This window comes from Citrus clementina, unplaced genomic scaffold (genome assembly GCF_000493195.1).
Source record: "Citrus clementina cultivar Clemenules unplaced genomic scaffold, Citrus_clementina_v1.0 scaffold_1, whole genome shotgun sequence".
Lineage (NCBI taxonomy): Eukaryota > Viridiplantae > Streptophyta > Magnoliopsida > Sapindales > Rutaceae > Citrus > Citrus x clementina.
The window spans coordinates 19,582,601-19,649,643 of NW_006263303.1; the positions used below are offsets into that span (position 1 = coordinate 19,582,601).

The 67,043-nt window shown below is 37.6% G+C and overlaps 9 protein-coding genes across 17 annotated transcripts; 3 read left to right on the forward strand and 6 right to left on the reverse strand.

Moving 5' to 3' along the window:
* The first annotated feature begins 1,632 nt into the window (after positions 1-1,632).
* On the forward strand, positions 1,633-5,360 carry LOC18054405 (G-type lectin S-receptor-like serine/threonine-protein kinase At4g27290). Of its 2 annotated transcripts, none has more exons than XM_006452005.2 (7): positions 1,633-3,054; positions 3,351-3,455; positions 3,561-3,778; positions 3,855-4,065; positions 4,202-4,439; positions 4,536-4,683; positions 4,875-5,360. In XM_006452005.2, the coding sequence occupies exons 1-7, from the start codon at positions 1,782-1,784 to the stop codon at positions 5,187-5,189; spliced, it is 2,508 nt and encodes an 835-aa protein (XP_006452068.1). In that variant the 5' UTR covers positions 1,633-1,781; the 3' UTR covers positions 5,190-5,360. The 2 variants fall into 2 exon arrangements, with proteins under 2 accessions (XP_006452068.1, XP_024033352.1); XM_024177584.1 differs by having other exon boundaries at positions 3,354-3,455.
* An 881-nt stretch (positions 5,361-6,241) lies between these two features.
* LOC18054406 (G-type lectin S-receptor-like serine/threonine-protein kinase At4g27290) lies at positions 6,242-9,705 on the forward strand. The gene is made up of 7 exons (XM_024177820.1): positions 6,242-7,508; positions 7,771-7,893; positions 8,266-8,390; positions 8,488-8,698; positions 8,852-9,089; positions 9,161-9,311; positions 9,400-9,705. The coding sequence occupies exons 1-7, from the start codon at positions 6,242-6,244 to the stop codon at positions 9,703-9,705; spliced, it is 2,421 nt and encodes an 806-aa protein (XP_024033588.1).
* A 3,109-nt stretch (positions 9,706-12,814) lies between these two features.
* On the reverse strand, positions 12,815-16,040 carry LOC18054407 (G-type lectin S-receptor-like serine/threonine-protein kinase SD1-1). The gene is made up of 7 exons (XM_006452008.2): positions 14,761-16,040; positions 14,481-14,594; positions 14,198-14,331; positions 13,911-14,121; positions 13,551-13,788; positions 13,321-13,471; positions 12,815-13,253 (listed from the first exon to the last, which is right to left on the reverse strand). Exons 1-7 carry the CDS (start codon positions 16,010-16,012, stop codon positions 12,948-12,950), a joined length of 2,406 nt encoding a protein of 801 aa, XP_006452071.2. The 5' UTR covers positions 16,013-16,040; the 3' UTR covers positions 12,815-12,947.
* A 4,621-nt stretch (positions 16,041-20,661) lies between these two features.
* Positions 20,662-23,108, forward strand: LOC112095713. The gene is made up of 4 exons (XM_024177822.1): positions 20,662-20,994; positions 21,105-21,337; positions 21,542-22,648; positions 22,739-23,108. The coding sequence occupies exons 1-4, from the start codon at positions 20,662-20,664 to the stop codon at positions 23,106-23,108; spliced, it is 2,043 nt and encodes a 680-aa protein (XP_024033590.1).
* Positions 23,109-25,089: 1,981 nt separating this feature from the next.
* Positions 25,090-27,203, reverse strand: LOC112095714. Its single transcript, XM_024177823.1, has 2 exons — positions 26,363-27,203; positions 25,090-26,252 (listed from the first exon to the last, which is right to left on the reverse strand). Exons 1-2 carry the CDS (start codon positions 27,201-27,203, stop codon positions 25,090-25,092), a joined length of 2,004 nt encoding a protein of 667 aa, XP_024033591.1.
* A 2,078-nt stretch (positions 27,204-29,281) lies between these two features.
* LOC18054408 (G-type lectin S-receptor-like serine/threonine-protein kinase At4g27290) lies at positions 29,282-33,976 on the reverse strand. Of its 2 annotated transcripts, none has more exons than XM_006452009.2 (7): positions 31,674-33,976; positions 31,336-31,467; positions 30,855-30,973; positions 30,567-30,777; positions 30,217-30,454; positions 29,994-30,144; positions 29,282-29,876 (listed from the first exon to the last, which is right to left on the reverse strand). In XM_006452009.2, the coding sequence occupies exons 1-7, from the start codon at positions 33,040-33,042 to the stop codon at positions 29,571-29,573; spliced, it is 2,526 nt and encodes an 841-aa protein (XP_006452072.2). In that variant the 5' UTR covers positions 33,043-33,976; the 3' UTR covers positions 29,282-29,570. The 2 variants fall into 2 exon arrangements, with proteins under 2 accessions (XP_006452072.2, XP_024033348.1); XM_024177580.1 differs by having other exon boundaries at positions 30,855-31,039.
* Positions 33,977-34,066: 90 nt separating this feature from the next.
* LOC18054409 (G-type lectin S-receptor-like serine/threonine-protein kinase At4g27290) lies at positions 34,067-38,745 on the reverse strand. Of its 4 annotated transcripts, none has more exons than XM_024177578.1 (9): positions 38,462-38,745; positions 38,139-38,281; positions 36,317-37,949; positions 35,949-36,080; positions 35,628-35,788; positions 35,340-35,550; positions 35,003-35,255; positions 34,771-34,921; positions 34,067-34,692 (listed from the first exon to the last, which is right to left on the reverse strand). In XM_024177578.1, the coding sequence occupies exons 3-9, from the start codon at positions 37,758-37,760 to the stop codon at positions 34,387-34,389; spliced, it is 2,658 nt and encodes an 885-aa protein (XP_024033346.1). In that variant the 5' UTR covers positions 37,761-37,949; positions 38,139-38,281; positions 38,462-38,745; the 3' UTR covers positions 34,067-34,386. The 4 variants fall into 4 exon arrangements, with proteins under 4 accessions (XP_024033346.1, XP_024033347.1, XP_006452075.2 ...); XM_024177579.1 differs by having other exon boundaries at positions 36,317-37,643; positions 37,834-37,949; positions 38,139-38,745; XM_006452012.2 differs by having other exon boundaries at positions 35,003-35,240; positions 38,139-38,745.
* A 4,252-nt stretch (positions 38,746-42,997) lies between these two features.
* On the reverse strand, positions 42,998-47,597 carry LOC18054410 (G-type lectin S-receptor-like serine/threonine-protein kinase At4g27290). 3 transcript variants are annotated; one of them, XM_024177582.1, is made up of 9 exons: positions 47,308-47,597; positions 46,969-47,131; positions 45,505-46,831; positions 45,131-45,262; positions 44,821-44,981; positions 44,530-44,740; positions 44,188-44,425; positions 43,954-44,104; positions 42,998-43,862 (listed from the first exon to the last, which is right to left on the reverse strand). In XM_024177582.1, the coding sequence occupies exons 3-9, from the start codon at positions 46,802-46,804 to the stop codon at positions 43,557-43,559; spliced, it is 2,499 nt and encodes an 832-aa protein (XP_024033350.1). In that variant the 5' UTR covers positions 46,805-46,831; positions 46,969-47,131; positions 47,308-47,597; the 3' UTR covers positions 42,998-43,556. The 3 variants fall into 3 exon arrangements, with proteins under 3 accessions (XP_024033350.1, XP_024033351.1, XP_024033349.1); XM_024177583.1 differs by having other exon boundaries at positions 47,384-47,394; XM_024177581.1 differs by lacking the exons at positions 46,969-47,131; positions 47,308-47,597 and having other exon boundaries at positions 45,505-46,897.
* Positions 47,598-59,814: 12,217 nt separating this feature from the next.
* On the reverse strand, positions 59,815-63,283 carry LOC18054411 (G-type lectin S-receptor-like serine/threonine-protein kinase At4g27290). 2 transcript variants are annotated; one of them, XM_024177592.1, is made up of 8 exons: positions 62,014-63,283; positions 61,670-61,763; positions 61,311-61,422; positions 61,024-61,234; positions 60,931-60,964; positions 60,680-60,886; positions 60,447-60,597; positions 59,815-60,363 (listed from the first exon to the last, which is right to left on the reverse strand). In XM_024177592.1, exons 1-8 carry the CDS (start codon positions 63,281-63,283, stop codon positions 60,058-60,060), a joined length of 2,385 nt encoding a protein of 794 aa, XP_024033360.1. In that variant the 3' UTR covers positions 59,815-60,057. The 2 variants fall into 2 exon arrangements, with proteins under 2 accessions (XP_024033360.1, XP_024033361.1); XM_024177593.1 differs by lacking the exons at positions 60,931-60,964; positions 61,670-61,763 and having other exon boundaries at positions 60,680-60,917; positions 61,311-61,429; positions 61,984-63,283.
* Positions 63,284-67,043: the final 3,760 nt, after the last annotated feature.

The following is a 67,043-nucleotide window of genomic DNA, read 5'->3' on the forward strand; positions in this document are numbered from 1 at the left end:
CTCTTGGGATTACAGTACCCATGATCTCGGCTGATAGCGAAGATTCTTCATCCAGCATTATCCTCTAGCTTGGAGGCTTTTCTCTTGCCCTGGATCATATCCATCATCTGCGCCAACTTGCGTACCTCACCTTCCAATTCTACAGCACGGTCAGAATGGCGCGCAGCTATTTGATCTCGCTCCTACTTGGCATTATGCAGCCGCTGTCTGAGCTCTCCTTCATCAATATTCGCTCCTCGGCCATCAATTTCCAGAACTCGTCCAGAGCGAGATTGGTCTCTTCCTTCATCTACGTGCTCTCTTGGGATCCGACCTGCAATTCTATGGGGATGCACCCCATAGGGTTGGTTTACCAATGGAGGGATCTCCTCGATTCTACGCCTCCGTTGACTGGGTTCTGCCACGACTTCATCTCTCACCACGGTGGTCTCACAATCCCTTCTCCGCTCATCCCTCAGCTCATGTAATATAGCTGTGAGAGTCTCCATTTGCTTATCCATCTGCTCCATTCAATCTTGCATCATCCTCTCTCTAGCTTCATTTGCGATCTCTCGGAGAGTGATTGTTTCACCAGTTTCATTGTCACCCCCTAGGGCATCCTTCCTTGACACGTCCATAACCGATCATTCGCTGCTCCTCTGATGACTACTAACTTGGTGGTAGCTTTTTATCCAGCTCCCCACAGACGGCGCCAAAATGTTGATGCTGAAATCTGCTCGCCCTTCACCCGACCAGATCTTTTCACCAACGTTTATGTGATCAATAGAGAAGATGTCACCTTCTTTCTGTTTCAACGATTGCTTGAGTCCCTGGGGTTTGAATCACCCTTTCTCCTCTTTCTAAGCCTGCGTTCACAAAAACAGATCAGAGACGCCGATGGTTTTACCGGCGTAAACCTTCCGATGCTTAAGTTAGCACAAGGTGTTTATGGGAAAACTATGTAATTTGAATTGTGTGATTTCTTGTAATGCTCTCAAAAGTTTATATGGAATGTAATCTGGTTTCAATTTGGCAGAGTTTTCCCTTTACTCTCCATCTTTTTTTCCTTTTTTATCGGTCTCCTGGCTTCTTATAGCCGTTGTCCTACGTTTCTGTGTACTCTTCACGTCCTCCTTTTCTGGGTGATGGCAGACCCTCATGGGTCTGTAACCACTGGATCGTAGGTAAACGTGGGATGCCATGTCCTTCCCAATGGTTCGGGGCATAGCGAAACTGTCGTGATTTCGTGAGATCGTGTGTCCTTTCTTTGGGCGATGAGCATCTGGCCGGTATATATCTCTGGTTGGTATATTTCTCTGGTTGGTGCTCGTCTCTAGTTGGCACATGCCTGTATAAGATGTTTTACCAAGACTCTTCTCGTGCCATTCAGTTGAGGAGATTCGCTTCAAGACGAGAGATGAGGGCATGGCCGAGCTGGTATTTTTCATTACTCAACAATTGTTTTACTGTTGTCACCAAACAATGCTCTGTTGACAAGGTAAAAGAATTTTGATTGAAAATGACATAAGATTTTTGGAACCACAGACCATTAGTTTAAAGGAATTGTAAGGCTTAGAATTTTTTGTTAAATTCTGTGGATCGTGACATGTCTGGCGCAAAAGGTCCCCCAATAATCAAAGAGAAGGAATTAATATTTTGTTCTCCCTGGTACTTCTGAGTTTTGACTACAAGACTTCAAAGTTCGCACTAAAAAATCCATGGAACAAGTTCAAGAAATAATATCAATGGTATGTATTAAGCCAATCTCCAAGAGTTTAGACATGTTTTTTACAGATACATGAATGGGGAATCCTCCTTTTTTCTTTACTTTTAGTTGTTTTGTCTTTCTCTTGGGAAGTTTGTTGTCATTAGCAACTGATACAATAACACCAGCCACGCTCATCGGTGATGGTGAGAAGTTAGTTTCGTCGTCCCAAATATTTGAGCTAGGATTCTTCTCTCCCGGGAAATCGAAGTACAAGTACCTGGGAATATGGTACAAGCAAGTCCCTGATACAGTTGTGTGGGTTGCAAACAGAAACAGTCCTATCGTCGATTCAAACGCTGTATTAACCATCGGCAACAATGGAAACCTTGTTCTTCTCAACCAAACAGATGGCATTATCTGGTCTTCAAACTTGTCTAGAGAAGTAAAGAATCCAGTGGCGCAGCTGTTAGATACTGGAAACCTTGTTCTTAGGGAAAAGTTTAGCAGTAATACTTCTGAAGGAAGCTATTTGTGGCAGAGCTTTGACTGCCCATCGGACACTCTGTTAATAGGCATGAAGATGGGTTGGGATTTAAAGACCGGACGGGAACGATATTTAACTTCGTGGAGAACTGCTGATGATCCATCCCCGGGAAACTTTACTTTCAGGCTTGAAATTCGAGTGCTACCTCATTTATGTATTTACAATGGATCAGTAAAATTAAGCTGTACTGGACCATGGAATGGGCTTGCCTTCGGAGCTGATCCTACAAATACATCCTATCTTTTCCGACCAATTGTTGAGCAGAAAGAGGATGAGATCATTTACAGGTATGAATCTTACAGCAGCCGAATCTTAATGATGTTAAAAATCAACCCATCTGGTGATGTCCAGCGTCTGATATGGCATGAGATGAGTACTGGATGGCAAGTGTTTTTCACAGCGCCAAACAATTTTTGCCAGCTTTATGGGTATTGTGGTGCTAATAGTGTTTGCAGTGTGGACGATACAGCTAATTGTGAGTGTTTGAAAGGATTCAAGCTCAAATTACAGAACAACCAAACTTGGCCCAGAGAATGTGTTCGAAGTCATTCATCAGATTGCATAACTAGAGAGAGGTTTATAAAGTTTGATGATATTAAATTACCCTACTTGGTAGATGTTTCGCTAAACGAGAGTATGAATCTTAAGGAATGTGAGGCAGAGTGCTTGAAGAACTGCACTTGTAGAGCTTATGCTAATTCCAAAGTAACAGGGGGTGGCAGTGGCTGTTTGATGTGGTTTGGGGACCTGATTGATATCAGAAAGATCACTGGATACAACAACGGACAGCCTATCTACGTTAGAGTGCCAGATTCAGAACCAGGTACAACAATGGCATTATTCAAGTTGACAGTGCATATTTCATTCCTTTGTTATAGTTAGTCTTCATTTCAAAAAATGTGAGTTTAATTTCTTGTTGAAGGAAAATGCACTTAGACCTATTTTTCTCAGAAATTAAATGGTCAAAACAGGGAGGAACCAAACTAATAACCAAAGGGACTAACTCATGGTAGGAGTGATTCCAGTTATTTGGCTCTGTCAATTTTTCGCAGAATCAAGCTATGAGTTTATTTTCTTTCCGGTGACTTTCATTGATAACGTATATGTTTTTGGATCTAGGAGACAAGAAGCTACTTTGGATATTTGTAATACTTGTTCTTCCTGTGGCGCTCCTACCTGGTTTTTTCATATTTTGTAGATGGAGGAGAAAACACAAAGAGAAAGGTGACATTTTTTTCTTAATTTTTTCCCCAAATCACTCTCTTATGTTTGTGTAATAGTGCTTTACAGAACATATATACTCACAATTAGGAAGTTTCTGTCTTACAGAAACGACTATGGAAAGTAGCCAAGATCTGTTAAAATTTGACATATATATGAGCGTTGCAACACGAACAAATGAACCCTCTGAAGGGGATGGGGATGCCAAGGGTACGAGGAGGGACTCTGTTTTGCCTTGTTTCAGCTTGGCCAGTGTATCTGCAGCTACAGAAAACTTTTCTATGCAATGCAAGCTCGGAGAAGGTGGCTTTGGACCTGTTTACAAGGTAGAATTCTTGTTACCTACACTTTATTATGAAAAATACTGTTTAGTAAAAAACATTGACGAAATTACAAATGAAGGGAAAACTACTTAATGGACAAGAAGTTGCTGTCAAAAGGCTGTCAAGTCAGTCAGGGCAAGGACTAAAAGAGTTTAAAAATGAAATGATGCTTATAGCAAAACTTCAACACAGAAACCTTGTCAGACTCATGGGTTGCTGTGTAGAACAAGGCGAAAAGATTTTGATCTATGAGTACATGCCCAACAAAAGCTTAAATTTTTTCCTCTTCGGTATGTGATTTATCATTAGCAAATTATCATTTTGACTACCTTGCAGTACTATGATATACTGTCTCATCAGTATTTTTCTTCATCTATCATCTAGGTTAATCGACATTCCTCATACAATATTTTGGTTTTGTTGCAGATCCATCCAGAACGCATCTGTTAGGTTGGCAAACACGTGTTAAAATCATTGAAGGAATTGCTCAAGGGCTTTTATATCTTCATCAGTATTCTAGATTGAGAATTATTCACAGAGATCTGAAGGCAAGTAATATTCTCCTAGATAGTGATATGAACCCAAAAATATCAGATTTTGGCATGGCAAGAATGTTTTGTGGTGATGAGTTGCAGGGAAATACGAAACGGGTTGTTGGAACTTAGTAAGTAAATTTCAATTCCTGAAACTGTCCAAATGTTATTTATTTGTCCTATTTTTGTGTGTATCCTTTAATAAGTGCTCAAATAATGGAATGCAGTGGTTATATGTCACCTGAGTATGCTTTGGATGGCCTTTTCTCTGTCAAATCCGATGTTTTTAGTTTTGGAGTGTTACTTTTAGAGACGCTGACTAGCAAGAGGAACACAGGCGTGTATGATATCGAATCATTTAACCTTCTTGGACATGTAAGTGACAATTTTTTTTTCCCACTTTTGTTTGATCTTTGAACAGATTAAGATGAATCAACTTGTAAACTAATATGAACAAAGCTTAATTGTTGAGTGAAAAAGCTGTGAATTTCCTCTCCTAGTAGAACTAATGAGAAATTACTTTTGTGTTTCTCATTTACCATTTTTGGTCTTCTGTTCTTCTTCAGGCTTGGAATCTTTGGAAAGACAATAGAGCTTACGAACTTTTGAGTCCAGCTTTGCAGCATGAAGCATCATATCAAATGCTGAACAGATACATTACTGTGGCTCTTCTCTGCGTTCAAGAGAAAGCAGCAGATAGACCAACTATGTCGAAAGTTGTCTCAATGATTACCAATGAGCATGCTACTTTACCATACCCCAAGCAATCTGCTTTTTCGTATGCGAGAAGAGGGGAGAAAATTTCGTTTCTACCCTCAAGTAGGGTGTCTGAAGCTTGTTCAGTCAATGGTGTAACACTTTCTTTAATCAGTCCTCGATAGACATCTGGGGCATCAGTCATGTTCATTAGTTTGAACTATATGTTGATGATTCTAATTAGCCGTTACTAGTAGCTAATTAACTTTTAAGCTATATAGTCCAGTCTCCAACACTGTTAACATTGATTATGACTGCTAGTGATTTAACTCAGTTCCAAGAGAAACATGTTGCCAGTGCCATAAATTTAGCTTCAGTAAGATAATTTATTATAGAACCATGACAATGGTGCCGTGTTCACCAAACAATACTTTGACTCATGCAAGTTTATAATATCGCTAAAGAATGTCAAGTTGGGTTGGGAATAACCTTGACAAAATGGTTAGCTCGGGACCACAAACCCCATGCTTTCCCGGGTAGTGGCAAGACTTTACATGGTTTAGAAAATTCAATTAGTTGTGACAGATCTGATGCTGATGGTCTCAAAAATATTACCAGTCATACATAAGGATTTTCCAGCTTATTCGTTGGTTCTTTTCAAAGGATGGGAGTGAAACCTGAACCACTAACGCCTCATTTGAGCCATATCAATTCTTTAGTTATAAGCGAGGTAATACTTTGAGTAATGTTCAAGATATGATTCCAATCTTTTGACAAAGATGTGCGTACCCATTTCTTAGCTGTTTTTGAGCTTTGAAGTTCAATGCCACAAGGTCAACCATGACATTTTAATTTTTTAATTCCCATTTTCTTGCTTTTTTTGAGCTTTGAACAGTCTACAAGACTTTCAATATGCAAACTAACAAAGATCTACTCCACATGGTCAACAATGACATTTTAATTTTTTAATCAAAACTTTGGCTACAACTATAACTTTTAAGTAGTTATTTAATCAGAAATGATAAAGAAAGAGTGTGGATAGATCCTTTAGAAAGCCACAGGAAGTTGCTTCCAGTGTTTAATTATGATTAGCAAGATGTATAGTAGAATAAACATTTTGATTTAACTCAGCCCCGTAAGCTGCAAGGGTCAACCATGAGAAAACTTTGAGAAAAAATTTAAAAGAATCTTATGGCATTGCAAGCTTAAAATTGTCAGTTTAATCTCAGAAATTGAAATGAAGTGCCTTGCAGTCTTCATCTTCTTTTACCTTTTGATCTTAATATTTATCATTGAGTTTTCATTTGCTGCTGATTCCCTTTCATCAGGAAAATTCATCACCGATGGTGAGACATTAGTCTCCTCTTTCCAAAGTTTTGAGCTAGGCTTCTTTTCTCCAGGCAATTCAACAAACAGGTATCTTGGAATATGGTACAAGAGTAGTCCAAGGACAGTTGTATGGGTTGCAAACAGAAATCATCCCATTACTGACAAGAATGGAGTTTTAACATTCAGCAACAATGGAAGCCTTTTACTTCTCAACCAAGAAAAGAGTGCTATCTGGTCTTCAAATTCATCAAGAACACTAGAAAATCCAGTGGCGCATCTCTTAGATTCTGGAAACCTTGTTCTGAGAGACAATATCAGCAGAAGTTCTGAAGAGTACATGTGGCAGAGCTTTGATTATCCATCAGACACGTTGTTACCGGGCATGAAGCTCGGATGGAACTTAAAAACTGGTTTTGAGAGATATCTGACACCATGGAGAAGTGCTGATGATCCAACTCCAGGAGAGTTTAGTCTCCGACTTGACATTAGTGCATTGCCTGAATTGGTAATCATTTCAGGATCAAGAAAAGAGGCGCGAAGCGGACCATGGAATGGTCAACAGTTCGGAGGCATTCCCAGGGTCAAAAACTCAATCTTCATACCAAAATTGGAGCATACAGAAGATGAGTTATACTTCACATTTAGGCCTTTCAACGATAAAGTCATTACAAGATTACTAGTGAATGAATCAGGAACATTGCAGCGTCTTGTATGGAATGAGACGAGCACTGAATGGCGCATGCTGTACTCTTGGCCATTTGACACATGTGACAGTTATGCACAGTGTGGTGCTAATGATAACTGCAGAATCAGTAAGACACCTATTTGTGAGTGTTTGACAGGCTTTATATCCAAATCACAGGATGACTGGGATTCACCTGAGACTAGGAGATGTGTCAGGAAACCATCAGATTGTCCGAGTGGAGAAGGGTTTCTAAAGCTTCCAAGAATGAAATTACCTGAAAATTATTGGTCGAATAAAAGTATGAATCTCAAGGAATGTGAGGCAGAGTGCACCAAGAACTGTTCATGCAGAGCTTATGCAAATTCAGATGTTACTGGAGGAGGCAGTGGCTGTTTGATGTGGTTTGGGGACCTGGTTGATCTCAGAGAATGCTCGGAAGGATACATCTGGGGACAGGATTTTTTTATAAGAGTTCCATCTTCAGAACTAGGTAAGTGTTTTGATTAATGTTTTTCAGCCTATTTCACGTTTAATGCTGTTTTAGAGTTCACCCACAACGCCTTTAGCCAGCATGTAAAACAAGATTAATATTAGCGGATACCCTATACTTGCTAGTTTGCGTTGCAAAAGCAACTGGCAGTGGGCTTGTTTGGCAAAACCAAATTATTAAAAGAGAGAAAAGAAGAAGAATAGTGTGCTCAAGAACTGACTAACAGCAAATTGATCTCTTTTCTTGATTTTTTATGTTCTAGTATCAGTTAAGCATTTGAATACAAAGAAAAGATTAAAGATCATAGTGGCAGTTTCAATCATTTCCAGCACGTTTATCTTAGGCCTTCTACTCTGCATAGCATGGAAGAAAGCAAAGAACAAAGGTAACAGACTCTTCTGACCTTGTTGATTTTCTATGATAAATTTAATAATATTATTATTATTATTTTGAGAACAAAACCAAAACTAAGTTATTTGAAAATTCTTCGAAACTCTTAAATTCCGTAGTTCAGTAGAAACCTTTGTCAATATACATCAACAAACTCAGAGAAATTTTCTTAAACTTTCTCTGTAAAGAAGGTCATGGATGAAGAAATCCGTGTTCTGATTTGTCTATAATTTAGCCAAACCTAATAAGAGCCTCTTAAATTTATCCTCTCAAAAAGAGTCGAATTGAAATACAGGTTAGACACTGACGAATGAGTGTCACAAAGGAATTTTCTTGAAATACAACTTTAAAAGCATTGTTTCTGTAGGCCTGGAGAACTGGAAGGTGGACATAGAAGTACCTTTATATGATCTGGCAACAATTACTACCGCCACTAACCATTTCTCCGAAGCCAACATGATTGGAAAGGGAGGATTTGGTCCTGTTTACATGGTAAAGAATGTTAATTATATATGAAACCCTCAGCAGAAGCACATTTGAACCCTGAAGTTAATAGCAAAACATGCACTATCTGCATGAAAATACACAGGGAAAGCTTTCCACGGGACAGGAGATTGCAGTGAAGAGGCTTTCAAAAAATTCAGGACAAGGCCTCGAAGAATTCATGAATGAAGTGGTTTTAATTGGAAAGCTTCAACACAGAAATCTTGTTGGCCTTCTCGGCAGCTGCATTGAAGAGGATGAAAGAATGCTGATCTATGAGTATATGCCCCACAAAAGCTTGGATTACTTTATCTTTGGTAGCACTTCTTATCCTAACATCAGTCACTTAGTAGTTACACATATGCTATTAATTATCCAATATGATTTTATTTTTTTTATGTCAAGGTAAAAATTGTAAATTATACACAACGTCAAATTCAAGAGTTACTAAAGTTCACTATAACCTGCAGATCGTGAGAGAAGCAAGCTATTGCCATGGAAAAAGCGCTTTTCCATAATCACTGGGATTGCCAGAGGACTTCTCTACCTCCACCAAGATTCAAAGCTTCAAGTAATACATAGGGATCTAAAAGCTAGCAACATTTTGCTTGATATAAACCTGAATCCTAAAATTTCAGACTTTGGTTTGGCAAGAATTTTCGGAGGAGATGACGAAGAAGCACAGACAGAGAGAGTTGCAGGAACACAGTAAGTTTTGTTCCTGTAATATTAATTATTTAGCATTCGAAATAAATTATATAGTTCATACTTTGATGCAGTGGCTATATGTCCCCTGAGTATGCCAACGATGGCACAATTTCAATGAAATCTGATGTCTTTAGCCTGGGAGTGCTCCTGGTTGAGATTGTAAGTGGTAAAATGAATAGAGGCTTTCGCCACCCTGGTCACCGTCACAATCTTATTGGACACGTAAGTAGAAAGAATGAGTGCTGCTTCCTCCTTCAAACAGAACTCACTCTTTTAAGTATATAAAGCATGATTGCTGCAATATTTTCAGGCATGGTTGCTGTGGAATGATGGAAGAGCCCTAGAACTAATGGACATATGTTTAGAAGATTCTTTCGTTGAATCTCAAGTTCTGAGATGTATTCAAGTGGGTTTATTGTGTGTCCAAAAGTTACCTGAAGACAGGCCTGATATGTCATCTGTAGTTTTCCTGTTGGCGAACGATGGGGTCACGTTGCCTCAGCCTAGACAACCAGGTTTCTTCACCGAAAGAGGTTTCACTGTAGGTGCATTATCAAGTCATGAAAAATGTCACTCAGAAAATGCATTAAGTATAACCATTCAGGAAGGCAGATAGCACTCTACAGCCTGGTTAAATTGCAGTCTTGCTTTCAGACATGCTAATACGTGTAAATTTTTATCACTTCATAAAATTTAAGGTCTTCCTTTTCATTGAAAAGCCATAAGAAGTAATTAATTGTTTCCATAAATGAACTGGTGATCAGATTCATAACCATTGCTAGGATGTCAAAATATTCATGTTTGGGAACTGTAGAAATTTTTGTCATTTCATAAAATTTAAGGTCTTGCTTTTCATTGAAAAACTTTAAGAAGTAATTAATTGTTTCCATAAATGGACTGGTGATCATTATTCACAACCATTGTATGATTAGGATGTCAAAATATTCAAGTTTTGGAACTGTAAATTATGTAAGCAATTAGTTGGTCTTAGTATCCTAATGCAAAGTTTGTTGAATTTGCAATTCTATTCCATATAATAGATCAACCAACTTGTACACAAAGACAAACTGATAAAATCAACAATTTTTAAACATTTCATTGTGCCAAACTATCAGGATGACTCCAAGATACCTGCCTGTTCTGGGAAGACCTTTTGTTCCTGTTTCAAGTGTGGCAGCAGCTATTATGGCTGAAATCCACTGAGAGGAATTTGCCAATCAATTTGACTCCAAGATACCTGCCTGGGCATTCAAAACCGAAGCTGTAATCCACTCATCTCATGTGGCACCAACTATGTGATAAATTAAATATCATCTTCTCAATGAGAGGAATTTGCCAATCAATCGACCCAATAGATGCCTAAATGTATACGCAGCAATACGGTAGAGAATTATCTTCTCTACGAATTCAGGAAACTGCAAAATTATTTCTTTTCCGATGTTTCAAATGCATTTCCATTTTGTCTTTTATGCCAAACTCTCAAAATATTTTGGTCAACATAGTGGGGTTTATAGTTCCTTCAATTAGACTCTGCAAACTTATAGTCAAACCACGTGGCATTTATTGTTTAATTTTATCGCTGCAAGTTGCTTTCATTTTTTTTTTTAAATCACTTCGTTGTCTTATGCAGTCACAAATATATTCGTATTTATATGAAACATCTAGGACCACTTAGATAAAGTTTTATTATAGTACGATTTAAATTTTCACCCTCACAGATATTAGAAGAATATTTGTTCTACCCATAAAACGTAATTTTTAATTGGGAGATGATTGCAAAAAGTCCCCAGAAGGACTAAAAAATATTGATTCAAGGTTTGGTGATTAGGGGAAACAATATGGAATTAGAATTAAAATTTATAAGGTGTTTAGTGATGAAAAGGTAACCCAAACTTGCTTCAATATTAGCCCTCGCAATTTTGGAAATTAGTTTCCAGGATTGCGACAGTCGAACTCTACGAATTTTAGTGACTTTTATATAAAGCCAAAAATTACAAAATCATATATAATAGTAGAAATTCTTAGAATTTTAGAAGTCGTTTGGGTTATGAAATAAATTATACAATTGAGAATTATTGCTGAAAATTAGAAATTTTCAGCACTAGTGTACCAACTTTGAAAAATTATTACAATTCAATGATTTTTTGAACAATAAACAAATTTGGATAGAAAGATAAAGATGTCTATTTTAATCATCTATAAAGTTTTATGCATGGAACTCAATGAAAACAGCAATTGTATGACATTTAATATAAACTGTTCACAGTTTTCAGGATAACATAATAGCATTACTTTCATTTAATAACAATATAAATCAATACATGATCATGCTTTCACAATTTTGTCAATGTAATATGCACAAAATCATTAAATCAATCAAATAAAATCACAAATAAAAACAGAAGTTTAAAGGATTACAAAATCTACCTATCTTCAAAATAAAATCAAAACTCAAGAACTTCTTTAATGAAAAACAAAAACACTATCAAAATCTTCCCTTCTTCTCATTAAAAACACGTGAGTTTATTCTAATGTTTGCTGCTGTATTCTTTTCTTTACTTGCCTTTAAGATTTTGAAAAACAAAATAACGTAAGAGGACTTTTTTTATAAGTGAAGCATTTTAATACCGTTACCCATTAAGGTATATAAATTGGTAAAAAAAATTAAGTGATTTTAAAATTTAAAACACTTATCATTAACCTAAAATACTATATACTCTATAAAATACAAAAAAGAAAACACAAAATAATAATAATAATGAAACAAAATACGGGTGTTACAGTGTATGTATTTAAAACTTAGCAGATTAAAAGGAAAAGGTTGCTATTTTGTTTTTTATGACTCACAGTGTGACCTGAATACAAATTCATTGAGGCTCAAACTATTAAATTGTTGAAAAAACATGACAGGTAACAGAATAATTAAAACGCAAGGGGGTCTTAGGAGAGAGTGACACTGGGGTAAGGGGTATTTGACCAAATCAAACTATTAAATTGTTGAAAAAACATGACAGGTAACAGAATAATTAAAACGCAAGGGGGGTCTTAGGAGAGTGACACTGGGGTAAGGGGTATTTGACCAAATCAACAACGGATGTGGAGGCTAGAAGAATTTTCTTGGATAAAAATTTAATTTATTTGATAACCATTTAGTTTTTTATCAAACGAAATTTAGGGACAAGACGCAAATGTTGCTGACTAGAATAAGTTTTTGGGAGCCTTCAATATTTGACCACAAGGATACGGCAAGGAGATATTTCTTTGATGATTACAGAATATTTATTCATGTTCTTTCCGATTATGCTTCAAATTGTTAATGCACTGTCTACAAACAGAATTATTATAAAGTCGTGTTTCAACTTTAAATTTAATATTTCAATTAAATTTTTGCCGCAGTGTAATTCAGTTTTTCTACAGAACATTTTTGCAATGCTACTACTGATACTGTTAGGTAACTAGTTATTCTTATTTTCTAAAAATTTTGAGCATTATTTGGGAAGATCAAAATAAAGTTATCATGCAGGGTGCCGCGTTCTCCTCTTACGTGAGCCAATTGGTCATGTCGTTCCTGTTACTTCCAGCAAATGTAACATATGCTTTCCCGGGAGTGTAGGGCAGAATAGAATCAATATAAAATTATTTGTGAGAATATTTAACATGTATAGAATATGCTTTTTTTTTTAAATTTTGATAAGCAAAAAAAAAAAAAAAAAAAGTAGCACAAACATCATTGAACACATTACTTAGGCTGAGACATTATGCATTTGGAAGTGATCACTCTGCTACTTCAGCAGGGTAACAGATAGGCCAGAGAGATCCCAAAGTTTATTCTCATTGTTTCTGGGCAAAGTTAACGTTCTACCTTCCCTGTAACTCTGTGATGGTGATTTCATTTGTTGTAGATGATTGAGGGTAGCTTGGTGAAAATTCAGCTTCAGGAAGACTCCTTTCCGTAAAAAAACCAGGCCGATTTGGTTCAGGCAACAAACTGTCGCTGCTCAACATTAGAACCACAGATGACATATTTGGCCTATCTTCTGGTCGATGCTGCACGCACAACAGTCCCACATGAATACATCTTAACACCTCAGTCGGTGGATGGGAATCGGCTAATGTGTCGCCAGCTAGTTCCATTGCTCTCTTTTCTTTCCAGAGTATCCATGCCTGAATAATAAAACAAGAAATGAAATGTTTGTTTCAAAATAATTTAAGTGTTATTTTCTACTCTTACATGTCCAAGAAGATTATGGTCATGATCTGGGTGGGAAAACCTCCAGTTTTTCTTCCCACTGACTATCTCTAATACTAAAACCCCGAAGCTGAATACATCAGATTTCACTGAGAAAAGTCCTTCAGCCGCATATTCAGGGGACATATAGCCACTGCAAAATAACATTGATATATAAGTTCAATCTACAAGCAACGGAGGGTAAAAATCATCAGGAATATAAGTGTCCTTACTATGTTCCAACCACTTTGTGTGTATTGGTCTGAATCTCATCTCCTCCAAATATTCTGGCCATACCAAAATCTGAAATTTTTGGGTTCATATCGTTGTCCAGTAAGACGTTGCTGGCTTTGAGATCCCTATGTATAATCCTCATTCTAGAGTCTTGATGAAGATACAGAATTCCTCTGGCGATTCCACCAACAATATGAATGCGCTTCTGCCAATCAAGAAATGTGGCTCTTGCTTGATCTGGTCAACATTAATCCATTCCAGTCTATATCTAATTAAACTATCCCCCAATGAGTTCAAACTTAAAGGTGACACAAATAAATTTTGAAAGTGCTGAGATTTGACTCTACGAGAGGTCATACCAAAAATGAAGAAGTCCAAGCTTTTGTTTGGCATGTACTCATAGATTAACATGCTTTCATCTGCTTGTATGCAGCAACCAAGAAGCTTCACAAGATTGCGGTGTTGAAGCCTAGCAATCAATGTAACTTCATTTTTGAACTCTTCCATTCCTTGTCCAGAACCTTTTGACAGCCTTTTAACTGCAATTTCTTGCCCCTCTACCAATGTACCCTGTAATAGATCTCTTAGAATTAGTTTGTATAAAAAGAAAACCTGACTTAAACTCTGCAGAATGCCAGAATATTACCTTGTATACTGGCCCAAATCCACCTTCTCCCAGTTTATTGTAACTTGCGAAGTTATCTGTGGCCTTTGCTATACTGGCAAAATCAAATTCCCATAATTCCATATCTTCTTTCATATGACTCATCTTTGTTAATCCTGAAATTGTAGGAGAATTCCATCATGGACAGTGAACTTATTAGTTACTAACTAGAAACAATAAATCCTATTTTCAACTAATCCAAATGAATGATACTGGCATAGTTTACACTTTAGATTGTACAAAAGTAGACCCCTAATGCCTTTACCTTGCTTCTTGAGTTTCTTTCGCCAGATACAAAAGAGCGATGCCACTATGAACATTGCCATCAATAATACAGAAGCAATTATGATTCCTACTTGCTTCTTCGTCACAGAACGACCTGAAATAGTTAAAGCAAAAGTTAATAGGTTGTACGAACGGGTTTTGAGCATAATGGGTTTCGAGCATTTCTTTTTCCAGTCTTGCAATTATCTGCTACTAAAAGTATTGCTGAGTGAAATTTTCAAATGAAAATCTAATCTTACAGAAAATAAATCAGAATGTACCTCGTTCTGATGCGATCCTGATATAAAGATCTTGCCCACCGTCATTGTATTCTTTCATATCCATTAGGTCACCAAACCAGAGCAAGCAGCCACTTCCTCCTCTCTCGACATCTGAGTTTGCATAGGCTGTGCAAGAGCAATTTTTCGAACACAATTCTGAACATTCCTTGAGATTCATACTTGCGTTAAACCAAGAACTAGAAGTGTCTGGCAACTTCAGCTTTACATACTTTGGAAATTCATCTCCATTTCTACACTTCAATTCTCTCTCTCTGACACAACCTTCAGACCAATTATTTGGTGATTTTGGCACGAAACCCTCCAGGCAATCACATCGACGACTGCTGTTGGTCGTACAACGAGCATTTGCACCACAGACTGAATAAAGATCACACCGATCTAAAGGTGCATAATAAGCAAGGAACCATACATCTTGTTGAGAACTCCAAATGGAACGCAGAACAAGACCAGATTGGTTCACCCATAACCTTGAAACTGCAGGACCCTTGGCATCACACTCATAGTAGACTTCATTCTCATTTATTACAAATTTGTAATCACACAGTGGAACATTTTCTTTCAGTGGAGGAGTCCCCGTAAAACCAAGGCCATTCCACGACCCAGCTCTATACTGCAACACAGATCCCTTCCTAAGAACTAGTTGGGGAAATCCATGAGTATCAATCCACAATGAAAATTCGCCAGGAGCAGGATCATTTATGCTTTTCCAAGATGATAGGTGCCTATCCATTCCTGTTTTAAAGTTCCTTCCAAGCTTCATTCCAGGTAGCAAGGTGTCACAAGGATGATCAAAACTCTGCCACAAAAGGCTGTTATAGTTTCCATCTGTGAGGACAAGGTTTCCCGAATCCATGAGCTGCACAACTGGGTTTTTCATTGTTATCGATGTGTTGGACGACCAGAAAATTCTATCTCGGCCATCCAGTAGTACAATCCCTTTACTGGTTACATTTAACAATCCTGACTGATCGGTGAGCGGAGTTTCTCGGTTGGCTACCCATGCGACTGTCCTAGGAGAAACTCTCTTGTACCAAATTCCTAAGTAACGTTTTGCTGAAGTACCTGGGCTGAAAAATCCCAATTCAAAGGTTCCATTAACTGAAACTAGAGTCTCACCATCTCTGATGGATTGACTCGGTGTAATATTATCATTTGCAGCAGAAGCTCCTAAGATAAACAACAAACAAGAGTAAGCACCCAACATTTTACAACTTTTAATTGATTTTCTCATGCTTTTATATCTTCAATCGATCTGCTAGCTTTTATATATAAAAAGCAGTGATGCATGATATGCATTGAAGGATAGCACCAATATAATTCTCCTACCAAAGGGAATAAGGTCCAAAGGCATTAACACAGTACTTGTTAGTTGGAACGTTGAAAGTTTAATCAATACTGTCGACTAAAGTAGTTGTGTACTATGGGACCTTTTTTTTTTCGGAAAGGTACTCTACGGACTTTGAATTGTCTAAATAGGTGACTAGAGCAAAATTCATCAGAGCACATTCACTTTTTGCCAGGGCACATTCACTTTTGGTGGTAACTGAAATGAATTCTTCAAAATTTTCAATTATGTATAATATCTGCAGTTAAGCTATCTTCTGAACAATTTACATATTTATTGGTTCCTAAAAGCTTATCTGATAATCATTTGAACACATAAGTTGATAGTTTTATTTGAATTATCACAATTCATCTGCAGTATTACATTTACCCTCGAAGGAATTTTGATTTAAAGCAAACGCCAACAAAGGTGATTCAGAGAGCTTGTGTTTCAACTACCAAGTGTGTATACAAAACTATCTGTATTTTACATTGTTAGGTAAATAAGAGCACCAACTCGGCCATGCCATCATCCCCACCCGGGGTGGATCACCTTAGCCGAATGGTACGAGCAGAACACTGATAATGAGCCTTCTACAAACATGGGCCGACCAGAGACGAATACCAGCCAGAGGAATATACCGACCAGAGACATATACCGAGCCGATACCCATCCCCCAAAGAGCGGGAACACGATCTCACAGAATCATGATAATTGCGCTTTTCCCAGAACCGTTGAGGGAGACGCGATATCCCACGTTTGCCCACAATGTAGCAGTTAGAGTCTCATGAGGGGCTACCACTACCCGAAAAAGGGGGATGAAGGGTGAACGGAAACGTGGGACAGCGGCTATAAAAGAGGAAGAAATCGATGAAGAAAATGATGAAAAAACTGAGAGAGAAGGGAAAACTCTGCCAAATTGAAACTAGACTGTTTTTCTGCCTAAATTGAGAGTGAATCGTAAGCCATTCTGAAATCTAAATTGAACCGTTTTCCTGTAAACATCTTGTGCTAACTTAGGCATCGGAGGGTTTACGCCGGTAAAACCACCGGCGTCTCTGATCCATTTCTTTGTGAACGCAGGATTAGCAAGATAAAAAGGGGTAATTTCAATCTAGTGACGTAAGCGATCGTTAAGGCGAGGAGATAGCGATATCGTTCCATCAAACATATAAACGTTGGTGAAAAATTTGGTCGGATAAAGGGCGAGCAAATTTCAGCATCAACATTTTGGCGCCGTCTGTGGGGAGCTGGATAAAAAGCTACCACCAAACCAAATTAGTAGTCATCGGAGAAGCAGCGAACAATCAGTTATGGATATATCAAGGAAGGATGCCCTAGTTGGCGACAATGAAACTGGTGAAACAATCACTCTCCGAGAGATAGCAAATGAGGCTGGAGAGAGGATGATGCAAGATCGGATGGAACGGATAGAGAAACAAATGGAAACTCTCACGGCCATATTGCATGAGCTGAGGGATGATCGGAGAAGGGACTATGAAACCCCCGTGGGGAGAGATGAAGTTGAGGCAGAGCCCAGCCTCCGGAGGCGTAGGGTCGAGGAAATCCCTCCACCGGTAGACCAATCCTACGGGGTGCATGCTCATAGAAATGTTGGTCGGGTCCCAGGGCAGCGCATGGATGAAAGGAGAGACCAACCTCGCTCCGGACGAGTATTGGAAATTGATGGCCGATGAGCCAATGTTGATGAAGGAGAGCTCAGACAGCAGCTGCAGAATACCGAGCAGGAGCGAGATCAGATAGCTGCACGCGATCCTGACCGTGCTGTAGAATTGGAGGGTGAGGTACGCAGATTGGCGCAGGTGATGGAGGAGATTCAGGGCAAGAGAAAGCCCCCGAGCTGGAGGATAATGCTAGATGTAGAGTCCCCGTTATCAGCCGAGATCATGGGTACTGTAATCCCAAGAGATTTTTGATTCCCCGACCTCAAATACTCTGGGCGAAGTAATCCGCTGGTGCATATTGAACACTTCAACGATATGACGGGTGTGCAAGGGCTAACTAAGGATGGCAAAACTTCGGGTCGGGCTCGGGCTTGGCCAAACCCGACCCGACCCAATCAATAAAAAACTAAAGCCCGACCCTAAAAAAGCCCTACCTATTTATAGTTAGGGTCGGGTCGAGCCCAACCCGAATCGGGCCAACATCTAGCCCGACCCTACCAAAACTATTTTCCAAATGCAACTGCAACTTGCATTTCCAGATTGCTTAACCTGTTCATGTGTTGTCCACATGCCTCAATTAATTAACCACCAAAGCACTAAAATGTTATGCCGTTTTGATGCTTATGGAAATTCCATAATGGAATCAATTTGAAGGTCACACGAGAAGCACATGACTAACTTAAACATGAATAACAATAAGGCTGATATGCAGCCACAAATACAATTCAATTCTCAATTCCACAACCAATTCCACAATAATTACAATTTATAATTACAACTTAAAAAGTTCAACAGAACCGATCGAGGCTACTGGTTTTATGGCTAATTACAGAACCGATCGAGGCTACTCACTCACCTAGCGGCGTCGCGGATGGTCAAGATGGCGGGTCACGATGGCGGGTCATGATGGCGGAAGAAATGCGACAGTGAGATGCGACAGCGAGACCTTTGGAGTTTGCGACGGCGAGACGCGACGGAGAGGCGCGACGGCGAGACGCGGCTGATTGGTTGGCGAGCGTCGACAGTCACGATGCTGCTGGTTGACTCAGCGGTGGGCTGGGTGGCAGTGGCTGGGTTAGTGGCTTAGGGTTTTTGAGTTTGAGAGCTGTGCTTGACTAGTTGACTGCGTGAGTTGTGTGATTGTGTCTTGTGTCAGCAGCTGTTTGTGATGTGTGCATGCAGCGTGTGTGATGTGTGCATGCAGCGTGTGTGATGTGTTGTGTTGTGTTTTTTTTTTTTTTTTTGTAAATAGGGTCGGGTCGGGTCGGGTTGACTTTAAGCCCGACCCTGACCCTAAATTTGTTCGGGCCTTAAAATTGTGGCCCGAACTCGACCCGAAACCCGAAAATTCGGGCCAAAGCCCTAATATATAGGGTCGGGTCAATCGGGCTAAAATTCGGGCCGGGCTAAATTGCCATCTCTAGGGCTAACACCTGCTCAGAGGTGCAGGGTGTTCCCATTGACATTAGAGGGACGAGCCCGAGAGTGGTACCGCAAGCTGCCACGAGGAAGTATAAAAGGATACGAGCAGATGTGCCAAGAGTTGGCCGAGCAGTTCCGAGGTGCAGTAGCCCCAGAGGATGATATGATGGAGCTGATAGGGATAAAGCAGGAGGAACATGAATCCCTTCGGGAATTTGTAAAACGATACCACCGAGCCGTGCTTGATCTGGGAGCTTTCAATCACCCGCAGGCATTGAGGGGATTAAAAGAGGGCGTGAGGATAGGCCGACTGTGGTACAACTTGAGAAGCCCCCTAGTGCAGAATTATTCGGCCGGGTACGAGCAGGCGAGGAGAGATATAGAAATGGAAGAGGAGAAATCGGCAAGGATAAAAAGTGAACAGCTGGAGGAGCTGAGGCGAAAAGAAAGGAGAACCCCGAACGGGAGCGGGTCGGGAAAGCGAGCAGGGGAATCCTCAATAATGGGCGGAATATCAGCTCGATCCCGCCCTTACCCCATAGCTCAGAGACCACAACAGTTCCAACACAGCCGAGCTCAGCCTCCATGCCCCCCACTCCCGGAGAGGCAACGAGAATTCCGGCATTTGGCTGCTCACCCTTATCACAACACTCCCAGGGCACTACATGCTGTCAACTCCAGAGCTGGACGACCCAGTCAGCTACCTTCAATGCCAGCTCGAGATGATACCCAGGATAGCCGAGCAGTCCAAATGATTGACCAGAGCACGACGTATAGACAATACACCCCATTAAAAGTCTCTATGGAGGAATTATGTGAGAGGATCCAAGGGCGAGACCTGCTATACCCTCCTGCCCCCGTAACAAAACCTGCTCACAGACGTGATAAAAGTAGATTTTGCAAATTCCATAATACTCATGGTCATACAATAAACCAGTGTCGTGACTTGAAAACTCAGGTGGAGGATTTGGTGAGGAACCGATACTTGGATGAATATGTAGATAGAGTTTCACCCATCATCGAATCAGAGTATACGCGGGATGAGGGAGTTGAGAGAAGCCTAGAGCGTTAACAGCCCACTATCCGTGTGATAGCAGGAGGGCCAACCTTGGCTGGAGACTCGAATAGGGCACGGAAGAATTATGAGAGGTATGCCATGACCAGCAAAGAGGTGCTTTTCAATTTGCCAGCAGCCAAGAGGGCGAAAATTAGGCAAGTTCCCATTATGTGGACAAAGGACGACAAAGAGGGTGTTTTCTACCCTCATGAGGATGCACTAGTGATTAAGGCAATGGTGGCCGGTACAGAATTGCAGCAAATACTGGTAGACACGGGTAGCTCAGTTGATATACTGTTCAAGTCGGCCCTAGATGATATGGGAATTTCATACTTAAAACTGGAGCAGACAAATACATCCCTGAAGGGATTTGGGGAGGATGGTTAACCCCTATGGGGATCATCGAACTTCCAATTACGGTGGGACCAAAGCCGTTTGAGAGAACAATAATGCTGGACTTTGTTGTGGTAGAAGAAAGAAGCCCTTACCAAATGATACTGGGACGACATTTCATGAGGGTAAGCCAGTGCGTTGTATCCACACATTACCTGGCACTGAAGTACAGAGTAAACGGAGTTGTTGGCGTAGTAAAAGGCAACCAGAGAATGGCGATGAGCTGTTATGCTACAGCAGCCAAGGAGACACTACAAGTTACCTCTCTAGATAACCGAGGAGATTCTAAAAAGGGTCGCCAGGAACCTGTTGAGAAGCTGGAGGAGATTGTTGTAAGCAAGAGTAACCCGAGCAGAGTGGTTAAAGTCGGGTCAGAATTGGGCGAGCAATAAAAGGCGAGCTGGTGAAATGCCTATAGTCCCATGCAGATATATTTGCCTAGTCTCATGAGGACATGCCAGGTATTGATCGCGGGATAGCTTGCCACAAGCTGGCAATTAAGAAAGGGGCAAGGCCGGTGAGGCAGAAAATGAGGTACTTTAACCAAGAAAGGTACGAGGCCATAAATGCCGAAGTGAAGAAGCTGTTGAAAGCGGGATTTATAAGGGAAGTTAAATACCCGGAGTGGATTTCCAACGTAGTGTTGGTGAAGAAGGCCAACGGGAAATGGAGAATGTGTGTGGATTTCACAGACCTTAATAAGGCATGCCCGAAGGACAGTTTTCCCTTACCAAAAATAGATCAATTGGTGGATTCAACAGCGGGGCATAGTCTGCTCAGTTTCATGGATGCCTTTTCAGGATACAACCAAATACCCATGAACGAGCAGGACGAGTAGAGTACCACCTTTATAACTAACATGGGTTTGTTTTGTTACAGGGTGATGTCTTTTGGCCTGAAAAATACAAGAGCTACCTATCAAAGGTTAGTGAACAAGGTCTTCAAACCATTAATCGGTCACACTATAGAGGTATATGTGGACGATATGATCACAAAGTCTAAAGAACTGAAGGATCATGTGAAGCACTTGGAAGAGACCTTCGAATTGCTGAGGAGGTATGAAATGAAGCTAAACCCGGAGAAATGTGCATTTGGGGTCAGCTCGGACAAATTTTTGGGATTCATGGTGAGCCACCGAAGGATCGAGGCCAACCCGGAGAAAATACGGGCGATAACAGAAATGAGGTCCCCACGAACAGTTAAGGAGGTGCAGAGCCTCACAGGGAAATTGGCAGCATTAAACCGATTCATCTCGCGGGCCACAGATAAATGTCACCCTTTCTTCCAAACCATAAAGAAAGGGAGAAAGATGAAATGGACACCAGAATATGAGGAGGCGTTTGGGCAGTTGAAGGAATATCTAGCTCGCGCCCCGCTATTATCACCTCCGAGAGAAGGTGACCAGCTGTTTTTGTACTTGGCAATCTCAAAATGGGCTACCAGCTCGGTATTAGTCAGAGAAGACGAAGGGAAGCAACACCCAGTATACTACACTAGCAAGGCCCTGGTAGACGCAGAAACCAGATATCCACTGATGGAGAAATGGGCACTAACTCTAATAACGGCAGCACGCAAGCTCAGACCATATTTTCAGGCCCACCCGATAGTTGTAATGACTGACCAACCCCTTCGACAAACGCTCCAAAAACCAGATGCATCTGGTCGGTTAGTAAAGTGGTCCGTGGAGCTGAGCGAGTTCGACATATCCTATAAACCCCGAGGTGCAATCAAGGCCCAAGCCCTGGCTGATTTTATGGTTGACCGTGTTGAACTAGGGGCAGAAGTTCAGGAGGAGCAACCAGTGGAACAGGAGAATCCAAAGGGGGTGTGGCTGGTAATAGTGGATGGGTCACGTAGTGAACATGGATGCGGAGCACGAGTTGTAATACGGAGCCCAGAAGGGGTCGAGGTATCCTATGCAGTAAAATTCGAGTTCCAGCTTACGAATAACCAAGCTGAATATGAGGCTTTCATTACTGGGCTCGGGTTTGCACACGCACTACGAGCAGAGAAAATAGAAATCCGAGCAGATTCTCAGCTAGTCTGTAATCAGCTCTGCGACCAATTCTAAGTAAGGGAAGAGAAGTTGGGGCTTTATTTGAAAAAGGTGAGGCAAAAGGTTGAGCTCTTCCAAGAGGTAGAAATAAAGCAGATATCCCGGAATGAAAATTACCGAGCAGATATATTGGCCAGAATGGCCACAATTGCAGACCCAAAATTACCCAAGTCAGTTCCACTGGAAGTGAGAACCTCGCCAAGCATAGGGGAAAAAGCAGAAGTAATGCGGGTGAGCACCGAAGAATCCTGGATGGACCCTACTCTCTCATATATCCGAGAAGGCATCTTAGCGGAGGACAGGAAGCAAGCAAGGAAGTTGAAATGTAGGGCGGCAAGGTATACGCTACCGCTGAGGATTCACCTTACCCCTTTTAAGATGTTTGGATGACGAGGAAGCAAATTATGTGCTGAGAGAAATTCATGAAGGAATTTGTGGCAACCATTCGGGGGCGAGAACTTTGGCTTTCAAGGCACTCCGGCAAGAATACTTTTGGCCGACCATACACCAGGATACGAAGGGAATGGCAAGAAATTGTAAGGTTTGCCAGAGCTTTTCAGAGGTTCCTGGTCAGCCCCCAGAAAGGCTAACCACTATGTCATCCCCATGGTCTTTTGCTCAGTGGAGAATTGACCTGATTGGCCCATTACCTAAAGGCCGAGGAGCAGCAACGCATGCAATTGTAGTTATAGATTACTTTACCAAATGGGTAGAAGTGGGAGTCCTCAGTCAAATCACGGAGAGAAAAACAACAGATTTTATTTGGAAGAACATCATCTGCAGATACGGGATCCCCTATACCATCATTACAGACAATGGGAGGCAGTTTGACAACAACAACTTCAGAGAATTTTGCCAAAACTTGGGGGTGGACCTGAAATTCTGCACCCCAGCACACCCCCAAGCAAACGGACAAGTGGAAGCAGCAAACAAAGTAATAAAGAAACTCCTGAAAACCAGGCTGGGAGAGAAGAAGGGAGCTTGGGTCGACGAGCTACCAGGAGTGTTATGGGCTTACCGGACAACCCACAAAACTGCCACGGGGGAAACCCCGTTTGCTTTACCTTTTGGTCATGAGGCGGTAATCCCAGCAGAAATTGGAGTGGGGACACATCGAACAGAATACTTCAACGAGGAGCAAAACGACGAGCAGATCTACTTGAACCTGGACCTGTTGGAGGAGAAAATGGAAGGGGCCTCACAGAGAGTGACCCAATGTCAGCAAAGAATCATGTGTTATTACAACAAGAATGTACGCGTGAGGCAGTTCCGAGCAGAAGATTGGGTGTTTAGGAAGTTGAACTAAAACACTAGGGATCCTAACCATGGCGCTCTTGGCCCGAAATGGGAAGTCCCTTACAGGGTAATACGAGCGACTGGACCAGGAGCTTACAAGCTGGCTTACCCAGATGGACGAGATGTGAAGAGGTCATGGAACGCCGAACACTTGAAGAAGTACTTCCAGTAAGCAAAGTGCTTTGCCAAGTATTTATTTCGATAAGTTATTTCTGTTGAATGCATGATGACTTGTGACATATGCATATATTCCATATTTCTGTAACTCATGCAAGTTTCAATAAAGATGAATTCAGTATGAAATTCCCCTGCTAGCAGAATCTATTAAGTTTTAATAAGGCAAGCAAGTGTCTATTCCTGCTCGGTCCCCTAAAGACCAGCAGGCATTTTCACGAAATCTTATTAAGGCAAGCAAGTGCCTATTCCTGCTCGGTCGCCTAAGGACCAGCAGACATTTTCACGAAATCTTATTAAGGCAAGCAAGTGCCTATTCCTACTCAGTCGCCTAAGGACCAGCAGGTATTTTTACGAAATTTTAATAAGGCAAGCAAGTGCCTATTCCTGCTCGGTCGCCTAAGGACCAGCAGGCATTTTTACGAAATTTTCACTAAGGCAAGCAAGTGTCTGCTCCTGCTCGGTCAACAAAGACCAGCAGGAAATTTTACAAAATTCTACTAAGGCAGACAAGTGCCTAATCCTGCTCGGTCAACGAAAGACTAGCAGGCAATGCTACAAAATTCTACTTTGGCAAACAAGTGCCTATTCCCGCTCGGTCAACGAAAGACTAGCAGGTAATTCTACGAAATTTTTATTAAGGCAAGCAAGTGCCTATTCCTGGTCGGTCGCCTAAAGGACCAGCAGGCAAATCTACAAATTTGGTTATGGCAAACAAATGCATATTCCTACTCAGTCGATTAAAGGACTAGCAGGCGAAGCCAACTAAAAGCGTTAAGGCAATTTGCAGAAACGAGCTATAAGCAAAACCACAACAGAAGAGCCAATAGAAAGCATCTAAAATTTATGCTCAAAATGTTTACAAAACAGATGAAAATTTAGAGTTTATACAAAAATAGACCTAAAAATTAGGAGGGTCGACGGCTTCAGCAGTTGAAGGATCAGCAATCTCGGGAGGTGGAAGATCAGCAACACCGGGAGGAGGAGGCATGGACCCTTGACCCACCTCAAGAGCACGACCCCCAGCTTCCCCCTCCTGCACCCCATCTAAAGGAGCCTCCATCTGATCCTGGTCACCCTGCTCCTTATCTCTCTGGTTGGCCTCAGCCATATATCTCTGCACTCCAGCCTCCAGCTTGCTCATGTCCAGCTCGGGATATTCTTCTTTAAGCACAGACATGATGCACTTATAGCAGAAAGCAACCCCAGAGTCGTACTCTGCATCCAGCTGATCATCCACATCAACAGATTTGCCTTTCGCCTCAGCCAACTGCTCACTCAAAGATTTGATTTCTCCCTCAAGGGCGGTCCTCAAAGTATCTCTTTCACTTTGAGTAGCCTGAAGATCAGACTTCAGGTCACCTAACTCACCCTCAAGTTTGGAGGTGGTGGACTCAGCAACCGCAACTTTCTCCTCCAGGTCCGTGATATGCTTGTTCAACTTAGCCAGCTTCTCCTTCGAGCGATCAGCAGATTCAGCTTTTTTCTTCAAATCCTGATTGTCAGCTTGAAGCCTCCTCTCATGGCGCGTGGACCTGTTATTGTAGCACGAAACCAGGGTGGCCAGCTTGAAGGAGACTCTTTGAACGGATCCAGCCAACTCGGAGAGGTTCATACTGTCGATGTCCTTCACCATCTTGGGCCCCACTGATTTGCCGTAATCCCTCTGGTACGGGCTCAGGTAGTCACCTTGATCCCGAGATAGAAGAGGAGAAGACCGGTCCCCAGACTGGATGCTGACCTCAGGACTTTTATCACTCACCTTCTCCCCACCATTTTTCCGAGGAGGAGGAGGGGGCAGAGCAGGAACAAAAGCCTTGGGTTGGCCAACATTGACTTTCTTCAAAGGAGGAGGAGGGTTGCTGGAGCTGCTTGGAGCCCGACCACACTTTCTAGTCATAGCGCTGAGGATCTTATTATCTATTTCAGCAGCTATGTCCACTAAACCCGAACCGACCAGGTTTGTTGGTGACAAGAGGTCTTGGCAAGTAAACGCGTTCACCAGAGCAATTTCCACCTGGAGCAAAGGTCGGTCTTCAAGTTCCTTAATCAAACCCCACAATTCTGAAAGAGAAAACAAAGTTAAAGAACCCAATAAGTCACAATTTGAGAAAGAATATAGGCAAAAAATGAACGACCTGGGGTGACAAAATGTGTTGGAAAGTAAATATCACCACCAAGCGAACGAGCTGCCGGACACCAACTTCCTCCAGCAAAAAAGAATTTATTCTTCCAATTTTTATACAAGGAGGGGAAGCTGGTGATTGGCTTCCTCTTCGCAGAGCTCGACATGAAGTAATACCAGCCTGTTTCCTTCGGGCTACTCCTCAACTGGTATAAATGCTTTACTTCAACAAGGGAGAGCTCCTTTGAACCACACCTCTCCCATAACACGTACATAGCCGAGAGAACCCTCCACCCATTTGGATGAAGCTGACCTGAGGCCAGGTGCATACCACCCAATATCTTGGCAAAGTAACGCTGAAGGGGCAGCCGAGCTCCTAATTTGAAACTCTCCAGGTGCATCGTTACATACCCCCTTGGAGGCCGACTAGGAACGTCGCATTTCCCAAGAACTACAAGGAGAACCTCCTCAAGAATGTTGTAAAAATTCCTAAGCTTGAACAGATTGGTTGAGGTGGTGGCACAAGCTATGTAGTCAATAGGGTAAGAATCTGCCTCCACCCTATGGCCAAAGTTTCTCTTCTTAGGGGGTCGGCTCAGCTCGAAACTGCTTCCCTCACCATCACCCACTTCCTCAGGGACCCCAACCCCACCAGAACTATGGTTCTCACCAGAGCCCGACGTAAGTCCACCTCTATTTCCTATAAGCTCTAATTCAGGGGAGGGTGAAGTAGTCAAGGGATGTGGGTACTCAAGGGTATCCCTACCATGGGAGGGACCTACACTACTGGAGGGACGTAAAAAATCAGTGGGTATTGACAAGTTAAGGTTTGAATCCTCTGTTTCTTCGTCACTCTCATCTGCAATTAACTTCCTTCTCCGATTTGACATATCGAAATTTCAAAAGAAAACCAAAGCAAACCCGAGTACACGAATACAAAAAGGGGGAATACAGAACCCAATCAACAACAACCAAAGAAGAGGTTAAAGGCTATACCTGGAATAGACTGGCACTGATAGCGCTGCCATGACAGAGAAAACACCCAGCAAATGGATACTCCGGACGCGGGAGGTGTGAGCAAAGTTCAAAGAAGGAGTTGGCTAACGGCGGAGAAACGAATAACAAAACGATGATGATTTCAATCTAGGGATTTGAAACGAAAAGGAGGAAATAGAAGCGTTTAAGTGATGAGGATGCCAGCTCACTCACCGTATATCGAGGATGGATAACTCGTCGTTTCAAATTTCAAATTCAAAGAGTCGGGAAGTGCCACGTCACTAATCGTTATAAGAGGCCAGACGAGACGCAAGCTCAGATATGCAATGGATATGCTTATAAAGGCCCACGCTCAGATAAAAATCTCCCCATACGAAAAATGGAACCTCAGGTCCATCCCAGTAAACAGAAGACCAGATGACTAGGTCCCAGGATCAGTAAGATTCGATTATCAGTTTCTACTCTCAACTCATTTCACTCGCAAGACCAAAAACTAGGGGACTAGTGTTAGGTAAATAAGAACACCAGCTCGGCCATGCCATCATCCCCACCCCGGGGTAGATCACCTTAGCTGAATGGTACGAGCAGAACACTGATAATAAGCCTTCTACAAACATGGGCCAACCAGAGACGAATACCAGCCAGAGGAATATACAAACCAGAGACATATACCGAGCCAATACCCATCCCCCAAAGAGCGGGAACACGATCTCACAGAATCATGATAGTTGTGTTTTTCCCAGAACCGTTGAGGGAGACGCGATATCCCACGTTTGCCCACAATGTAGCAGTTAGAGTCCCATGAGGGGCTGCCCCTACCCGAAAAAGGGGGATGAAGGGTGAACGGAAACGTGGGACAGCGGCTATAAAAGAGGAAGAAATCGATGAAGAAAAGGATGAAAAAACTGAGAGAGAAGGGAATACTCTGCCAAATTGAAACTAGACTGTTTTTCTGCATAAATTGAGAGTGAATCGTAAGCCATTCCGAAATCTAAATTGAACTGTTTTCCCATAAACACCTTGTGCTAACTTAGGCATCGGAGGGTTTACGCCGGTAAAACCACCGGCGTCTCTGATCCATTTCTTTGTGAACGCAGGATTAGCAAGATAAAAAGGGATAATTTCAATCTAGTGACGTAAGCGATCGTTAAGGCGAGGAGATAGCGATATCGTTCCATCAAACATATAAACGTTGGTGAAAAATCGGGTCGGATAAAGGGCGAACAGATTTCAGCATCAACATTTACCCTCAAAGGAATTTTGTTTTAAACAATATGGGTTTCTTCAATAATGAATCAGATAATGGTGATTCACAATGCTTGTGCTGCAACTACCAAGTGTGTATTCAAAACTATCTGTATTTTAATTGTTACACTTACGCTCAAACGGAATTTCGTTTTAAAGAAAATGGATTTCTTCAATAATGAATCAAATAATGGTGATCCAGATATCTTGCTTTTGCAAAAACCACAAAACGAAAAAGTGCATTCAAAAGAAGAAATCCAAATTTTGAATAATCATCCTTTAGCAGTTGTCATTATTTAATATCAACAACTGGAACCATTTCGGAATTGATAATAAAAACTAGTCATAATCAATCAATGAGCTGGCTTGGCAAATAAACTGATGAGTCTTTATTAAGGAGAGGACTGGATCAACTCAGTTGACCCAATTTTTCTGTCATTAAATAAAAGACAGTACTAGAGGTGGAATGCCAAGTTCCAATTTCGTCCACCCCCCCCCCCCCCCCCCCCCCGGCCCTCCTTTTAGGTTGTTTATGAAGTTAGCATATGTGACAATGCCTAACTGCCTTAGTGTGAGGCAGCAGCACACAATGAAAATGAAATCCTCTCAAAAATTTAAGTTACTTGCATTGATAGATGGGGACATGGAGTTGTGTTATTCAGTATCTAACGCTATATATTGAGAACATATGTAGTTGAAACCAACAAATAAACATAAGAACTGGACAGCATGATTGTACACGAAATAAGAGAGAAGACCACATCGATAGTAGAATTAGTCAATTAGATAATGATGATTAACACTGGAGATCTTATATATTGGAAGTAAACAAGACCTTTAGAACATTGTTAACCTTCCTAGAGGAGGTTGGGCAATCAATGATCACCTTTCTGCTTGATGATTATTTAAAAGGGACAGCTTCAATAGCTTTTTGTGCACTTGTAATTTGTAAACCAATTGCTTATAGATTGGAATGTACAGGAAACCCCTTTGATTTAAGTAAACTGGCTGCTTTCTTAACGAGCCTCTAACACTGATAAGGTGATTTCATTGGTCGAAGCTGAGTACTGCCTGCTTGATGAGGACTCTGATTCAGGTAGATTTCTTCCTGTGAAAAATCCAGGCTGCTGAGGTTGAGGCAGTGACCTTTCGCCACTCAACATCAGAACCACAGATGACATGTTTGGCCTGTCTTCTGGTCGTTGTTGTACACATAAAAGACCAACCTGAATGCATCGTAATGCTTCAGAGAAAGAGCAAGAGTTATCTAGTGATTGATCTATTAGTTCCAAAGGTCTTTCTTCTATCCACAGTCGCCAAGCCTAAAACAGATTGAAAAAGAAAAGATGCCATAATTAAACATCTCACTCTTTGTAGAGATTCTATAATTATATGATTAGTTTTGGCCTAATTCTTTGTTACTCAGTTTAAAGACTTACATGTCCAAGAAGGTTGTGATCATGATCAGCATGGTTAAATCCTCTGTTTTTCTTTCCACAAATTATCTCTAATACCAAAACACCAAAGCTAAAGACATCGGATTTTACTGAAAATAGTCCATCTATTGCATACTCAGGAGACATGTAGCCACTGAAAAAGTTGGTGCAAAACAATTGGTGAGTTCACTGATTATATAAAGAAAATAAAAACAAGCTCACTTACTATGTTCCAACAACTCTTTTAGTGTTAGCCTCAGTTTGATCTACCCCAAATGATCTAGCCAGGCCAAAGTCTGAAATCTTCGGGTTCATCGTATTATCTAATAAAACATTACTGGCTTTAAGATCTCTGTGTATTATCCTCAGCCTAGAGTCTTGATGAAGATAAAGAAGCCCTCTAGCAATTCCAGCAATAATGTGGCTTCGTTTGCTCCAATCCAATAATTTGCTTCTGGTTGTATCTGAAAATTCATCATCCTAGGTGAGATCAGCCCTTTGCTTAAGTTCTGAAAAAGAGAATATGAAAATAATTACTGTAAGACAAGAATGACTCGAATTTATGGAATATCAAACCAAAAATGAAGTAGTCCAGGCTTTTGTTGGGCAGGTATTCATAAATTAACATCCGTTCATCTCTTTGAGTGCAACAACCAAGAAGCTTCACAAGATTTCGGTGCTGAAGTTTAGCAATCAAAAGGACTTCATTTTTGAACTCCTCCATTCCTTGTCCAGAGCCTTTTGAAAGCCTTTTAACTGCAATTTCTTGCCCCTCTATCAACATTCCCTACGAATCATTGGTCACAGAAGTAAGCTTCGTTTTACATGAAAATGGTATAGACTAATCACATAATATAATGTTACCTTGTAAACTGGTCCAAAACCACCCTCTCCTAACTTGTTTTTCTCTGAGAAATTATCCGTGGCATTAGCTATGATCTTCAAATCAAATATTGGTAGTTCCATTTCTTCTTTTTCGTTGCCTTTGACAATGTAATTCAATTTATGGCTGTCATCAGTCTTCCATGAAATTGTAGGAATCTTCAAAACTAATGAAGAACGCTCATTGCTATGCATAAATGTTTAATTTGGTGCAAAAGTTTCCTCTATCTGATACTTAATGAAATCAAAATGGTGTTTCATGATCATGATTCATGAGCTTATTTACCTTTTTCTTTCTTTTTTTTTCCTTTTCGATGAATCCTCACCTAAGTAAGGTGATTTTATTGAAATAAAATAAAAATGTAGCAGCAAAACATAGAAAAGAGGTAATCACACCTCAAACTAGCCACACAAAAGTTACAAGATGTAGCTGAACTGATGCCACATTATTACAGTAATTTACCTTGATTACTGTGTTTTTTCCGCCTGTACATGAGCCCTCCTATGAAAATAACTGCTGTAGCCAATGATATGGATGTTATTATGATCATCACTTGCTTTTTATTCTTGGATTGTCTTCTTCTCTCAACATTATCTGAAAAGTTGTAATAGAGTTTCAAAAATATATATATTCTTGAGTAGAAACACAATAGATTCAACAGAATTAGCAAGTTTGGAGCAAATAATGTCATTAACAATATACATCAGAAATTCTAAATTTACGCAGCATCTGCAAAGAAATTACCCTAGATTTAATAGATTGCTGTTAGTAAAAAGAGCAGAAGGAAAAGAAGGGGATACCTAGTTCTGATGCAGCCATCCGTATAAAAAGGTCTTGACCACTCTCAGGAAGTTCTTTGATGTCAATCAGGTCATGGAACCAAAGCAAGCACCCACTTCCTCGTCCTCTGACATCCGCATTGGCATATGCTGTGCAAGAACAATTCTTAGAACACAACTCCTTGCATTCCCAAAGAGTGATGTTCTTATCAACCCAAGAGAAACGTGTATCAGGCAATTTCACTGCTTTGTGCTCCAGAAAGCCATCTCCATGTTTGCAATCCAATGGAGTCCTGCGAACACACCCACCAGACTTATATTGCATATCCCATTCTCGTTGAGAATTGGGTACAAACCCTTGCAAGCATTCACATTCAGGAGAGTTAGAATTGATGTTACAACTAGCATATGCCCCACATAGTGCATAACTGTCACACTGATCAAGCGTCACTCCAGAAAACCGAGAGAACAATGTCCAAGTCTTCGTTCTTTCCATCCACGTGTAACGCTGCACAGTACCTGCCGGGTTTATCACCATCCTGGAAGGCACTGAACTATTACTGAGATTATACGTATAAAATGCCTCTTTCTCATTTGACACATATTCAAATGTATATACTGGATTTGGTTGGAGCTGAGGAACCCCCGTCCAATGAAGACCGTTCCACAAGCCTGCTCTAAATGTTATTATAGAATTCTTTCTAAGAACTAGTTGCGGAATACCACGAGGATCTAACCCATATGTGAAATCACCACGAGCAGGGTCGTCTGTGCTCTTCCAGGACGATAAAAACCTGTTCAGACCAGTACCCAAGTTTATTCCTAATTTCATACCTGGTAACAAGGTATCACATGGATAATCAAAGCTCTGCCACAAGATATTATCTGGGTTATTATCTTTTCCATCTTTCACAACAAGATTTCCTGATTCCATAAGCGCTGCAACAGGTTTCTGTGCACTAATTGAAGAATTGGATGACCAAACAGTGTCATTTGTGCTATTCAGAAGGACAAGAATTCCATTCCTTTCGCCATTAATTCTTAGAACTCCTGAGCGATCAGAAAGTGGAGCATCTCTATTGGCAACCCAGGTAACAGTCCCCTCTGCTATCTTCTTGTACCATATTCCCAGGTACCGAATGTTTGAATTCCCTGGACTGAAAAACCCTAATTCAAAGCTTGCTTTAGCAGAAACTAATGTCTCACCATCTTTGATGGACTGGCCAAGACTGATGGTATCTAGTGTTCTGGCAGCACTGATAATATAAAACAGAAAGCTGTAGATAATTAACAAATTGAAGCCTTCCATCTTGCTCATGCTTATACTAATAGCTTGTTTCATACAATTTGTTGCCAATGTTAGAATGAAAGGCATTAGTACAGATACCATACACCTTGATGGACAGTTGGCTGAAATTCTTAATAGGTAAGCACTTTTCACACCCAAAATGTTGAAAAGTCATGAGCAATATGCCTCCCAAATGAATTGGACGTAACCTGTCAATTGTTGTCAATTAACCTTGTTTCTGAGGGCAGAGGCAAAATATCGTGCTTTATGGACGTCTGATTCAAGATAGCCAGCTACCCTTTCATTTTCCTTCAATTTACTCAAGTAGCTTTCAAGGGGCCCAGATAATTTACTCAACAGCTTCAAGACTTTTGGATCTAACACATCCTTTTTATACTGGCAAGAACGATTTAGGGAAAATGGGGTGTTCATGTGGAGTACGATTCTGTCAGCCATGAGGTCCGTGACTACTATTACAGAAATCTTGGCACATAAGGCAAATCTACAGACCTTTTCTTTTCTTTTTTTTTGGGGAAATTAATCTACAGACCCTAATTTTTTGTTATACTAACCCCATGATTTATGGAATAACAACACCCACCCAATATATGAAATAAAATAACATAGAAACCAAGAGTTGTTGGTGACCAAACATTCAGCAAACCCGAGAATCTAAGCAAGCCACAACGATTCCAAAAATGAATTTCGTTGCTGATAATAAAAACTAATCATAATAAGTCAGTGAGCTGGCTTCCCAAATAACCTCTTGATTCTTCACAAAGTACACAACTTTGCTGCACGTAGGAACCTCACTCAGTTGACCACCATTTTCTGTTAAAATCAAAGGCAATACTGGAGGTGGAATGTTTAAAAATTCCATTACTTTTTATCTTTCTTTCAGGGGTTATGAAGTTAAAATATGTCACAATGCCTAAGCGGGGCCATTAGCCCCACACTGGAAATGAAATGAGCTTTCAAAAATTTCAGTTATCTACCTTATCAAATGGGACTGCATTTTTTCAAAATCAAAACTTATAAAAATAATTGCAAAAAATTAAGAACTTTGCTCAAACAAACAAATAGAATTAAAGAATTGCATTGCAGAGTGTGAAAAAAAGGGGTGATAAAGAAAACAACATCCATGATAGATATGATGATTAATTCTGGAGATCACAAACATTTTCACGAAATAAGATTCTAAAAATAAGACATTTATTGCAGTTAGTCAAGATACTGACAATACTATTTGAATACCTTTAACCTTCCTGCAGGAGGCCAATCAATAGTCATTGACCTAGTCTGGTGCATAATTTAAAGGGATACTGATTACCGACAACACCTTTAAACACCTGCAATTTGTAAACCATTACTTGTAGACCAGCTCCAGCATTATCTACTGCTTGCGATTTACAGGAAAACCTTTGATCGATGTAAACTGGTGTTTTCTTATCGACCCTCTATTAATGAGATGGTGATCTCATTGGTTGAGAGTAAGCTTCGCTTACTTGATGAGGACCCTGATTCGGGTGGGTTCCTCTCTGTGAAAAATCCAGGCTGCTTCGGTTGAGGCAGTGACCTTTCACCACTCAACATTAGAACCACAGATGACATGTTTGGCCGGTCTTCAGGCCGTTGTTGAACACATAACAGACCAACCTGAATGCATCGTAATACTTCTGATAAAGAATAAGAGCCACCTAGTGATTTATTGATTAGTTCTACCGGTCTCTCTTCTATCCACAGCCGCCAGGCCTGAAAAAGATTGAAAAAAATGCCATAATTAAACAGTCATTGCAGGGCTTCTCGAAGCTTCTCAGTCAATAGCCTTACATGTCCAAGAAGATTGTGGTGGTGATCTGCATGGTAAAATCCTCTATTTCTCTTACCACACACTATCTCTAGTACCAAAACACCAAAGCTGAAAACATCAGATTTCACTGAGAATAGCCCATCTATTGCATACTCAGGAGGCATATAACCGCTGAAAGAGTTACAATGCAAAAGAATTGGTAAGTTCACGGGTTATAAAAAGAGAATAATGAACAAATGCAAGCTCACTTACTATGTACCAACAACTCTATTAGTGTTTGCCTCAGTCTGGTCTATCCCAAATGCCCTAGCCATGCCAAAGTCTGAAATCTTAGGGTTCATCTCATTATCTAACAAAACATTACTGGCTTTTAGATCTCTGTGTATAATCCTCAGCCTAGAGTCTTGATGAAGATAAAGAAGACCACGAGCAATTCCTCCAATGATTTGGCATCGTTTGCTCCAATCCAGAAATTTGCTTCTTGTAACATCTGAAACATTAACATCTAACTTAGTTTCGATCAACTAAGGATAAGTTCTCAAAAGAGAAGAAAAAAATGACCAGAAAAAATGTTCAGTGTAGAGAAAACCAAAAATAAAGTCGTTCAGGCTTTTGTTGGGCAGGTATTCATAAATTAACATCCTTTCATCTCTTTGAGTGCAACAACCGATAAGCTTCACAAGATTTCGGTGCTGAAGTTTAGCAATCAAAAGGACTTCATTTTCGAACTCCTCCATTCCTTGTCCGGAACTTTTTGAAAGTCTTTTAACCGCAATTTCTTGCCCCTCTATAAGCACTCCCTAGAAATCACCGGTTACAGATGTAAGCTTCTTGTTACATTAAAATGGTACGGTCAAACTGCATAATGTTATTTTACCTTGTAAACTGGTCCAAAACCACCCTCCCCCAACTTGTTTTTGTCTGAGAAGTTTTCAGTAGCATTAGCTATGGCCATCCAATCAAATATTGGTAATTCCATTTCTTCTTCTCGGTTGCCTCTGTCATTGTAATCCAATTTACTGCTACCATCAGTCTTCCCTGGAAAGGTAGGAAATTGACTCCCTTAAAAACAATTGATTTTCTTCAAAATTAAAGATTAACATTAAAGAATTATTGTGCATAAGTGTTTAATTTCGTGCAACAGTTTCCATCTCTGATACTTTATGAAATCAACAAAGTATTTCATGAGCTGACTAACCTTGCTTTCGGTGTCGCCTTTTCCACAAATACACGAACCCTCCTAATAAAATTACTCCGGTGACTAACAATACAGATGTGATTACGATCGCCACTTTCTTTTTCTTCTTGGGTTTTTTTCTCTCAATATCATCTGGAAAATTGCAATGGAACTATATTCTTGAGTTCACGTACAATAAATTCAACTAAAGTCTCAAGGATGGACTTAATAATGTCATTGATAAGATACATCAGAAATTCCAAATTTATGCAGTAACTGCAACGAAATTACCACGGACAAAAAAGAGTGTACTTTGAAATAAAATAAGCTTGTCACTAAAATTAATAGAATAATGTTACTATAACGGAAAGAAGGGAAAGAAAGGATACCTAGTTCTGAAGCAGCCATCCTTACAAAAAGGTCTTGCCCACTCTCTGAAAGTTCTTTCATGTCAATCAAGTCATGAAACCAGAGTAAGCACCCACTTCCCCCTCCTCTGACATCAGCATTAGCATATGCTGTACAAGAACAATTCTTTGAACACAATTCCTTGCATTCCAAGAGGCTGATCTTGTTATCAACCAGAGAGAAACGAGTATCAGGCAATTTAACTGATTCACGCTTCAGAAAGCCATCTCCATGTTCGCAATCTAACTGAGTCCTTCGAACACACCCATCAGACTTATCTAAAAGATCCCATTCACTTGGTGATTTGGGTACAAACCCTTCCAAGCATTCACATTTAGCTGAGTTAGAATTCATGTTACAAACAGCATATGCACCACATAGTGCGTAATTGTCACACTGATCAAGGATCAATCCGGAGAACGGCACAAATGGTGCCCATTTCTGTGTTTGTTCCATCCATGTCAACCGTTGTGGATCCCCTAATGGATTCATCACCATCATACTAGGTACTGAACTTTTAATGAGGTTAAACCTGTAAAATACCTCATTCTCATTCGACACATACTCAAACGTATATACTGGATTTGGTTGCAGTTGAGGCATCCCCGTCCAGTGAAGACCATTCCACGAACCTGCTCTGTATCTTATTGTAGACCCCTTCCTAAACACAGCTTGAGGAACACCACTGGGATCTATCCCATATACGTAATCGTCTTGTGCAGGGTCATCTGTGCTCTTCCAGGATGATATGAACCTGTTCAGACCAGTAACCAAGTTTACTCCAAGTTTCATACCTGCAAGTAAGATATGGGATGGATAATCAAAGCTCTGCCACAAAAAGTTATCTGGGTCAATATCCTTTCCATCTTTTACAACAAGATTTCCTGATTCCAAAAGCACTGCAACTGGATTCCGGGTTCTCGATGCATTGGATGACCAAACAATGCCATTTGTACTATTCAGAAGGATGAGGGTTCCATTTCCTTGGCTACTGATATTTAAAGCTCCAGAGCGATCAGAAAGTGGAGCATCTCTGTTGGCAACCCATATAACTGTCCCATTTCCTATTTTCTTGTACCATATTCCAAGGTACCGACTCTTTGATTTCCCAGGACTGAAAAATCCTAGTTCAAAGCTTTCATTAGCTGAAACTAATGTCTCACCATCTCGGATGGATTGTCCAAGATTAAGGGTGTCTCGTGCAGTGGCGGTTCTTATGGTATAAAACAGAAAACAGTAGATAATTAACATTTTGGCGCCTTGCATCTGCTTGATTATGCTTTCTACTAACAGTATTTTCTCATATTCCTTTTTCCATAAATAGGATGAAACATGAAAGCATTCAGTAGAGGTAATTATTGACTTTTTTCTTCTGTTAACGCAATAATAATAATAATAATAATAATACAGAAAATCAGGAGGCATAGTTTGCCCAAATGAACCGGGATTCACCTGCCCAATCTGTCCAGTAACCTAATAGTCTAAGTCAATACGGTACCTTAATTTAATATTCCTTTCACTTTCCTTGTTCAGCGTGGACCCAACTCTAAAGACTGATCATCGTCAACATCATCTCCGTCATCACTGTTTGACTTATCATATGATTGTCTTAATCTAGCAAGAAAGATGAGGGAAAATCAGGTGTTACCGACATACGTATATTGACAAAATGTATGTGATATTTTGTTAGCCAAGTCACATTGTTAACCAATTAACTAACCACAGAAAACATAATATCTGTCAGAAAAGAAAAGTATTAACCATAACCAAATAGAAAAACTTGGCGGATAAGGCAAGACTCACTAGCCATAACCATTTGAGGACTGATTCCAATCGAGTGGAGTTGAATCGGCCAAAGTCTGCCCATTGGATTTTGGTGACACAATGTTCATATTTTCACTGAATTCAACTTTGTTTTCCTTTTGATAGCATCCCCAAATTTGCACCTCGGAACGGTGGAGGAAAAAAGAAAAAAATAAATAAATAAATAAAGATTCACCATCGAACAATAACATTTAAAAAAAATTCTCGACAAAATTCTCAGCTATATACATAAAAAAAAATCAATTTTTATGTTCATCAAACCATTAACGAATTGTCAGTAAACATGGGTCATCAAAATATACCATAAAGATAAAATTGATCAAGATCAGATTATCATTCATCGTTTCATCTACCCGAAAACAATCACTAGTTTGTTCAGTTAACAAACCGTCAGGCCATATATCATTTTTGTTTTTAAACGAACAATTGAACATCATTCACTAACCCCATACATTCTACAAAATTGATTATCATTTTGCCAAAATCAAAATCAGTCAATAACCCGCCCAACTTTTTCAAATCACAGGCGGTGTGTGAGGAAGGAGACGTAGCTGCAGTACCCAACCTAACTTTTTCGGGCTTTTTTTTTTTTTGGTTTGATGTGCCAAACGGTGTTTTGGTAAGATATTTTTGTGAATATAAAAACTATATAAGGATAATTATGTTAATTCAATCAATCTAGAAGGTGGGCCAAAAGTCAAAAAGCCATAACACAATTACACTTTAAATGGGCTTACAAATTCGGAGCTGTGCATCATCAAAATATTTTTCAAAAAAACTTTTATTATTTATTTTAAAAGTCACACCAGTATTTAAAATTTCAAAAAATATTTCAATTAAAACTTTTTAAATAAAAAATAATTTTCTCTCTTTAAATTTGGAAAATTATTTTCTCCCTCTTCAATTTATATTTTATTACATTTTATAAGAGAAAGAGAGAGATGCTTTAATTGCTATTGATTTTTCTTGTAAAATAATATTATTTAATTAAAATAATATTAACTTATTTATATTTGAAGAGTCTTTTGGAGAATAACATATTTTTTTACTCTTCTATTTGCCACATAGGTAAACAAATAGATATTTGAAGGGTAAAATTTATAGAGTTTTTTAGAGATGTTCTTAGTACCCCTATATAATTTCTATAAAAGGACAGAACAAATTCAATCAAGAGCTTCTCAAAAAAGAAAAAAATTCAATTAAGAGCTTTCAATTAAGAATAGGTCTATTAGCACCACTATATAATTTCTATTAGCAATTATATAGAAGGACAGAACAAATTCAATTAAACCTCTATTTTTTTTCTTTCCATAACTTTTTCTCTAATGCTTTATACCCATATAATTACAAGAACAACAATTTTCACTTTTTTATTTTTTTCCTCACAAACACTTTTACGTTCTAATTAATGTGATTCTATTAATACATTCTAATTATCCTTTATTGATCTCTTCGTCTACTATCAATTTTCTGTATAACTTAAAATTTTTTTTACCATTTCTTGCATGTCAATGTAAAAAAAAAGTTATAAATTAGCCATTTGAGTCCAATTTTAACTCAAATTAAGTCGTACACACACACATTAAGGCTTCATTCTATGATGCCATGATAAAAATCATGATATTATATTGTAATTAAGGGTCTAACTATGGTGCAACTGTGGTACCATACCACAGCTGTACCTAGCCATTGGATCCAGCTATGGTGAATGTGTGCAGCTGGATCCAATAGCTAGGTGCAGCTGTGGTATAATACCACAATTGCACCATAGCTATGTCTTGTAATTAAACATAACTTATGCAAATAAAACATAAAGACTTGTAAATAGAAGGTAAAACAAATAAATTAGTATAAAACTGATAAATTGATATATTATTGGTAAACAAAATAAAAACTTACGAGTATAACATAAAACTAATAAATCAATACTAAGTAGAAAAAAAAACATAAATTTAAAAATGCAATACTAGACTTAGAAGTAGAAGGTAAAATAAGTAAATTAATATAAAAATGATAAATTGATGTTTTACTAGTCAGCAAAATAGAAATTTACAAATATAACGTAAAACTTACGAATCAATGTTTAGTATAAAATAAAATATAAATTTTGTAGATTACACTCAAAACTTAATAATAAAATGTAAATAAGTAAATTAATATAAGAGTTATTGAAAAAAATTAAAAAAAAGCTTAAAAATGTAAAATAAAAACTCATTATAATATTTGGTACGGTATATATTTACTGATTTTGTATTTAAATTGAATAATGATAGTCTTGGGCTTATATAATAAATGTGATGTTTTATGAAATATAAAAACTATTCTTAAAATCAAATTTTGAAAAACTATTCTTTTAATGTTTTTTAACATAGTTGTAAGATAAAGTGATTTTGCATCCTTCTACATTTTCTCAATAGCAACCCAAATGGACTCTAAGCATAAGTAAAGAGTAAAGTTTAAAACGTTATAAAGTATATATAATAAAGTATAAAGTATATATAAGGCTCAAAATTAGATTTAATTTTATTGATATATCAAATATGTGTCTAGTAATATAAGATATATTTTTGTTTTGTTTGATTATATCCACATTAAGGTAAATAATTTTGCTTAATTAATTTGTGTAATAAACATATACTATTATATGAAATTAAAAAAAAATCATAAATGTCCTATAGAATTTATGGTTGAACCAATTTAATAGTGCTTATTCCAATTGTTTTCAGTATAATTTTTTTATGAGTATTTCTTTGTTTAATTAAAATAAACGAATATGCTATTTTTTACTAAAATTCTATGGAAACCATGTTTATTGTTTTAATAATTAGTAATCTTATATTAATTTATTGGTTTTACCTCTAGTTAATAATCTTATATATAATTTATAAAATTTATGTTTATCACGACATTTATGCCGTGATTTTAATCATGGCATTGTAGAATTTTCTTTTTTGTGTTAAACATATATGATTTGATCATTCAAACTTTTGTCTAAGAAAACCATATTTGCATATTTGGATTTAAGTGGAAGAAATTGAAAAATTAGAAAATGATATTTTGGAATTAAAGTACCTCTTAATAGAAAGGGAGTTTTAAATGGAAATTATAATAGTGCTCATAGTTCCACTCTTCAATTAAATATAAGCTGAATTTGAAAGAATTTATAAAGGCGCAAGATGGTCTAATGACCCTGTTAGACCTTAATTGGGTTTGTCTTTACCTCGGAGCCCTTAAGATGTGTCCATTAAGAAATAAAGAATATGAATGACCTCATGTAAGCATAAATTATTTAAATTTTGAGTATTTTTATTTTTATTTTTTTTAGTCTTCTTGTTTATAAGAAGACCAAGCTTTTTAAATGAGTTGGACTATTGAAATTCCTCTTTAAATCTCTTGAAACCCCTTGTGTATTTATGCTTTTAAGCTTTTTTTACAATTATACTTAAAATAAAATCTTTTTGCACATGTATTTATAAATCTCATCTTGCATCTGTATACTATTTCTTTAACCCCACTTCCACTCTTTAGTGATAGGTTGAAACAAAATTTCGATGTGAAACCTCTAAAAGTTTGAAATTTCAAATTTGATATTTTTCTCTAAGTTAACATGTTAATGCATTGAGTTGCAAATTTGAAACCCGAAATTTCTTTGGCCGAAGGTTGTTAGAAGCCAAACATGTTCCAGATTATTTTGTGGTGGTTCGGATAAAAGTTTATGGGCTTATCACTTTATTGAAAAGGAAGAATGTAAGATTATTAATGGAATTAAAATTAGCATGGGGTTTTTTAAAAAGTTACAGAGGCTTGCCAATAGCACCATTCTTTTGAAATGCTAAGGATGTGAGTTCGGGGCTCATTCTCCTTTCAAATATTTAGATATGGTAATATCTTTCCTCTGAAGAATATATATGTCTCCAGTATCAGTGGAAACAAATTATTGAGCAAACAAATTCTTATCAGATAATACAATTAATAGTGTAAGATTTACTTTATCCTTATTTATTTATTAATTTTTTTACCTTGTTAAAAATCTAATCAACTATTCAATAATTATAATAGATTTAGGGACAGTAAAAAAAAAATTGCCAGAAAAGATATGAATATCTTTCTTTCACATTGTCACGCATCTTTTTGTTTGTTAGAGCTGATGAACAAACAAATGTTAAAAAATAGAACAAAAGAATAAATATTAATCAAACAATTAGTTTCTTCATATTAATTTATGTTCTTTTTTGGTGTAATTAACACTAATGTTAGCTAAAATGCCCATGTCCTAATTATTATTTTTTTTTTATGGTGAAATTCAATAAAGGACTTGAATAATACAAATTTGAATTTAAAGCTATATATGGCATTATGTATAGCTTTCAACAAAAAGGGAAGCAAATTCAAAATTTCTCAAAAATCAAAGGCCACAAATGGCTCTAAAGGCCATAAATTCCAGCTGGGTGATAATAGTTTATTATTGTCAAATTTATGTGTTGGCAGCTTCAATTAAATGGTAAGTTCATGGATTGAGTAACAATTGGCCATCTATCTTTTTGCACTATTATGAGTACTAATACCAGAAATGAATAATGAGATCAGTAGAAGGCTTAATGATGCTCCCATCATTTGTTCTTTCTTTTGCTTCCATCATCAACAACACCCACTGAACTGGAGACAATTAACTCCAAAATCCAAATCAATCTTCATGGTATCGTGAATCAATTTTTCCCAGGTTTGAGAGCTGGTTCGTGGAATGGCCTTTATCTTACAGGCTTTCCTGGTTTGAAATGGAATGAAATGAAATGAAATATATATACTTATGAATCCATGTCTGATGAAAATGAGGTCTATTACAAGTTTGAGCTCCAAAACAGTTCAGTTCTTTCTAGGTATACGATAGATGGATCAGGAATCGAACAGAAGTTGATCTGGGTAGCTAAAAATCACCACGGGGAACTTATTACCTGTGGCCTCGTTTGATCAATGTAACATCCATTCTTTGAATGGAGGAAATGCTTGCTGCAATGTCATGATTCTCCTGTATGTGGATGCTTGGAAGGAACTGAACCCAGACCGAGTCATTCAAATTCACCGAACCGGTTGGATGACACCATTAGCATGTGCGTATAGAGATGGGTTCATGATTTAATCATGGATTAAATTGCCTGACACATCTAAGTGCAATTCAACAAGACACTGACAATAATCTATTAATATTTGAGTATCTTTTGCCTTCCTACAGGCCGTTCAATAGTCCTTGTACAAGTCTGGTGCAAAATTTAAAGGGACAGCAACAACACTCTAAAGCACCTGCAATTTGTAAACCATTTGCTTGTAGACCAGCTTGAGCATTATCTACTACTTCGGATCTATAGGAAACCCCTTTGCTTCATGTAAACAGGTGCTTTCTTATCGACCCTCTATTAATGAGATGGTGATTTCATTGCTCAAAGGTAATTTTCGCTTACTTGATGAAGACTCTGATTCTGGTAAATTCCTCTCTGTGAAAAATCCAGGCTGCTTCGGTTGAGGCAATGACCTTTCACCACTCAACATTAGAACCACAGATGACATGTTTGGCCTATCTTCTGGTCGTTGTTGCACACATAACAGACCAACCTGAATGCATCGTAATGCTTCAGATAAAGAATAAGAGCCATCCAGTGATTTATCGATTAGTTCCAATGATCTGTCTTCTGTCCACAGTCGCCAAGCCTGAAACAGGGGAAAAACAAATTGGCATAACTATTAACTAAACAACAGAGTCATCACAGAGCTCTCTGAACTTCTCAGCTTGTAGCCTTACATGCCCAAGGAGGTTGTGGTGGTGATCTGCATGGTAAAATCCTCTGTTTCTCTTACCACACACTATCTCTAGTACCAAAACACCAAAGCTGAAGACATCAGATTTCACCGAGAATAGCCCATCGATTGCATACTCAGGAGACATATAACCGCTGAAAGTGTTTCAGAGCAAAAAGATCGGTGACCTCACAGATTATAGAAAGAGAATGATGGAAAAAAACTCAAGCTCACTTACTATGTTCCAACAACTCTATCAGTGTTTGCCTCAGTTTGATCTACCCCAAATGCCCTAGCCATGCCAAAGTCTGAAATCTTAGGGTTCATATCATTATCTAATAAAACATTACTGGCTTTCAAATCCCTGTGTATAATCCTCAGTCTAGAGTCTTGATGAAGATAAAGAAGACCACGGGCAATTCCCTCAATGATTTGGCATCGTTTACTCCAATCCAGAAATTTGGTTCTTGTAACATCTGAAACATTAACGTATAAGTTAGTTTCGGTCAGCTATGTTTAAGTTCTCAAAAGAGAAGAAAAAAACTGACTAGAAAAATGTTCAGTGCAGAGAATACTAAACCAAAAATAAATTGTTCCAGGCTTTTGTTGGGCAGGTATTCATAAATTAACATCCTTTCATCTCTTAGAGTGCAACAACCGAGAAGCCTCACAAGATTTCGGTGCTGAAGTTTAGCAATCAAAAGGACTTCATTTTTGAATTCCTCCACTCCTTGTCCGGAACTTTTTGAAAGTCTTTTAACTGCAATTTCTTGCCCTTCTGTCAACATTCCCTAGAGACGGAGATTACAGAAGTGAGCTTCAGGTTATATGAAAATGGTACAGCCTAATCACTTAATATAATGTTACCCACCCTGTAAACTGGTCCAAAACCACCCTCCCCTAACTTGTTTTTCCATGAGAAATTATCAGTTGCATCAGCAATGGTGTTCCAATCAAACATTGGTAATTCCATGTTTTCTTTTCGGTTGCCTCTGTCGATGTAATCCAATTCACTGCTACCAACTGTGTTTCCTGGAAAGGTAGGAAATTGACTTGCTATAAACCATTGATTTTCTTCACAATAAAAGATGATTGTTCAAGGATTATGTTTAATTCCGTGAAAGAGATTCTCATCTCTGATCCTTTATGAAATGAAAGAAGTGTTTTGTGAGCTGATTTACCTTGATCTCTGCGTTTCTTTTTCCGCATATACATGAACCCTCCTATTAAAATTACTCCTGTGGCTAACAGTGCACATATGATTATGATTACCACCTTCTTTTTCTTCCGGCGTTTTGTTCTCTCAAAATTATCTGGAAAATTGCAATAGAGTTCAAAATATATTCTTGAGTTCATGCACAATAAATTCAACAAAAGTCTCACTGTTGGACAATAATTTCCTTAAAAATGATACATCAGAAATTCCAAATTTATGTAGTAACTGCAATGAAATTACCCTAGACAAAAGAAAAGTCTATTTTTGACATAACATAAGCTTGTTATTCACTTAATAAAATAATGTTGCCAGGAGGAAAAGAAGGGAAAGAAAGGATACCTAGTTCTGAAGTAGCCATCCGTATGTAAAGGTCTTGCCCACCCTCTGATAGTACTTTCATGTCAATGAGGTCATGAAACCAGAGTAAGCACCCACTTCCTCCTCCTCGGACATCCGCATTAGCATATGCTGTACAAGAACAATTCTTTGAACACAATTCCTTGCATGCCAATATGCTGATGTTCTTATCAACCCGAGAGAAACTGGTATCAGGCAATTTAACTGATTCACGCTTTAGAAAGCCATCTCCATGCTCGCAATCTAATTGAGTCCGTCGAATGCAGCCATCAGACGTATCTAACAGATCCCATTCACTAGGTGATTTTGGTACAAACCCTTCCAAGCATTCACATCTGGCAGAATTAGAATTCATGTTACAAATAGCATATGCACCACATAGTGCGTAATTGTCACACTGATCAAGGATCAATCCAGAGAACGGCATGAAGGGTGCCCATTTCTGTGTTTGTTCCATCCATGTCAACCGTTGTGGTTCGCCTTGTGGATTGATCACCATCATAGTAAGTACTGAACTTTTAATGAGGTTAAACCTGTAAAATACCTCATTCTCATTTGACACATACTCAAACGTATATACTGGATTTGGTTGCAGCTGAGGCGTCCCCGTCCAATGAAGACCGTTCCACGGACCTGCTCTAAATTTTATTTTAGATCCCTTCCTAAATACTGCTTGTGGAACACCACGGGGATCTACCTCATATATGTAATTGTCTTGAGCAGGGTCGTCTGCACTCTTCCAGGATGACATGAACCTTTTCAGACCAGTAACCAAGTTTACTCCAAGTTTCATACCTGGCAGTAAGACGTGGGTTGGATAATCAAAGCTCTGCCACAAAAAGTTATCTGAGTCATTATCATTTCCACTTTTTACAACGAGATTTCCTGATTCCAAAAGCAGTGCGACTGGATTTTGTGCAGTTCTCGCTGCATTGAATGACCAAACAATGCCATTTGTGCTATTTAGAAGGATGAGGGTTCCATTCCCTTGGCTACTGATACTTAAGACTCCTGAGCGATCCGGAAGTGGAGCATCTCTGTTGGCAACCCATGTGACAGTCCCATTTGCTATTTTCTTGTACCATATCCCCAGGTACCGACTCTTTGACTTCCCTGGACTGAAAAATCCTAGTTCAAAGCTTTCATTAGCTGAAACTAATGTCTCACCATCTCTGATTGATTGTCCGAGACCAATGGTGTCCCGTGTACTGGCGGTTCTGATGTTACTTAACAGAAAACAGCAGATAATTAACATTTTTGCGCCTTCCATCTGCTGGACCATGCTTTCTACTAACAGTATTTTCTCATTCTTTATTGCCATGATTAATGTGAAAGCAATTAGTACTGGTAATTATAGACTTTTTTCTTCTGTTAACACAAAAATAATACAGATAATAAAGTTGAAAAGTCAGCAGACATAGGTTGCTCAAGTGAACCGTAACTCACCTCCCTCAAGCTGTCTAGTAACTTAAGTTTCTGAGTCAATACGTTGCTTCAATTTAATCTTCCTTGCACTTTCCTTCTTCCAACGGCACCCAACTCCAAAGACTGATCATCATCATCAGCGTCATCTTTTATATTACTTTTTGACTTAAACAATTTTCTTAATCTAGCAAAAAAAGATGAAGGAAAATCAGGTGTTACTGACTGCTATTTTGTTAGCCAAGTGTCATGTTAACCAATTAAATGACTATAGAAATTCTAATATTTTTCAGAAAAGAAAAGTATTATTAGCCATAAGCAAATAGAGAAACTTGGATGATTTTAGCCAATACCCATCATTACCCATTTGAAGATTGCTTGTTATCAAGTGAAGTTGAATCGAAAAACTTGGATGATTTTAGCCAATACCCAGCATTACCCATTTGAAGACTGCTTGTTATTAAGTGAAGTTGAATCGGCCAAAGTCTGTCCATCGAATTTGGGTGAAACCATGTGTTTGGGGAAGAAATGGAACGCTAGTAACAGAGCGCCTAGTGTTGATGAAGAGTTTTATAATAGCAAAATGTCGCCAGCGGATATTGGTTTATGCTGGTTATACCAGGTAATTAAAATGGTACGCGGGTTTCACCATGTTTTTTTTTTTTTTTTTTAAGAAAAGGAGAATTTCATTAAACAGTCAAATGAGAAAGTAGCCGGAACACGTCTCCATTTACCGGACCTGACAAATAACACCCCATCTTAACCATTAGGGGTGGGCATTTTCCGGTTCGGTTCGGTTCGAAGCCCGAACCGAACCGAACCGGAACCAATCGGTTCTTAAAAACTCAAACCGAACACGAATCGAATTGTAGAACCGAACCGAACTGAACCGAAATATTTCGGTTCGGTTTGGTTTGGTTTGGTTCGGTTCTACAGATATATTCAAATTCATTCATTTTCAAATTAAATAGAAGTACAAGAAACATTCTATGTATCCAAATTCTGAATTCATTTTCGAACTATATATAAGTTTCAGGACAACAAACATTCTCTGTATCCGATATATAACAACACTCCACAAAAATTAATAATGGGATCTCTTTTGTAGGCTTCACACAATATAAATTATAATCTTAAAAATCTGATAGAACTCTAAACTAAACAATAAAATAGCAAACTCAAAATTATATTATCATGACCTGTAAATATGAAAAACAAGATCTAGTTTTTGAAACTTTACAAGGACAAACTTTAATATTTGAAACGTATATAAAATAAAGTACGATCTAGTTTTTAAAACTATACATTTATCTAAATTCACTCAAAACTTTGAGTGCAAATTCAGTACCAATGAAACATTTTCAACATGAAAATCAATATCCAAATCAGATGCAACAATCAGTACAATTCAGCCCTTAGTTATCATGCAACCTACATATACAAAAAGATAAACTATACAACATGAGAGACTGCAGAATTAGAAACATATGAAAAAAATGAAAAGTGTTTATTGTAATTTAATTTCAGACTGCCAATACAATTTCAGACTGCTAGCAAACAACAATAATACACGACAACGACTAGACAATACAACTTCAGCCAGTTAAACTAAGCTTTGTTTAGCTGGTGCGACGCGAGATAAGCTCGTTTATCAGACTGCCAATACAATTTCAGACTACCAGTGCCAGGCTGCCAGCAACCAACACCTCCACAAATTTAACCCCACATAAGCTTCAATTCAAACACAATTTCAGACTGCCACAACATAAATTAAAAAAAATAACCTGCAGCAGTGAAGATGAGTGATGACGCGGGCTGAGTGATGAGTGGCGGTTAGAGCAGTGAGGCCCGAAGACGAGCGGCGTGAAACCGTGAGTGTAAGCGTGAGGGACCGAGGGCTTTGACGACGTCACCACGCTTGAAGATCGTGAGTTTGACTGAGGGCTTTGAGCCTTTGACGGTGAGCGTGAGGGACCGAGGCACCGAGCTACTGAACGCGTGAAACCGTGAGGGACTGACGGCTTTGACGGCGTCACCATGCTTGAAGAGATGCGCCACCGCTGACCGTGATGCAAGGGATCCAGGGAGAGGCCGCGAGTCACCGATCCGACGAGGGAGAGAGCAGGATTTTGAACTTTAGGTTTAGGAATTAGGGTTACGAAATTAGGAATTAGAAAAAGGGGATTTGTGATTTGGCTTTTTATATTTTGGACTGAACCGATCGGTTCTTCGGTTCGGTTTGGTTTTGAACCGAACCGAATGTAAACCAATCAGTTCTTGTAATTTCGAACCATTCGGTTTTTTACCTTAGAACCGAACCGAACCGAATTAAGTTATTTCGGTTCAGCTCGGTTCGGTTCGGAAAAAACCAAACTGTTTGCCCAGCCCTATTAACCACAATATGGGCGTGGTGTTCGTAGATCTCCTTACAAAAGAGAAAGTTACCTCTTTTAAACAATGAGCCAAGGCTCTACAATCTGAAATAATAAGTCCAAAACCATTATGATAGTCCTTGGAATCAATCAAAGCATTAAAAACTTGTAAACAATCAGTCTCAATAATAACCGGAAAAAATGGGGCGTTCTTAAGCCAACTCAAGACCTTTTGCACACCCAAAGCCTCTGCCTTGCGAGCTTCAAAATTTCCAATCAAAGAACCACATTTTGCAGCAAGGAAGTTACCCTCAGAAGACCGGATAACTGCTCCGTAGCTTATCCTAGCAGTAGCTCGGGAAGTGGCAGCGTCCACATTGCATTTAAACCATCCAAAGCGAGGGCGTTTCCAGCAAATAGAGCCAAGGTTTAAATCTACAGGTACCTGAGTAAAGTGACTCAGTTGACGAGCCTTTTGCCATTGGAACAAGTCTTGGCCAGCTTTGTTGAGAACTTGAGGCACTCTACTTAATATATTCCTCCAAACCTTATTATTCTGATTTTGCCAAAGGCCCCAACAAACCATTGCAGCAAGACAGCTATCATCAACACTGCACCGAGTAAATAGAGCATCCAACCAAGCACCAAAACTAACAAAACTTCCAGCAAAACCAACCAAGGAAACCATCCAACATTGTTTGGCAAAAGGACAATCAACTAAGACATGATAAGTTGTCTCAGAAGATGCATTACAGATAGTACAATAAGGGTGTACCTCGACTCGACGACTAATAAGGTTATCAGCAGTGGGAACCACATTTGCCACAGCTCTCCAAAGAAAGTTCTTGACTTTGGCAGGTACAGCCAGCTTTCAAATCTTACTCCAAACTCCACTGCTAGGCGGCTCTAATATAATGTCCATCCACTTATAACAACTTCGAATAGTGCAAATTCCTTTGGCGTCGGAGAGCCAATACCAAGTATCACAGTCACGCCGAGAGCTAAGAGAAATTTGGAGAATGCAGTCTCGATCTCTGCTGTTGAACACATCTTTCACAATATCATAGTCCTAACTTTGGTGATTAGGAACCATAAGACTACTCACAGGAGTTGACGCTAACGTCGCTGGAAGGTGAGTTGTAGTGAAGCCACTCTCCTGATCAGGCAGCCAGGGATCCGAGCCAATAGTAATGCTCTGCCCATTCCTAACTTGGATACGACTCCCTTGGGTTAATATCTTCTGAGCAGCCAAAATCGATCTCCATGCATAACTCAGATTACTTCCAAACTTTGCTTGAGTAAAATCTGCATTAGGATAATACCTAGCTTTAAACATTTTGCCCACCAGTAAGTATGGATTTGTAAGTAACCTCCAGCCTTGTCTCCTTAGCATAGCAACATTAAATTTATGAATGTGTTTAAACCCAATACCACCATAAGCTTTTGATTTACAAAGTCTACCCCACTACATCCAACTGATTCCACCACTACCATATCTTTTACTACCCCACCAAAAAGAATTCATCATCTTTTCAAGCTCCCGGCAAAAATCGAGAGGGAGGAGATAAACTTGCATAGCATAATTAGGTATGGCCTGTGCCATAGTTTTAATCAAAATTTCCTTTCCAGCTCTAGAGAGGAGTTTTTGGTGCCACCCTTGAATTCTCTTCCAAACTTTATCCTTTATGTATATGAAAATATCTATCTTCTTGCGCCCAACAAATGATGGTAATCCAAGATAGGTACCGTGGTCTGAAGTAGCTACAACTCCAAGTTGTTCACAGATAATATGAATAGTATCCTCGGCCACATTCCTACTAAAAGAAACTGAGGATTGTTAAAAGTAGAAAGGTTGCAAAAAATATATAAAATGTCAACCACGTGAGGTGTCACTATCGCGGAGAAAACTATGCCGTTGCACCCAGTTGTTGGATCCCAATGGATCCATCCATCCAAGTGGATCCAACAGCTGGATGCAACGGTGGCAAAGTATGACCGTTGTACCGTAGTCGGACCTCATTATCGCCACAAAAAAAAAAAATTCATTCTTTAGTTTGGAAATTGTTATCTTACGTAATCATATAATATACATGATTCTTCCACAGCTATTTGAATGAAAATCCAACGGTTATGAACATATAAGATAATAAATTATATTATTTGTAAAACCGTTGGATGAAAATCCAATGACTGTGGAAGAATCATGTATGTTATATGATCATGTAACATAACTAAAGGGCTTTAGTTAAGAATGGAAAATGAATATTTTGCTAAAAAAGATGAGACAATAGGCTATCAAGCTTGTAAAAAAACCAAAAATAGCTTGTTAGGACAATTAGGACCATTTGTCCTCAACTACCACGTCAACAACTGCTAAACAACCTCTATAGTGGCTTATTGGAACACTCAGCAGCGTCCAACATGTGTGTGTGGACAACCATGAAAATGGCACACCGATTTATTCTTTGAGCATGCTCCAAAAGGGCCAAATGGTCACATGAGCTCAAGGACAAGAAAATCTTTACCAAAAACAACATAGACCGCCAATAAAAAATGCGTTAGGTGGCATGACAGCTAGGAACCCTAAGGCACTCCATATCAAAACGCTCAAGTTCTATATTTATCATTCATTACACAACACACAAAAAACACAAGGCTGAGGTTTTCTTTAACCTCAATCGCCATAGTTGAGAGCTTGTATGCTTTCGACCAAAAAAAAAAAAGAAAACTAACTAACTTGAGTCTGGTTGCCAAGTACCGCTGACTCTTCCTCTAACCTCATTTCTCAATTTTGCATATTAAACAAAGTCCTTGAAGCCAATCCTCTACAAATCCAAGCCTCTCACTATGACCTCACTTCTTCCATTCTTTCCCCAATCTTTGCTTAAAGTCAAAATGAGCAACAGGTCTCGGCTATGTTAGGCACCCTTTCACCTCAACAAAAATTTTATTGTGTTTAACTAGATTTTTAGCCTTTTATATTCACCCTAAAATCTAGTTAAAACACAATGTTCATAATTTTGCTTAATTCAACTTTATCTTCCTTTTGATAGCACCACCACATTTGCACCTCGGCATCCCACATTTACTTAAGACGTGCAGACTAGGAAACATAGAATATGAAGAAGCAGTACATAATTTTGCTTAAAATTTTAGGTATTATTGTTTTTCTGGAGTCTTATTGTTTGTGTAGAGAGAAAGGGCACTTCTCTAAAAGCATCTTAAAACTCCTTTTATAACAGCACCCATGAGGACAAGCACCCATAAGGACAGGAACGGCTTAGGTACTGTACGGAATGTCAATATTTGTACCTATCTATTTAGTAGAGGATTTTTTATTTATTTATTGTGCACTTGAATAGATATGGGTCGGAAATTTTTTAATAAAAATTAGAGATATTCGCCACCTTCTCCTATCATCTATATCGCATTTTATTTTTTTTAATATCTGCATATATTTTTTAAAAATTGGTACTTAAACTATTTAACTCTAGATGAACATATAACACTTTATTCTAAAATATATTAAAAAAATTATATTTAGTTTTAAGTAAATATCTATCATAATTTAATTATTATTAAGTTTAATTTTAATTAATGTATTACTACATATTTGGATCGAAAACAAATGTCTCCACTTTGGTATTTCCTTATTCAGACTTCACTTCTTTCACCAGATTCTGATTTGAACATTGTTCTATCGTCATTTGTTTCTCAATTAGAACAAGATTTTAAATAGTTTAGTAAATGTCTAGTCCATTCTCTCAGAAAATATATAAAACAATATCATATTAAATGGTCGTTTGGGGTTTTGTTTTTTACTTTAATATTTATTTGATTTTGGTACTAATTTTAACTTCTAAAACATAAAAAATAAATAAAAAGTCAATAGTCAAACGGGTATGTGTGTTTTATACTCGTATTGGACCCACCCAATCAAGGATATAAAAAATTATACTTGTACCTTTTTTTATATATATAAAATAAGAGTAAAATTATACTTAATACTCACCCTAAATATAACGTTTTGTTGTAGGCCCCGTAACTGCGGGATTTTTCTCGTCCCTCTGCCGCGGAAACGGAAGCTCCATGCACTTGTCTATTATCTTTGTTTTCCTTTAGCTTTTATCATTTATATTATTTGCTTGTATAGTTTGGACACTTCCCAATTAATTCCACAATTATGAAATTATGAGTAATTTTCATTTGGGTGGTGATATTCTTACCTCTAGAATTTTTGTAAATTCATCCTACTCTTAATAAATATTTACAATAAGTTCATATTATTTTTAAAAGAAATACAAAAATTTTTTTGGAGATTTAATCAAATAAAATTAAATACCGAATACAAAACCTCTTTTTTTAGGAAATTTGATCATTTTATATCATTAAAATGAAAATATAACTTATCTTAAAGTAACGTAATGGCCAAAGAGGCTTAAGTTAAAAAAAAAATAATTAATTAATTGTCAAAAACTTTTTTGATTTATATATTTTTAAAACTGGTAAGAATGTGTTATAATTATTTTCTGAAAAATCGGATAGATTTATAAAAATAATAGAGTGAATATAATCATATATCCCCACCCTTTTCATTTTTACTTTCTATCAAATACCGCAATCATACGAAGTGAAGCAATGACAGTAATAAAAGTATAATCTCTCTCATTTACAAGGAGAACAATTTATAATGTAATTATTCAAAGGACATTAAATGATATTCGATGGAAATGGCGGACCCAACTCCTAGAGTTGAGGTTTGGGGGCGCGGTTCATAGAAAATATAATAAAATATTCAACAAGATGATGAGTGCCAAAATATTTAAATTTTATCAATATATTCATTTTCAACGCACCTATAATTGTAGGTTTAGAAAACAATTGCCCGTACCCATCCATGATAAACTACTTCTATCCTATATCCTCTCCGTCATTTTCGGGAAATTTTATTATATAGTCACTTTCAAAAATCTATTATAAAAAATAGACATAAGAAAAAATGTCTTAAAACAATAACTAACTACACTCATTATGAACTAAATTGTCCCTCTCCAAAGACTATTGTCAAAATCGCTTAAATTGTTTTGCACTCATTATATTGTTTAATGAAATAGCACTCATTATATTGTTTTGCACATGTCCATCATTATGTCATTGTAAAATGACAAATTTACCCTTATGATATTAGCAAAGTTCTAACGGTGTTATAACGAGAGTGGACCAATGAAAAAAATGTTAACTTCAGGTGGAGCGCTGCAAAAAAAAAATTGTGTATTTTTAAAAATGGTGAAAAAAAAGTGGTCGATGGATAGTTTTCCTTTTTTCAATTATCTCAATAAATATGCTGAACTAGTTCCTAGTGATCCACTCTTTAACACCAAAGTTACTTATTAGTATGAAGTTTACACTTATTTCATAAGCTTTTATTATATATATATTTATTTATTTATTTATTTATTTATTTATTTATTTATGTTGGGTTTAGGCACTCACTACCCCACCATATTGCGGGCGATGGGCGCATGTTGCGGGCAATGGCAGGTGAAGGCCCGCCATCGCCCGGAACATGGGTTAATTTTTGCAAAATTAAGTATAGTCGAGGCTGAATATTTTTACCGCATGGCTTAGATGCAAAGTAAGGGTTAATTTTTGCAAAACTAAGTATAGTCAAGGTTGAATACTTTTAGTAGGTTGAGATAATTTTGAGTGTTAATTTTTTGCAAAATTAAGTATAGTCGAGGCTGAATATTTTTACCGCATGGCTTAGATGCAAAGTAAGGGTTAATTTTTGCAAAACTAAGTATAGTCAAGGTTGAATACTTTTAGTAGGTTGAGATAATTTTGAGTGCTCGACTTTGAGGCTGCCTATTTTGATTTTGATGTCGGGTGGCAATGGGGAGAGGAGGGGAGGAGACCAATCTCCCTGTACCCATCCCCAATACTTTGCGTATGTCCTCGTCCCCTCCTTGTCCCCGTCAGAATTACTAGAGAGAATCCACATCCCCTCCCCGAATAATAACAGGGGATCCCCGAAGGTCCCCGATCTCCGAATAACTAATATATTTTTTTGTTTTCGATTTTGAGTTAATCATATTAAAATAAAAAATTCAAATAAAAGTAAAGTTCGAAATATATCTTACATTAATATCCATTACAAAAGTCACATACATTAAATTAATAAGTAACGCAACATGCAAGTGATACAAACTTCTTTTATAAACTATCATGAGCAAATTAAAAGTCTAATACAAAATTGTTACAGATAAAATCGAATTTAGATTCAAAATTAACTTTTTCAATGGTGGCGTGGGCACTTTATAAATATGGACTATTCCCTTTACAACACAATAGTTAAGTTGGAGCAAATCAAGAGTAAATATTAGATTAGATTAGATTAGATATTAAAATTATGATTCGCTGTGGGCAATTATAACATCTAAAAACAAATAAAAAAATATATTTAAGTTTAAAATATTTAATGAATATTAAAAGTAAAACAAAATTTTTGGTCTAATAGAATCTACCTGGTCTTTTTAATGTCCTAAATAAAAATTTAGGACTTTAATTAGTTAATTAGGCCTAAAAGTTTAATAATATAAATATTTTGATATTTGTTATTTTTATCAATATTTATAATTTTATAATTCAAATTTTATTATTTATTTACTAGTAATTTTAAAAAATAAAAAATAAAATTAAAATTAAAATGGGGAAATGGATAGGGGATGCCCGTCCCCTCCCCGAATAAGAAATTGGATATTAAATTATCCTCATACCCTCCCCGAATGGGGAAAATCCCCGAGGGTACCCGTCCCTGTGGGAATTTTTGCCATCCCTAGATGCCATCTAACAAATTCGACAATTAGACATTTTGTTTATTTGAATTGTTGAATAAGGAACTTATTTTTTTTTGTCAGGTATTGTTGTGGTTGCTATTATAAAAAAAATAAAATAAAATTCATGTGTTGTAGTTAGTTTCTGATTAATGGTGGTCAAGAAGTATTGTGATGGTAGTGATGATGATAATGGATATGGTGGTCATGACAAAACATGTTGCATGATGACGATGCTTGAGAAAGATAGAAAAAGCATAAGACAGGGGAAAAAATCTATTATTTGATCATTTTTTTTATTTTCTAACTAAGGGTAATTTTGGAAAAATGAATTAATTTAAGAAATGGGTTAATGGGATAAAACAAGGGGTTAAATATCATTACTCATAAACATATTTTAGAGAGTCGGGTTATAACACTGTAAAAAAAAATCTTATGAAATTTTTATTATATTTTTACGTTTTTACCCCTAAATTAAATTAACAACAGAGACATTCATATCTAATAGAATTCAATCTCAATTTACTTTCCTAAAGAGCTCTTTATATCGATATTTCATGTCTAATCCCACAAGTTTGCAATTCTTAATTGTTAGGATTTCATTGAAAAGTTTCTTCTTTTCCAATTACATAAAATTTTCAATGCCCTTTAGATGTGATCTCTTATCTAAATTTTTAATTTGTTAGAAAATGTCTAGTAATAACTCTCATAGTCGTGCATATAACTCTTTCAAATTTGATACTTGTTTAACTATGTTCAGGGAGGTGAATTCTACATAGCGCCATCCTGTTCTACAACTGAGAGAGAAAAGATTATAAAAGATAGATAGACGAATTAAAAACAATCCACAAACTTGAGAATTTTTTAGTTAAAAAAAAAATAGTTATATGAATATTAACCAGTTAAGAGAGCATCATTACTCAATGATGGGGATTTTAACATTATATCTACGAAGTGTGATATTGGGTTATTGTCGGGATTAGCTGGGGTGTTATTAAAATGGCTTAATTTTCTTTTTTTCTCATATTTAATGGGGGGTGTATTACGGAAAGGGGTCTTAAGAATTCTTGAGAGGGTACTAATAGCTGGACTCTATTTTAAATGGGCCAAGAAATACAGCGTCTAAAATATATTTAAGAGAAACAAGGCTTACAATAAAATGTAGGCCATGATTAAAATCAATTACGAGCCCAAAAGAAGCTGAAACTCCTTCTAGGTCTAAGCTGGATCTGTCCATACATATTTAGGTTGCCAAGGAGTTAGTTGTTCAAATTGCCAAATTCATCTTATGCTCCAAAATTCGTGAGATTTTTTAATAATTAGGAACTAAGTATTGAAGTGAGTAAAGTCGTTGATTTTTTTGGCGAGTTATCAAATCTTTTTTTTATGATCGTTGTTTCTTTAATTTACATTCAATTATGACTAAAAAGGTAAATATAAAGGAAGGGTCTCACAAGGTATTTAAAGGGTGCCAATAGCTCCACTATTTTGAAATGTATTTTAAAATTCAAAGTTGTTTCATTCAAATCTAATTAACTACTATTAAGCATTTCACCCAATGGTAGAATTTCACCCCCTGAACATTGAAGGTGAGTTCAAGTCCTACCAAGAGCTTAGTTTTCATCTAAATATATAAATATAGTTGATATCTCCCTAGTATTAGTGGGATTTTCTTTCCAAATATTTACATGTAATAAATATCTCCCTAGTATTAGTGAGCAAGGATTTCTAACTACTAACTATCTAAATTTTTAAATATAGTCTATATCTCTTCAATAGTAGTGGGAGTTTCCTTCCAAATATTTAGATATGATAAATATTTATTAGTGAACTCGGATTTCCAGCTAATAATATAATTAGTAGTTTTAAATTGATTTGTTCTTTTATTATTATTATTATTATTATTGAGTTAGACAATTGGGACCCTCCAATAACCTTTTAAAATCCCGTTTCTTATTTTATCGATTAAATAAATAATTTATTTTAACTTCCTGTATTCCGTTGCTTTTACGCTTTTCTAATTATTCAATTCTATCATAACACACTCATAGTTTTGTAGTTAAAATTCATCATATAATGAAAACAGCTAAAGATTATGGGAAATTTAGTGAGACAGGCAAGTGGGACAGGTGCATGTCTCACTAAATTTCATATATGTTTCGAAAGCCATAACTTGAGCTATATATGTCCGTTTTAGGCGTATAATATACCGTTTCGAAGCTTACGACGAGACAAATCAAATCCAAAATCATGTACTCTATAAAATCCGTGGGTTTATGTGCGGCAGGCAGTGGGACAGGTGCCTGTCGCACATAAACGCAGCACCTATCCCACTTGCCTGTCTCACCAAATTTCATTTATGTTTCGAAAGCCATAACTTGAGCTATATATGTCCGTTTTAGGCGTATAATATACCGTTTCGAAGCTTACGACGAGACAAATCAAATTCAAAATAATGTACTCCATAAAATCCGTGAGTTTATGTGCGGCAGGCAGTGGGACAGGTGCCTGTCGCACATAAATGCAGTGCGTTTATGTGAGACATGCACCTGTCCCACTTGCATGTCTCACTTGTTCTGAACTTCATTTTTTGCCCGATTTTTCTGTGTTTTCAATGGTTTTTCTTCATTTTTCAACTCAAACTAAGTACTTTAACAAATCACATTGTTTTATAAATGAAAAATAACAATATTTACAACAAAACCCACTTTAATTTCGAATTTAGTTGATAAAATTAATAGATTAAAGGTTTACATTGTATAAGAGCATAAACTAATTTTAAGAAGCTCTCACATTGATAATTATATATTCGATTATGCAATTGATTTATCGAGAATGATGAAGTTTGTTGAGAGTGATGAAGGTTTGTTAAGTTGTTGAGGAAAATCTGTATTTACTTTTGCTGGAATTGAAAAAGTGGCATGCCTTTGTAAATTTGATGAAAGTGACGAGGGTAATGTAGTCCAAATATAGGGTATTTGGCTAGTTATGATAGAAAAAACTTTGGGAGGTTAAAGTTGAAAAACGCAAAATTTTTATGGCCATTTTTGTAAATTTCCCAAAGATTATAAAAACAGATCAGTTTCAAAAGCATTTACAGTTCATCATGAATCACATAACAAATGGAACAATCTTGACACTTATCGACCCATCAATATAATATGCCATTATAACTTTCGACAAAAATGAAAGCATTGGAAGCAAATTCAAAATTTCTCAAAAATCAAAGGCCACAAGTGGCTCTAAATGCCAGGAATTTCAGTTTGCTGAGAAACAATTGTTGATCGTCAAAGCTTACGTGTTGTCTGCTTCAGTGAAATGGTAAGTTCATTGAATGAGTCGCAATTGGGTATCTACCTTTAGCAGTATCATGATTGCTTCGAATGCAAGAAATGAGCAATGAGATAAATACGAGGCTACGTGATGCTTCCATTGTTGCCTGACACATCTTTTAAGTAACTAAACCAGGAGGAAGATGTGTCAGGCAATTTAATCCATGAATAAAACCCATAATAATAACTGCAAAAGATTAAGAGCATGGTTCAAACAAGCGAGTAAGGATAAAAAATTGCATTGCAGACTTGTACGGGGAAAGAGTAATAAAGAAGGCAGCATCCGTGGTAAATATGATAATTAATTCTAAAGATCATACACATTTTCCCAAGTTAAGACACGTTTAGTGCAATTGATCAAGATACTGAAAATAATACGCGAGTATCTTGAATCTTCCTAGAGGAGGCCAATCAATAGTCCTTGCACTAATTAGTCAGGTGCATAATTTACAGGGACAGTGACAACAGTTTTAAGCACTTGCGATTTGTAAACCATTTGCGTCTGGACCAGCTTGAGGATTATCTCCTGCTTGGAATTTATAGGAAACCAGTTTGATTGGTGTAAACTAGTGCTTCTTATCGACCCTCTATTAATGAGACGGTGATTTGATTGCTCGAATGAAAGGTTTGGTTACTTGATGAGGACTCTGATTCTGGTAGATTCCTCTCTGTGAAAAATCCAGGCTGCTTCGGTTGAGGCAGTGACCTTTCGCCACTCAACATCAGAACCACAGATGCCATGTTTGGCCTGTCTTCTGGTCGTTGCTGCACGCATAACAGACCAACCTGAATGCATCGTAATGCTTCAGATAGAGAATATGTGTCTTCAAGCGATTTATCGATTAGTTCCACCGGTCTATCTTCTGTCCACAGTCGCCAAGCCTGAAACAGATCGAGAAAAATGGCATAACTAAACAACAGAGTAATCGCAGAGCTTCTCTCAGCTTCCCAGTCTATAGCCTTACGTGTCCGAGAAGGTTGTGGTGGTGATCTACATGGTGAAATCCTCTGTTTCTCGTACCATACACTAACTCCAGTACCAAAACACCAAAGCTGAAGACATCAGATTTCACTGAGAATAGCCCATCTATTGCATACTCAGGAGGCATATACCCACTGAAAAATTTACAGTGCAAAAATATTGGTCAGTTCACAGATTATATAAAGTGAAGCATGAAACAAAAGCTATCTCACTTACTATGTTCCAACAACTCTATTAGTGTTTGCCTCAGTTTGATCTACCCCAAATGCCCTAGCCATACCAAAGTCGGAAATCTTAGGGTTCATCTCATTATCTAATAGAACATTACTGGCTTTCAGATCTCTGTGTATAATCCTCAGCCTGGAGTCTTGATGGAGATAAAGAAGACCACGAGCAATTCCCCCAATGATTTGGCATCGTTTGCTCCAATCCAGAAGTTTTCTTCTTGTACCATCTGAAACATTAACATCCAAGTTAGTTTCGATAAGCTATGGCTAAGTTCTCCAGAGAGAAGAAGAAAAATGGACCAGAAAAAAATTTCAATGTAGAGAATATTAAACCAAAAATAAAGTCGGCCAGGCTTTTGTTGGGCAGGTATTCATAGATTAACATCCTTTCATCTCTTTTCATGCAGCAACCAAGAAGCTTCACAAGATTTCGGTGCTGAAGTTTAGCAATCAAAAGGACTTCATTTTTGAATTCCTCCACTCCTTGTCCGGAACTTTTTGAAAGTCTTTTAACTGCAATTTCTTGCCCATCTATCAACATTCCCTAGAAATCACCAGTCTCAGAAGTAGCTTGTTGCTGCATTAAAGTGGTACAGTTTAGTTGCATGTTGTTACGTTACCTTGTAAACTGGTCCAAAACCACCCTCTCCTAGCTTGTTTTCCTCTGAGAAATTGTCAGTAGCATTAGCTATGCTCTTCCAATCAAATATTGGTAATTCCATTTCTTCTTTTCTGTTGCCTCTGTCGTTGTAACCCAATTCAGTTCTACCATCATTGTTTCCTGGAAAGGTAGGAAATTGACTTGCTATTAGCCATTGATATTCTTACCAATTAAAGAGGTATGTTCTAGCATTGCTGTGCACAAATGCTTAATTTCGTGCAAGAGATTCTCATCTCTGATACTTTATGAAATGAACGAAGTGTTTTGTGAGCTGATTTACCTTGATCTCTGCGTTTCTTTTTCCGCGCATACACGAACGCTCCTATTAAAATTACTCCTGTGGCTAACAGTACAGATGTGATTATGGGCACGACCTTCTTTTTCTTCTTGGGATTTCTTCTCTCAAAATTATCTGGAAAATTGCAATAGAGTTTCCAACAAATACATTCTTGGGTTGGTGCAGAATAAATTCAACTAAAGTCTCACAGTTGGACTTAATAATTGCCTTAAACATGATACATCAGAAATTCCAAATTTATGCAGTAACAGCAGTGAAATTACCTTGGACAATAAAAAGAAAGTCTACTTTCACATAACATAGGCTAGGTATTCACTTAATAGAATAATGTTACTAGAAGGAAAAGAAGGGAAAGAAAGGATACCTAGTTCTGAAGTGGCCATCCGTATGTAAAGGTCTTGCCCACCTTCTGAAAGTATTTTCATGTCAGTGAGTTCGTGAAACCAGAGCAGGCACCCACTTCCTCCTCCTCGGACATCTGCATTAGCGTATGCTGTACAAGAACAATTCTTTGAACACAATTCCTTGCATTCGAAGAGGCTGATGTTCTTATCAACCCTAGAGAAACGAGTATCGGGCAATTTAACTGATTCACGCTTCAGAAAGCCATCTCCACGCTCGCAATCTAGTTTAGTCCTTCGAACACACCCATCAGTCTTATCCAACAGCTTCCAATCCCTTGGTGATTTGGGTTCAAACCCTTCCAAGCATTCACATTCAGCAGAGTTAGAATTCATTTTACAAATAGCATATGTACCGCATAGTGCGTAATTGTCACACTGATCGATCAATCCAGAGAACGACAGGAAGGGTGCCCATTTCTGTGTTTGTTCCATCCATGTGTACCGTTGTGATTCACCCAATGGACTAACCACCATCATTGAAGGTACTGAACTTTTAATGAGGGTAAACCTGTAAAATACCTCTTTCTCATTCGACACATACTCAAACGTGTATACAGGATTTGGTTGCAGCTGAGGCATCCCGGTCCAATGCAGACCGTTCCACGACCCTGGTCTATATCTTATAGTAGATCCCTTCAAAAGCATCGCTTGTGGAACACCACGGGGATCTATCTCATACATGTAATCGTCTTGAGCAGGGTCGTCTGCACTCTTCCAGGACGATATGAACCTGTTCAGACCAGTGACCAAGTTTACTCCAAGTTTCATACCTGGTAGTAAGACGTGGGTTGGATAATCAAAGCTCTGCCACAGAAAGTTATCTGAGTCATTATCATTTCCACTTTTTACAACAAGATTTCCTGATTCCAAAAGCACTGCGACTGGATTTTGTGCAGTTCTCGATGCATTGGATGACCAAACAATGCCATTTGTGCTATTTTGAAGGATGAGGGTTCCATTCCCTTGGCTACTGATACTCAAGACTCCAGAGCGATCCGGAAGTGGAGCATTTCTGTTGGCAACCCATGTAACGGTCCCATTTGCTATTTTCTTGTACCATATTCCAAGGTACCGACTCTTTGACTTCCCAGGACTAAAAAATCCTAGTTCAAAGCTTTCATTAGCTGAAACTAATGTCTCACCATCTCTGATGGATTGGCCAAGACGAAGGGTGTCTTGTGTGCTGGTGGTTCTTATGGTATAAAACAGAAAACAGTAGATAATCAACATCTTGGCGCCTTCCATCTGCTTGATCATGCTTTCTACTAACAGTACTTTCTCATATTCCTTTTTCCATAATTAGGATGATAGCACTCAGTGCATGTAATTATAGACTTCTTCATTCTATTAACACAAAATAATAATAATAATAATTATTATTATAATAACGTTGAAAAGTCAGGAGACATAGGTTGCTCAAATGAACCGGAATTCACCTGCCTCAAGCTGTCTATTAACCTAAGTTTCTGAGTCAATACGGTGTTTTAATTTAATCTTCCTTCCACTTTCCTTCTTCTGCGGGGACTCAACTCCAAAGATTGATCATCGGCGCCATCATTTGGGGTATTAATTATCGATTTAATATACGATTGTCTTAATCTAGCTAAAAAAGATAAGGGAGAGTCAGATGTTACTTGGATAATGTATGTGATATTTTGTTAACCAATCACATTGTTAACCGATTAAATAACTTTAGAAACTCTAATATCTTTCAGAAGTGAAAAGTTTTAACGACAAGCAAATAGAAAAACTTGGAAGAAAAGTCAAGACTCATCAACACACATGTGAAGACTGCTTCCTATCGAGGGAAGTTGAATCGGCAAAAGTCTGCTCATAGAATTTTGATGACACAATGTTCATAATCAAATGTGTTTCGCTGAATTTAACTTTATCTTCCTTCTGATAGCGGCACCATATTGCACCTCGGAATCCCACATCGATTCTGAGACACGCTGATTGGAAAACGAAGAGTATGGCCCCCTTTTGTTAGCACGCACTTATGAAAAATTTAATCTTATAATACTAAAAGGTAGAAATCATCTTAGTTATCAAAATTATTTTAACTCTTGGTGTCTCGTTGCTTCTATGCTCTTCCAATTATTTAAATTTATTATCATAACACCGTCCTTGTCAAAAAAAGAAAAAAAAAAAAGGTTCACCATATCTACTCTGTAATAGTATTTTTGTATATAAATTATCTTTCTTATAGGTCTAAATAATTCTCTCTTACTAGGTAACGTAGATATAATGTAGCAGAAACAATCTTGACATATACGAACACATCAACAGTTGATGCTAAAACTTATGTGTTGTCAGCTTCAACGAGATAGTAAGTTCGTTAATTGAGCCTTAATTAATATTAAGGTGTGTCATGACTTTTAAGTAACAGTTACGTAGAAAACAAAAAAATATAATTGTAAAATAAAAACCAATAGCGTGTGATAAATAAGATATCATCATCAGCATGTAGATATAAAGATGGGTTCTTGATTTATTCATGGATTAAGTTGCCTGACACATCTTTTGGTTTGATAAAACCACGACACTCGAATAGTCGAATGTGAGAAATTGTTTTTGACAAACTGCTCCTGTATTTATTTTCCTTTTCGTCTTCAACTTTTGATGCTAATTTATTTTTTTTTCTACTCCCCAAGTTTTCAGTTTAGCTGCCAAGTCAATAATTTTTATTTGTCTTTGATATCCCAAAATTTCCCTTAAAATTTATTGGTGAATACATAGCATATCATATATAAATTGGAGGTAATAAACAAAAACTTCAAAAACTTCGGAGGATTAAGTGCTACAAATTGAACAACAATCCACCCAAAAATTTTACATTTTTCAGTTCAAACTCGTGTATCTAGACAATATCTTACATTTATTTAAAATACTACTACATAAGGGGTATGGAAATAATTAAACTCATTAACACAATGTTGACCACATAAAAAATAATACTATTTAAATATTGTTTCTAAATATTTTACATAAACAATCGTAATTTGATAAATTATAAAATAATTATATGATAAATAAATACAACATTAGCAACAACAATTTTTTTTTTTTAAATATTCGCCAATCAATCTTAACTATTTGATTCTGAAATGCTAAAATGAAATCCATATACATGATTCTTTTTGTTTAATAAATTAGGAATTCTAGATTTTGAGTTAATTTAATATTTAATATTTTATTATCTCTAATTTTATTAAGGGCATGTTTGACATTGAGGTACTTTAACTTTTAAGTTACAACTGCTGTAGAGAAATTATAAGTATGAAACAAAAGTTAATAATACGTAGTAAATAAAATTTTTAAATAATAATTTTGACAATATTATTAAAGATGTAATAAAATTTTCATCTTACAAGTGAAAAATCATATCAACAAATTTTCCAAATTATAGTAGCTAGTGTTTACTATACATTTCAGTGCTATAATTTTTAAGTTACAACTATCTACCTTTAATTCCAAATAGGACCTGAGCTTATTTGAGTTATATTTGTAATTATAGTATAATTAGAATTTTAGATTATTTCTCTTATTTTAGAAAAGATTAGGATTAAGTTAGCCACTAATATATATAGACTTGTTATTTAGCCTCTAATATAAATAGGCTTGTTATTCATAGTTTACTGTAGAACCTTTAAATTTTTCATTAATAATATTTTAAATTATTCTCTTTGGGTTTATCTTTGTCATTATCGAAGTTTTCTCTCTTTAAGAGTTAATTTTTTCTTGAGTTTTAAGAATGTACGTTATAACGACATCTAGTATTGAATTTAATCTTCATAAAAGAACATTTTTCAAAATACTCACAAACATTTTAAACTTCCCTTTACTCCATTTTTATTCAAAAGATAAGGAAAAAATAGACGTAAGTTGATGAAATATTTTGTCTTCATAACAAACTTTGAGGTAAATTGAGATTTATAATAATTTGAAAGGTATTTTAAAAAATTATCATTTCATGAGAGCTAATCCACAATGAAATACAACTGTTCCCTCTGAAAAATGATGGTAACACGAGTCACATGATATGTTCCATAATTGTGGACGCTTTGTTGTAATTTTTCGCTAAATGAAAATGGCGCATCCTTTATACGCTTGAAAGGTAAGACGACTTACTATCCATTTTTCACTTTTAATGGATGGCACACCCGTTTCAAACTCTCTCAGTATAGTTAGCCGCCTAGTTGTCTTGAGTCTTTAAGACCGGATGATATGTCACTAACTCATTTTGTAATAAGATGGCATGTCGCCAATATCCTTAGAAAATGTAGGGCTTGTCAGCTACCCCATTCACTGCATCGAAATTCGAAATTCTCATGAAGTCTATCGACTCCTCTATACAGGCAAAATTATTAGCAGATTTCTGAATGTCTTGCTCTAGACCCAGTTTCAAATTATCTGTGCCCACACCCTCTTTTTTCTTTTTCCTTTAAAAAATTAATATTACTATTTTACTAAAGCAAAGTATGCTGAAATTACTATTGCTATTACTATTACTATGAGAGCGACAGCAACTAATATTTTTTTTCTTATTTTGCCGATTCTACCTGCTACTTAGTTGCCTCCAAGTGCACTCTGTCAAATAGAGGCCTTCAGAGTTCAATCTACCGACATTTAGTATGCTCATTCTGTTGCTTAAGATAATTGTGAATGAAGCTAGAATGTTGAACATACAGATAAATAATTAATAGATTGGGGGTACATTGAGTACAAATCCCTCTGTCATGGATGATAATTTCAATCTTGGTTGTTGGTTACAAAAGTTTTTTCTTAAACATTTTTCTTTCCCCCACAAAAGCTTCAGATTTGCAGAAGTATCATCAGCTCGGATACAGTTTTGGGTTGTGTTTCTGTACAAAACTTTTAACTCATTCTTTCATGTGTATTATCCTCATTTTGCTAGCTCTTCTATTACAGAAAGTTCAAAATATATTTAATGCTACATATATGCAGTTCAGAACCTCCAAAGGCAATT

What these genes read in the sequence shown, in the direction of transcription:
- LOC18054405 (XM_006452005.2), top strand. Translation starts at nt 1,782, where the DNA reads ATGGGGAATCCTCCTTTTTTCTTTACTTTTAGTTGTTTTGTCTTTCTC. An exon ending in CTTAAATTTTTTCCTCTTCG is followed by an intron (nt 4,066 to 4,201) that starts GTATGTGATTTA and finishes GTTTTGTTGCAG; the next exon opens with ATCCATCCAGAACGCATCTG. An exon ending in CATTTAACCTTCTTGGACAT is followed by an intron (nt 4,684 to 4,874) that starts GTAAGTGACAAT and finishes GTTCTTCTTCAG; the next exon opens with GCTTGGAATCTTTGGAAAGA.
- LOC18054406 (XM_024177820.1), top strand. Translation starts at nt 6,242, where the DNA reads ATGAAGTGCCTTGCAGTCTTCATCTTCTTTTACCTTTTGATCTTAATA. An exon ending in GATTTGGTCCTGTTTACATG is followed by an intron (nt 8,391 to 8,487) that starts GTAAAGAATGTT and finishes GAAAATACACAG; the next exon opens with GGAAAGCTTTCCACGGGACA. An exon ending in GAGAGAGTTGCAGGAACACA is followed by an intron (nt 9,090 to 9,160) that starts GTAAGTTTTGTT and finishes ACTTTGATGCAG; the next exon opens with TGGCTATATGTCCCCTGAGT.
- LOC18054407 (XM_006452008.2), bottom strand. Translation starts at nt 16,012, where the DNA reads ATGAGAAAATCAATTAAAAGTTGTAAAATGTTGGGTGCTTACTCTTGT. An exon ending in AAAGAAACTCAAGAAGCAAG is followed by an intron (nt 14,332 to 14,480) that starts GTAAAGGCATTA and finishes CTACAATTTCAG; the next exon opens with GATTAACAAAGATGAGTCAT. An exon ending in CACAAAGTGGTTGGAACATA is followed by an intron (nt 13,472 to 13,550) that starts GTAAGGACACTT and finishes GTTATTTTGCAG; the next exon opens with TGGCTATATGTCCCCTGAAT.
- LOC112095713 (XM_024177822.1), top strand. Translation starts at nt 20,662, where the DNA reads ATGGGGATCATCGAACTTCCAATTACGGTGGGACCAAAGCCGTTTGAG. An exon ending in GCCAACGGGAAATGGAGAAT is followed by an intron (nt 21,338 to 21,541) that starts GTGTGTGGATTT and finishes GTTTTGTTACAG; the next exon opens with GGTGATGTCTTTTGGCCTGA. An exon ending in GCTTTCATTACTGGGCTCGG is followed by an intron (nt 22,649 to 22,738) that starts GTTTGCACACGC and finishes ATTCTAAGTAAG; the next exon opens with GGAAGAGAAGTTGGGGCTTT.
- LOC112095714 (XM_024177823.1), bottom strand. Translation starts at nt 27,203, where the DNA reads ATGTCAAATCGGAGAAGGAAGTTAATTGCAGATGAGAGTGACGAAGAA. An exon ending in GGCAGCTCGTTCGCTTGGTG is followed by an intron (nt 26,253 to 26,362) that starts GTGATATTTACT and finishes TTTCTCTTTCAG; the next exon opens with AATTGTGGGGTTTGATTAAG.
- LOC18054408 (XM_024177580.1), bottom strand. Translation starts at nt 33,042, where the DNA reads ATGGTATCTGTACTAATGCCTTTCATTCTAACATTGGCAACAAATTGT. An exon ending in GAAAAAACACAGTAATCAAG is followed by an intron (nt 31,040 to 31,335) that starts GTAAATTACTGT and finishes GTTCTTCATTAG; the next exon opens with TTTTGAAGATTCCTACAATT. An exon ending in AAAAGAGTTGTTGGAACATA is followed by an intron (nt 30,145 to 30,216) that starts GTAAGTGAGCTT and finishes CAACTTTTTCAG; the next exon opens with TGGCTACATGTCTCCTGAGT.
- LOC18054409 (XM_024177578.1), bottom strand. Translation starts at nt 37,760, where the DNA reads ATGCCTCCTGATTTTCTGTATTATTATTATTATTATTATTATTGCGTT. An exon ending in GTTTTGGACCAGTTTACAAG is followed by an intron (nt 35,551 to 35,627) that starts GTAAAATAACAT and finishes GGTGATTTCTAG; the next exon opens with GGAGTGCTTATAGAGGGGCA. An exon ending in ACCACAATCTTCTTGGACAT is followed by an intron (nt 34,693 to 34,770) that starts GTAAGGCTATTG and finishes AATCTTTTTCAG; the next exon opens with GCCTGGCGGCTGTGGATAGA.
- LOC18054410 (XM_024177581.1), bottom strand. Translation starts at nt 46,843, where the DNA reads ATGGCAATAAAGAATGAGAAAATACTGTTAGTAGAAAGCATGGTCCAG. An exon ending in GTTTTGGACCAGTTTACAGG is followed by an intron (nt 44,741 to 44,820) that starts GTGGGTAACATT and finishes CTCCGTCTCTAG; the next exon opens with GGAATGTTGACAGAAGGGCA. An exon ending in GATAGAGTTGTTGGAACATA is followed by an intron (nt 44,105 to 44,187) that starts GTAAGTGAGCTT and finishes AAACACTTTCAG; the next exon opens with CGGTTATATGTCTCCTGAGT.
- LOC18054411 (XM_024177592.1), bottom strand. Translation starts at nt 63,283, where the DNA reads ATGTTGATTATCTACTGTTTTCTGTTTTATACCATAAGAACCACCAGC. An exon ending in AATAGAGTTGTTGGAACATA is followed by an intron (nt 60,598 to 60,679) that starts GTAAGTGAGATA and finishes TAAATTTTTCAG; the next exon opens with TGGGTATATGCCTCCTGAGT. An exon ending in ACCACAACCTTCTCGGACAC is followed by an intron (nt 60,364 to 60,446) that starts GTAAGGCTATAG and finishes GATCTGTTTCAG; the next exon opens with GCTTGGCGACTGTGGACAGA.